Source organism: Hypanus sabinus, chromosome 7 (genome assembly GCF_030144855.1).
Source record: "Hypanus sabinus isolate sHypSab1 chromosome 7, sHypSab1.hap1, whole genome shotgun sequence".
NCBI classification, from domain to species: Eukaryota; Metazoa; Chordata; class Chondrichthyes; order Myliobatiformes; family Dasyatidae; genus Hypanus; species Hypanus sabinus.
In genome coordinates this window covers 90,838,117-90,909,844 of record NC_082712.1, presented here as the reverse complement: position 1 = coordinate 90,909,844, position 71,728 = coordinate 90,838,117, and the positions used below count along the sequence as shown (strand labels likewise).

Here is a 71,728-nt window from a genome sequence, read left to right as displayed (position 1 = left end):
GCACCCGGTCCCAGAGGGGGAGAGGACAGTGTGTCCAGCACCCGGTCCCAGAGGGGGAGAGGACACTGTGTCCAGCTCCCGGTCCCAGAGTGGGAGAGGGCAGTGTGTCCAGCACCCGGTCCCAGAGAAGGAGAGGACAGTGTATCCAGCACCCGGTCCCAGTGGGGGAGTGGACAGTGTGTCCAGCACCCGGTCCCAGTGGGGGAGAGGACAGTGTGTCCAGCACCCGGTCCCAGACGGGGAGAGGACAGTGTGTCCAGCACCCGGTCCCAGTGGGGGAGAGGATAGTGTGTCCAACACCCGGTCCCAGAGGGGGAGAGGACAGTGTGTCCAGCACCCGGTCCCAGAGGGGGAGAGGGCAGAGTGTCCAGCACCCGGTCCCAGTGGGGGAGAGGACAGTGTGTCCAACACCCGGTCCCAGAGGGGGAGAGGGCAGTGTGTCCAGCACCCGGTCCCAGTGGGGGAGAGGGTAGTGTGTCCAGCACCCGGTCCCAGTGGTGGAGAGGGCAGTGTGTCCAGCACCCGGTCCCAGAGGGGGAGAGGGCAGAGTGTCCAGCACCCAGTCCCAGAGGGGGAGAGGGCAGAGTGTCCAGCACCCAGTCCCAGAGGGGGAGAGGGCAGAGTGTCCAGCACCCAGTCCCAGAGGGGGAGAGGTCAGTGTGTCCAGCAGACGGTCCCAGAGCAGGAAAGGACAGTGTGTACAGCACCCGGTCCCAGAGCAGGAAAGGACAGTGTGTACAGCACCCGGTCCCAGTGGGGGTGAGGGCAGTGTGTCCAGCTCCTGGTCCCAGTGGGGGAGAGGGCAGTGTGTCCAGCACCCGGTCCCTGAGCAGGAGAGGACAGAGTGTCCAGCACCCTGTCCCAGTGGGGGAGAGGGCAGAGTGTCCAGCACCCGGTCCCAGAGGGGGAGAGGACAGTGTGTCCAGCACCCAGTCCCAGAGGGGGAGAGGACCGTGTGTCCAGCACCCGGTCCCAGAGGGGGAGAGGACAGTGTGTCCAGCACCCGGTCCCAGAGGTGGAGAGGACAGTGTGTCCAGCACCTGGTCCCAGAGGGGGAGAGGGCCGTGTGTCCAGCACCAGGTCCCAGAGGGGGAGAGGGCAGAGTGTCCAGCACCCGGTCCCAGAGGGGGAGGGGGCAGAGTGTTCAGCACCCGGTCCCAGTGGGGGAGAGGGCAGTGTGTCCAGCACCCGGTCCCAGAGGGGGAGAGGACAGCGTGTCCAGCACCCGGTCCCAGAGGGGGAGAGGGCCGAGTATCCAGCACCCGGTCCCAGAGGGGGAGAGGACAGAGTGTCCAGCACCCGGTCCCAGAGGGGGAGAGGGCAGTGTCCAGCACCCGGTCCCAGAGGGGGAGAGGACAGTGTGTCCAGCACCCGGACCAAGTCGGGGAGAGGACAGTGTGTCCAGCACACGGTCCCAGAGGGGGAGAGGGCCGAGTATCCAGCACCCGGTCCCAGAGGGGGAGAGGACAGAGTGTCCAGCACCCGGTCCCAGCGGGGGAGAGGACAGTGTGTCCAGCACCCGGTCCCAGTGGGGGAGAGGGCAGTGTGTCCAGCACCCGGTCCCAGAGGGGGAGAGGGCAGTGTGTCCAGCACCCGGTCCCAGAGGGGGAGAGGACAGTGTGTCCAGCACCCGGTCCCAGAGGGGGAGAGGACAGTGTGTCCAGCAGCCGGTCCCAAGGGGGAGAGGACAGTGTGTCCAGCACCCGGTCCCAGTGGGGGAGAGGGCAGTGTGTCCAGCACCCGGTCCCAGAGGGGGAGAGGACAGTGTGTCCAGCACCCGGTCCCAGAGAAGGAGAGGACAGTGTATCCAGCACCCGGTCCCAGTGGGGGAGTGGACAGTGTGTCCAGCACCCGGTCCCAGTGGGGGAGAGGACAGTGTGTCCAGCACCCGGTCCCAGAGGGGGAGAGGACAGTGTGTCCAGCACCCGGTCCCAGAGGGGGAGAGGACAGAGTGTCCAGCACCCGGTCCCAGAGGGGGAGAGGGCAGAGTGTCCAGCACCCGGTCCCAGAGGGGGAGAGGACAGTGTGTCCAGCACCCGGTCCAAGTCGGGGAGAGGACAGTGTGTCCAGCACACGGTCCCAGTGGGGGCGAGGGCAGTGTGTCCAGCACCCGGTCCCAGAGGGGGAGAGGACAGTGTGTCCAGCAGCCGGTCCCAAGGGGGAGAGGACAGTGTGTCCAGCACCCGGTCCCAGTGGGGGAGAGGGCAGTGTGTCCAGCACCCGGTCCCAGAGGGGGAGAGGACAGTGTGTCCAGCACCCGGTCCCAGAGGGGGAGAGGACACTGTGTCCAGCACCCGGTCCCAGAGTGGGAGAGGGCAGTGTGTCCAGCACCCGGTCCCAGAGAAGGAGAGGACAGTGTATCCAGCACCCGGTCCCAGTGGGGGAGTGGACAGTGTGTCCAGCACCCGGTCCCAGTGGGGGAGAGGACAGTGTGTCCAGCACCCGGTCCCAGAGGGGGAGAGGACAGTGTGTCCAGCACCCGGTCCCAGAGGGGGAGAGGACAGAGTGTCCAGCACCCGGTCCCAGAGGGGGAGAGGGCAGAGTGTCCAGCACCCGGTCCCAGAGGGGGAGAGGACAGTGTGTCCAGCACCCGGTCCAAGTCGGGGAGAGGACAGTGTGTCCAGCACACGGTCCCAGTGGGGGCGAGGGCAGTGTGTCCAGCACCCGGTCCCAGAGGGGGAGAGGACAGTGTGTCCAGCAGCCGGTCCCAAGGGGGAGAGGACAGTGTGTCCAGCACCCGGTCCCAGTGGGGGTGAGGACAGAGTGTCCAGCACCCGGTCCCAGAGAGGGAGAGGGCAGAGTGTCCAGCACCCGGTCCCAGTGGGGGAGAGGACAGTGTGTCCAGCACCCGGTCCCAGAGGGGGAGAGGACAGTGTCTCCAGCACCCGGTCCCAGAGCGGGAGAGGACAGTGTATCCAGCACCCGGTCCCTGAGCAGGAGAGGACAGAGTGTCCAGCACCCGGTCCCAGAGGGGGAGAGGGCAGAGTGTCCAGCACCCGGTCCCAGAGGGGGAGAGGTCAGTGTGTCCAGCAGACGGTCCCAGAGCAGGAAAGGACAGTGTGTACAGCACCCGGTCCCAGAGCAGGAAAGGACAGTGTGTACAGCACCCGGTCCCAGTGGGGGAGAGGGCAGTGTGTCCAGCTCCTGGTCCCAGTGGGGGAGAGGGCAGAGTGTCCAGCACCCGGTCCCAGTGGGGGAGAGGGCAGAGTCTCCAGCACCCGGTCCCAGAGGGGGAGAGGACAGTGTGTCCAGCACCCGGTCCCTGAGGGGGAGAGGACAGTGTGTCCAGGCACCCGGTCCCAGTGGGGGAGTGGACAGTGTGTCCAGCACCCGGTCCCAGAGAAGGAGAGGACAGTGTGTACAGCACCCGGTCCCAGTGGGGGAGAGGGCAGTGTGTCCAGCATCCGGTCCCAGAGGGGGAGAGGATAGTGTTTCCAGCATCCGGTCCCAGTGGGGGAGAGGACAGAGTGTCCAGCACCCGGTCCCAGTGGGGGAGAGGACAGTGTGTCCAGCACCCGTTCCCAGTGGGGGAGGGGCCAGTGTGTCCAGCACCCGGTCCCAGTGGGGGAGAGGGCAGTGTGTCCAGCACCCGGTCCCAGAGGGGGAGAGAACAGAGTGTCCAGCACCCGGTCCCAGTGGGGGAGAGGACAGTGTGCCCAGCACCCGTTCCCAGTGGGGGAGGGGCCAGTCTGTCCAGCACCCGGTCCCAGAGGGGGAGAGGACAGTGTGTCCAGCACCCGGTCCCAGACGGGGAGAGGGCAGAGTGTCCAGCACCCGGTCCCAGAGGTGGAGAGGACAGTGTGTCCAGCAGACGGTCCCAGAGCAGGAAAGGACAGTGTGTACAGCACCCGGTCCCAGTGGGGGAGAGGGCAGTGTGTCCAGCACCCGGTCCCAGTGGGGGGAGGGCAGTGTGTCCAGCACCCAGTCCCTGAGGGGGAGCGGACAGTGTGTCCAGGCACCCGGTCCCTGAGGGGGAGAGAGCAGAATGTCCAGCACCCGGCCCCAGAGGGGGAGGACAGTGTGTCCAGCACCCGGTCCCAGAGGGGGAGAGGACAGAGTGTCCAGCACCCGTTCCCAGTGGGGGAGGGGCCAGTGTGTCCAGCACCCGGTCCCAGTGGGGGAGAGGGCAGTGTGTCCAGCACCCGGTCCCAGAGGGGGAGAGGGCAGTGTGTCCAGCACCCGGTCCCAGTGGGGGAGAGAACAGAGTGTCCAGCACCCGGTCCCAGAGGGGGAGAGGACAGAGTGTCCAGCACCCGTTCCCAGTGGGGGAGGGGCCAGTGTGTCCAGCACCCGGTCCCAGTGGGGGAGAGGGAAGTGTGTCCAGCACCCGGTCCCAGAGGGGGAGAGGGCAGTGTGTCCAGCACCCGGTCCCAGTGGGGGAGAGAACAGAGTGTCCAGCACCCGGTCCCAGAGGGGGAGAGGACAGTGTGTCCAGCACCCGGTCACAGAGGGGGAGAGGGCAGTGTGTCCAGCACCCGGTCCCTGAGCAGGAGAGGACAGAGTGTCCAGCACCCGGTCCCAGAGGGGGAGAGGACAGTGTGTCCAGCAGACGGTCCCAGAGCAGGAAAGGACAGTGTGTCCAGCACCCGGTCCCTGAGCAGGAGAGGACAGAGTGTCCAGCACCCGGTCCCAGAGGGGGAGAGGACAGTGTGTCCAGCACGCGGTCCCAGTGGGGGAGTGGACAGTGTGTCCAGCACCCGGTCCCAGAGAAGGAGAGGACAGTGTGTACAGCACCCGGTCCCTGAGGGGGAGAGAGCAGAGTGTCCAGCACCCGGCCCCAGAGGGGGAGAGGACAGTGTGTCCAGCACCCGGTCCCAGAGGGGGAGAGGACCATGTGTCCAGCACCCGGTCCCAGAGGGGGAGAGGACCGTGTGTCCAGCACCTGGTCCCAGAGGGGGAGAGGGCAGTGTGTCCAGCACCCGGTCCCAGAGGGGGAGAGGGCAGAGTGTCCAGCACCCGGTCCCAGAGGGGGAGAGGGCAGAGTGTCCTGCCCCCAGGTCCCAGAGGGGGAGAGGGCAGTGTGTCCAGCACCCGGTCCCAGAGGGGGAGAGGGCAGTGTCCAGCACCCGGTCCCAGAGGGGGAGAGGACAGTGTGTCCAGCACCCGGACCAAGTCGGGGAGAGGACAGTGTGTCCAGCACACGGTCCCAGAGGGGGAGAGGGCCGAGTATCCAGCACCCGGTCCCAGAGGGGGAGAGGACAGAGTGTCCAGCACCCGGTCCCAGCGGGGGAGAGGACAGTGTGTCCAGCACCCGGTCCCAGTGGGGGAGAGGGCAGTGTGTCCAGCACCCGGTCCCAGAGGGGGAGAGGGCAGTGTGTCCAGCACCCGGTCCCAGAGGGGGAGAGGACAGTGTGTCCAGCAGCCGGTCCCAAGGGGGAGAGGACAGTGTGTCCAGCACCCGGTCCCAGTGGGGGAGAGGGCAGTGTGTCCAGCACCCGGTCCCAGAGGGGGAGAGGACAGTGTGTCCAGCACCCGGTCCCAGAGAAGGAGAGGACAGTGTATCCAGCACCCGGTCCCAGTGGGGGAGTGGACAGTGTGTCCAGCACCCGGTCCCAGTGGGGGAGAGGACAGTGTGTCCAGCACCCGGTCCCAGAGGGGGAGAGGACAGTGTGTCCAGCACCCGGTCCCAGAGGGGGAGAGGACAGAGTGTCCAGCACCCGGTCCCAGAGGGGGAGAGGGCAGAGTGTCCAGCACCCGGTCCCAGAGGGGGAGAGGACAGTGTGTCCAGCACCCGGTCCAAGTCGGGGAGAGGACAGTGTGTCCAGCACACGGTCCCAGTGGGGGCGAGGGCAGTGTGTCCAGCACCCGGTCCCAGAGGGGGAGAGGACAGTGTGTCCAGCAGCCGGTCCCAAGGGGGAGAGGACAGTGTGTCCAGCACCCGGTCCCAGTGGGGGAGAGGGCAGTGTGTCCAGCACCCGGTCCCAGAGGGGGAGAGGACAGTGTGTCCAGCACCCGGTCCCAGAGGGGGAGAGGACACTGTGTCCAGCACCCGGTCCCAGAGTGGGAGAGGGCAGTGTGTCCAGCACCCGGTCCCAGAGAAGGAGAGGACAGTGTATCCAGCACCCGGTCCCAGTGGGGGAGTGGACAGTGTGTCCAGCACCCGGTCCCAGTGGGGGAGAGGACAGTGTGTCCAGCACCCGGTCCCAGAGGGGGAGAGGACAGTGTGTCCAGCACCCGGTCCCAGAGGGGGAGAGGACAGAGTGTCCAGCACCCGGTCCCAGAGGGGGAGAGGGCAGAGTGTCCAGCACCCGGTCCCAGAGGGGGAGAGGACAGTGTGTCCAGCACCCGGTCCAAGTCGGGGAGAGGACAGTGTGTCCAGCACACGGTCCCAGTGGGGGCGAGGGCAGTGTGTCCAGCACCCGGTCCCAGAGGGGGAGAGGACAGTGTGTCCAGCAGCCGGTCCCAAGGGGGAGAGGACAGTGTGTCCAGCACCCGGTCCCAGTGGGGGTGAGGACAGAGTGTCCAGCACCCGGTCCCAGAGAGGGAGAGGGCAGAGTGTCCAGCACCCGGTCCCAGTGGGGGAGAGGACAGTGTGTCCAGCACCCGGTCCCAGAGGGGGAGAGGACAGTGTCTCCAGCACCCGGTCCCAGAGCGGGAGAGGACAGTGTATCCAGCACCCGGTCCCTGAGCAGGAGAGGACAGAGTGTCCAGCACCCGGTCCCAGAGGGGGAGAGGGCAGAGTGTCCAGCACCCGGTCCCAGAGGGGGAGAGGTCAGTGTGTCCAGCAGACGGTCCCAGAGCAGGAAAGGACAGTGTGTACAGCACCCGGTCCCAGTGGGGGAGAGGGCAGTGTGTCCAGCTCCTGGTCCCAGTGGGGGAGAGGGCAGAATGTCCAGCACCCGGTCCCAGTGGGGGAGAGGGCAGAGTGTCCAGCACCCGGTCCCAGAGGGGGAGAGGACAGTGTGTCCAGCACCCGGTCCCTGAGGGGGAGAGGACAGTGTGTCCAGGCACCCGGTCCCAGTGGGGGAGTGGACAGTGTGTCCAGCACCCGGTCCCAGAAAAGGAGAGGACAGTGTGTACAGCACCCGGTCCCAGTGGGGGAGAGGGCAGTGTGTCCAGCATCCGGTCCCAGAGGGGGAGAGGATAGTGTTTCCAGCATCCGGTCCCAGTGGGGGAGAGGACAGAGTGTCCAGCACCCGGTCCCAGTGGGGGAGAGGACAGTGTGTCCAGCACCCGTTCCCAGTGGGGGAGGGGCCAGTGTGTCCAGCACCCGGTCCCAGTGGGGGAGAGGGCAGTGTGTCCAGCACCCGGTCCCAGAGGGGGAGAGAACAGAGTGTCCAGCACCCGGTCCCAGTGGGGGAGAGGACAGTGTGCCCAGCACCCGTTCCCAGTGGGGGAGGGGCCAGTCTGTCCAGCACCCGGTCCCAGAGGGGGAGAGGACAGTGTGTCCAGCACCCGGTCCCAGACGGGGAGAGGGCAGAGTGTCCAGCACCCGGTCCCAGAGGTGGAGAGGACAGTGTGTCCAGCAGACGGTCCCAGAGCAGGAAAGGACAGTGTGTACAGCACCCGGTCCCAGTGGGGGAGAGGGCAGTGTGTCCAGCACCCGGTCCCAGTGGGGGGAGGGCAGTGTGTCCAGCACCCGGTCCCTGAGGGGGAGCGGACAGTGTGTCCAGGCACCCGGTCCCTGAGGGGGAGAGAGCAGAATGTCCAGCACCCGGCCCCAGAGGGGGAGGACAGTGTGTCCAGCACCCGTTCCCAGTGGGGGAGGGGCCAGTGTGTCCAGCACCCGGTCCCAGTGGGGGAGAGGGCAGTGTGTCCAGCACCCGGTCCCAGAGGGGGAGAGGGCAGTGTGTCCAGCACCCGGTCCCAGTGGGGGAGAGAACAGAGTGTCCAGCACCCGGTCCCAGAGGGGGAGAGGACAGAGTGTCCAGCACCCGTTCCCAGTGGGGGAGGGGCCAGTGTGTCCAGCACCCGGTCCCAGTGGGGGAGAGGGCAGTGTGTCCAGCACCCGGTCCCAGAGGGGGAGAGGGCAGTGTGTCCAGCACCCGGTCCCAGTGGGGGAGAGAACAGAGTGTCCAGCACCCGGTCCCAGAGGGGGAGAGGACAGTGTGTCCAGCACCCGGTCACAGAGGGGGAGAGGGCAGTGTGTCCAGCACCCGGTCCCTGAGCAGGAGAGGACAGAGTGTCCAGCACCCGGTCCCAGAGGGGGAGAGGACAGTGTGTCCAGCAGACGGTCCCAGAGCAGGAAAGGACAGTGTGTCCAGCACCCGGTCCCTGAGCAGGAGAGGACAGAGTGTCCAGCACCCGGTCCCAGAGGGGGAGAGGACAGTGTGTCCAGCACGCGGTCCCAGTGGGGGAGTGGACAGTGTGTCCAGCACCCGGTCCCAGAGAAGGAGAGGACAGTGTGTACAGCACCCGGTCCCTGAGGGGGAGAGAGCAGAGTGTCCAGCAGCCGGCCCCAGAGGGGGAGAGGACAGTGTGTCCAGCACCCGGTCCCAGAGGGGGAGAGGACCATGTGTCCAGCACCCGGTCCCAGAGGGGGAGAGGACCGTGTGTCCAGCACCTGGTCCCAGAGGGGGAGAGGGCAGTGTGTCCAGCACCCGGTCCCAGAGGGGGAGAGGGCAGAGTGTCCCGCACCCGGTCCCAGAGGGGGAGAGGGCAGAGTGTCCTGCCCCCAGGTCCCAGAGGGGGAGAGGGCAGTGTGTCCAGCACCCGGTCCCAGAGGGGGAGAGGGCAGTGTGTCCAGCACCTGGTCCCAGAGGGGGAGAGGGCAGAGTGTCCAGCACCCGGTCCCAGAGGTGGAGAGGACAGTGTGTCCAGCACCTGGTCCCAGAGGGGGAGAGGGCAGTGTGTCCAGCACCCGGTCCCAGAGGGGGAGAGGGCAGAGTGTCCAGCACCCGGTCCCAGAGGGGGAGGGGGCAGAGTGTTCAGCACCCGGTCCCAGTGGGGGAGAGGGCAGTGTGTCCAGCACCCGGTCCCAGAGGGGGAGAGGACAGCGTGTCCAGCACCCGGTCCCAGAGGGGGAGAGGGCCGAGTATCCAGCACCCGGTCCCAGAGGGGGAGAGGACAGAGTGTCCAGCACCCGGTCCCAGAGGGGGAGAGGGCAGTGTCCAGCACCCGGTCCCAGAGGGGGAGAGGACAGTGTGTCCAGCACCCGGTCCAAGTCGGGGAGAGGACAGTGTGTCCAGCACACGGTCCCAGAGGGGGAGAGGGCCGAGTATCCAGCACCCGGTCCCAGAGGGGGAGAGGACAGAGTGTCCAGCACCCGGTCCCAGAGGGGGAGAGGGCAGTGTCCAGCACCCGGTCCCAGTAGTGGTGAGGACAGAGTGTCCAGCACCCAGTCCCAGTGAGGGAGAGGGCAGAGTGTCCAGCACCCGGTCCCAGTGGGGGAGAGGACAGTGTGTCCAGCACCCGGTCCCAGTAGGGGTGAGGACAGAGTGTCCAGCACCCAGTCCCAGTGAGGGAGAGGGCAGAGTGTCCAGCACCCGGTCCCAGAGGGGGAGAGGATAGTGTGTCCAGCATCCGGTCCCAGTGGGGGAGAGGACAGAGTGTCCAGCACCCGGTCCCAATTGGGGAGAGAACAGAGTGTCCAGCACCCGGTCCCAGAGGGGGAGAGGACAGTGTGTCCAGCACCCGGTCCCAGAGGGGGAGAGGACAGTGTGTCCAGCACCCGGTCCCAGAGGGGGAGAGGACAGTGTCTCCAGCACCCGGTCCCAGAGCGGGAGAGGACAGTGTATCCAGCACCCGGTCCCGGAGGTGGAGAGGGCCGTGTGTCCAGCACCCGGTCCCAGCGGGGGAGAGGACAGTGTGTCCAGCACCCGGTCCCAGTGGGGGAGAGGGCAGTGTGTCCAGCACCCGGTCCCAGTGGGGGAGAGGGCAATGTGTCCAGCACCCGGTCCCAGAGGGGGAGAGGACAGTGTGTCCAGCACCCGGTCCCAGAGAAGGAGAGGACAGTGTATCCAGCACCCGGTCCCAGTGGGGGAGTGGACAGTGTGTCCAGCACCCGGTCCCAGTGGGGGAGAGGACAGTGTGTCCAGCACCCGGTCCCAGAGTGGGAGAGGACAGTGTGTCCAGCACCCGGTCCCAGTGGGGGTGAGGACAGAGTGTCCAGCACCCGGTCCCAGAGAGGGAGAGGGCAGAGTGTCCAGCACCCGGTCCCAGTGGGGGAGAGGACAGTGTGTCCAGCACCCGGTCCCAGAGGGGGAGAGGACAGTGTCTCCAGCACCCGGTCCCAGAGCGGGAGAGGACAGTGTATCCAGCACCCGGTCCCTGAGCAGGAGAGGACAGAGTGTCCAGCACCCGGTCCCAGAGGGTGAGAGGACAGTGTGTCCAGTACCCGGTCCCAGTGGGGGAGAGGGCAGTGTGTCCAGCAGACGGTCCCAGAGCAGGAAAGGACAGTGTGTACAGCACCCGGTCCCAGAGCAGGAAAGGACAGTGTGTACAGCACCCGGTCCCAGTGGGGGAGAGGGCAGTGTGTCCAGCTCCTGGTCCCAGTGGGGGAGAGGGCAGAGTGTCCAGCAGACGGTCACAGAGCAGGAAAGGACAGTGTGTACAGCACCCGGTCCCAGTGGGGGAGAGGGCAGTGTGTCCAGCTCCTGGTCCCAGTGGGGGAGAGGGCAGAGTGTCCAGCACCCGGTCCCAGTGGGGGAGAGGGCAGAGTGTCCAGCACCCGGTCCCAGAGGGGGAGAGGACAGTGTGTACAGCATCCGGTCCAGGAGGGGGAGAGGACAGTGTGTCCAGCACCCGGTCCCAGAGGGGGAGAGGACGGTGTGTCCAGCACCCGGTCCCATTGGTGGAGAGGATAGTGTGTCCACCACCCGGTCCCAGAGGGGGAGAGAGCAGAGTGTCCAGCACCCGGTCCCAGAGGGTGAGAGGACAGTGTGTCCAGCACCCGGTCCCAGTGGGGGAGAGGGCAGTGTGTCCAGCACCCAGTCCCAGTGTGGGAGAGGGCAGAGTGTCCAGCACCCAGTCCCAGTGTGGGAGAGGGCAGTGTGTCCAGCACCCGGTCCCAGTGTGGGAGAGGGCAGTGTGTCCAGCACCCGGTCCCAGTGTGGGAGAGGGCAGTGTGTCCAGCACCCGGTCCCAGTGGGGGAGAGGGCAGTGTGTCCAGCACCCTGTCCCAGACGGGGAGAGGGCAGTGTGTCCAGCACCCGGTCCCAGACGGGGAGAGGGCAGTGTGTCCAGCACCCGGTCCCAGAGGGGGAGAGGACGGTGTGTCCAGCACCCGGTCCCATTGGTGGAGAGGATAGTGTGTCCACCACCCGGTCCCAGAGGGGGAGAGAGCAGAGTGTCCAGCACCCGGTCCCAGAGGGTGAGAGGACAGTGTGTCCAGCACCCGGTCCCAGTGGGGGAGAGGGCAGAGTGTCCAGCACCCGGTCCCAGTGGGGGAGAGGGCAGAGTGTCCAGCACCCGGTCCCAGAGGGGGAGAGGACAGTGTGTACAGCATCCGGTCCAGGAGGGGGAGAGGACAGTGTGTCCAGCACCCGGTCCCAGAGGGGGAGAGGACGGTGTGTCCAGCACCCGGTCCCATTGGTGGAGAGGATAGTGTGTCCACCACCCGGTCCCAGAGGGGGAGAGAGCAGAGTGTCCAGCACCCGGTCCCAGAGGGTGAGAGGACAGTGTGTCCAGCACCCGGTCCCAGTGGGGGAGAGGGCAGTGTGTCCAGCACCCAGTCCAAGTGTGGGAGAGGGCAGAGTGTCCAGCACCCAGTCCCAGTGTGGGAGAGGGCAGTGTGTCCAGCACCCGGTCCCAGTGTGGGAGAGGGCAGTGTGTCCAGCACCCGGTCCCAGTGTGGGAGAGGGCAGTGTGTCCAGCACCCGGTCCCAGTGGGGGAGTGGGTAGTGTGTCCAGCACCCGGTCCCAGTGGGGGAGAGGGCAGTGTGTCCAGCACCCTGTCCCAGACGGGGAGAGGGCAGTGTGTCCAGCACCCGGTCCCAGACGGGGAGAGGGCAGTGTGTCACAGAGAGGAAGAGAGAATAGCATGTCTATTGGCAGGAGCCGGAAGAGGTGAAATCATCGTGACACCTGACCCTAGTGAGGAAAGCAGACGAGCTATGCTGTGAAATAATACTTCCTGATCAGATTACAATCCGGTCATGTTATACAATGAGATCTCTCGCTACCTCTTACCACAATAATAATACTCCCATGTTTACATATGTTTTGGTTATCAGCATGCTGCTTCCGGCAGGTTTTAACGATTCCGTGACTGAATCGGTTGAGTGCCTCGACCCCTCCGTGTGTCTCCAGTCCTGACGGAGCCCGGTCCGATCTCGATTTGAACCGAGATCAGGGAGCGCTGCACTAAGGGGGTTGATGAAGTTGCAGCAACGCGCTGGGAGTGTCAGAGTCGTAACAAGGTTTCCGTAGGTGAACCCGCGGAATGATCATTATCGGCCGTGGTCCCAGTTGTTGCCCCCGCCACCTCGGGGCGGGCGAGTGGCCCGAACAGGCGGAAAGCCCCGGGGCCAGGCGGAGCGCTTCCCGACCGGCCCGGAGCCCAGGCCCTGCGGGCGCCGGGAACACAACCTCCGAAACACATACAGACCCACACTCTCCCTCCCCGTGCACACACAGTCACATACACACACTCATTCACACTTATAAAGGCACTGACAGACACAACCATGCACGCTCACACACACATACACTTAAAATACACACACAAAAATATTCAAAACATTCAAAAATGTTCACATACATACACACACCCTCACAAACACACTCATGCACACACATACACACTGCTTTCTCTGATACACAATCCTTCCCCACCCACACTTACACACAAACATGTACAGCACGCTGAAGGGCGGTCAAAAACACAGCCTCTCTCTCACACACAGACATGCACGTACACACTCACAAGCAGACACACTCTTGCACACACCTCCTCAGAAACCCTTGCACACACACACACCCTGTGGTCAGCAGAGCTGGACAAGAAGGGGTCAACGTTCTAGCAGGCCTGGGTTCACCCACACCAGCCCCGTCCTAGGGCGAGGGCTGCAAAAGCTTCAGCTGTGTCACCAGGAGTGAAGGGATTAACCCAAGACCGATGGATCCATCATTGTCCAGAATCCTTGGAAGTCTATGGGCAGTGTCAGCATTTAGTCCCGAATAACCGCAGGACTGTTAAGAGACCTGGAGTAACTGGGTGTGGATGGAACATTTGCCCTTTCTGCTCCGACTACATAAAACACTCCCAGTATGTTACCCTTAACTCGACAAAACCCGTTCATCCATTCTCTTAGTTACTACCTGGGCTGCAATTTGAACTCACTTCTCCAGGTCATATCCCCCACCCCGACACCGATGCGTGGGTGAGGGGAGAGGAGGCAGGGAGGGGAAAGGGGGAAAAGTCAGCTGAGATTTAGTGGGGTTAACCTGTATGGGGTAGCTGGGTTCCGAATTAGGCAATGGGAGGGCAGAGAGGGATAGAATGCTGAACTACCATCCCTGGCAATATCCAGGCATTGTAGCCTTGATTAGCAACAGGAGAGATTGTCAGGGTCAAGGGACGTTGGCTGAGGCTGGAATTGGGTGGGTGGAGCAGGTGTTAAAACTCACTTACCTTGTACATTGGGAAGGCCAGGCTTCTGCCTCAGAGACTTTTGCTGGTCCATCTCTCTTCTGGGGCTGCTCACCCTCGGCTCCAAATGTGTGTTCTGGCAATCACACACATTTACATGTTGAGTGACCTCACTTCCTGTGTCGGCAGGTAGAGAGACAGGGAGAAAAGGAGAGGAAGATGTTAGGGGTGATAAGGGAAAGAGAGAACGAGAGGGAGAGAGAAGGGCACAGGCTGTCGGTGAAAGGGTGTGGAGAGCGAAGGAGCAGAAAGGGAGGCAGGAAGAAATGGAGGGGTGGAGGTGTTTGAGGAGACGGTTAAGTGTGTGTCAGTGATGTAGTGTGTCAGAGAGAGGGTGTAAGGGAGTGAGATGGAGGGGGGATCATACCAGTGAGGGTTGAGGAAGAGAGACTGTGTCAGTATGGTGGAAAGAGGGAGTCAGAGGGAGATACAGAGGGACGTGCTAGTGAGAGGGATGGTGTACCAGTGAGAGAGTGCTGCGGACAGAGTCAGAGAGGAATTGTGTCAGTGGGATGGAGAGGTGGAAGCACTCCAGTGAGGAGGAGAGTTTCTGTCCAAGAGAGAGAGGGGGGAGAGAGAGACAGAGATGAGAGAGAGAGGGAAGGAGAGAGAGATGAAAGAGAGAGAGAGAGAGAGAGCATCAAACAAAGGTTGAGGGAGGAATGACACACAAAAGGAGCAGCTTATAGCTGAACCCAAAGGGGACTAATATCCTTGTGGGCAGGTTTGCTAGAGCTGTCAGGAACGGTGGTGGGAGCTGGAGTCATTGGTTTGCAAACAGATGCAGAGCGTAGTGAGACTCCTAGCAAGGAGAGGCTGATGATCGGGCAAAACCGCAGTCAACAGGATGAACTGCAATGTAAAATGCAGACAAAACTGCAAAGGGTGTTCTATTTGAATGTGTGCAGTATATGGAATAAGTTAGATGAACATGTAGCACAGTTACGGATTGTCATGTGTGATGTTGTCAGCATCATTGAGTCATGGCTGAATGAAGATTATATCTGGGAGCTTACTGTCCAAGGATACACATTGTATCGAAAGGACAGGCAGAGAGAGCAGAGAAAGTGGCATGGCTCTGCTGGTAAAAAATGAAATCAAATCACTAGAAAGAGGAGTCATAGGGACAGAAGGTGTTGAATCACAGAGGAACTGCAAGGGTAAAGAGACCCTGATGGGAGTTATATACAGACCCCCAAACAGTAGTAAGGATGTGGCCTACAAATTACAGAAGATAGAAAATGCATGTCAACAGGGCAATATCAGAATCAGGTTTATTATCACCGGCATGTGTCATGAAATTTGTTAACTTAGCAGCAGCAGTTCAATGCAATGCATAATATAGAACCATAGAACATTACAGCACAGAAACAGGCCTTTTGGCCCTTCTTGGCTGTGCCGAACCATTTTTCTGCCTAATCCCACTGACCTGCACCTGGGCCATATCCCTCCAAACCCCTCTCAACCATGTACCTGTCCACTATAGAAAAAATAAGTAAATGAGCAAATCAATTACAGTAACATGTATATTGAATAGATTAAAATCGTGCAAAATCCAGAAATGATAAAAAAAAAATTTAAAACTGAGGTACTGTTCAAGGGTTCAATGTCCATTTAGGAATCAGATGGCAGAGGGGAAGAAACTGTTCCTGAATCGCTGAGTGTGTGCCTTCAGGTTTCTGTATCTCCTACCTGATGGTAACAGTGAGAAAAGGGCATGTCCTGGGTGCTGGAGGTCCTTAATAATGGACACTGGCTTTCTGAGATACCGTTCCTTCAAATCAGAACATAGAAACAAAGAAAACCTACAGCACAATATGGGCCCTTCGGCCCAAAATACTGAGCCAAACAATTACCTAGAGCTACCCATAGCCCTTCATTTTTCTAAGCTCCATCTACCTATCCAGGAGTCTCTTAAAAGACCCTATCGTATCCGCCTCCACCTCCATTGCCAGCAGCCCATTCCATGCACTCACCATTCTGAGTAAAAAACTTCCCCCTGACATCTCCTCTGTACCTTCTCCCCAGCACCTTAAACCTGTGCCCTCTCGTGGCAATGATTTCATCCCTCTGACTATCCACACGATCAACGCCTCTCATCATCTTATACACCTCTATCAGGTCACCTCTCATCCTCCTTCACTCCGAGGCCACATTCACTCAACCTATTCTCATAAGGCATGCTCCCCAATCCAGGCAACATCCTTGTAAATCTTCTCTGCACCCTTTCTGTGGTTTCCACATCCTTCCTGTAGTGAGGCGACCAGAACTGAGCACAGTACTCCAAGTGGTGTCTGACCAGGTTCCTATATAGCTACAACATTTCCTCTCGGCTCCTAAATTCAATTCCACGATTGATGAAGGCCAATACACCATATGCTTTCTTAACCACAAAGTCAACCTGCACAGCTGCTTTGAGTGTCCTATGGACTCGGACCCCAAGATCCCTCTGATCCTCCACACTGCCAAGAGTCTTACCATTAATAGTATATTCTGCCATCATATTTGACCTACCAAAATGAACCACTTCACACTTAGCAGGGTTGAACTCCATCTGCCACTCCTCAGCCCAGTTTTGCATCCTATCAATGTCCCGTTGTAACCTCTGACAGCCCTCCACACTATCCACAACACCCCCAACCTTTGTGTCATTAGCAAACTTGCTCATCCAGGTCATTTATAAAAATCACAAAGAGTAGGGGTCCCAGAACAGATCCCTGAGGCACTCCACTGGTGACTGACCTCCATGCAGATTATGACCCGTCTACAACCACTCTTTGCTTTCTGTGGGCAAGCCAGTTCTGGATCCACAAAGCAATGTCCCTTTGGATCCCATGCCTCCTTACTTTCTCAATAAATCTTGCTTGGGGTACCCTTTCAAATGCCTTGCTGAAATCTATATGCACTACATCTCCTGCTCTTCCTTCATCAATGTGTAAGTCGTTATTGTTGAGTTCTATCTTAGGGGAATTTGGCTGAGCTGGGAATTTCCAATGAAGAGATAATGTAATATATAAAAGAGCAGGCAGAACCTTCACAATCAGTGAGTACTGCTGCAGCATGGAGATCTTGCGGCTGGTGACAGCTCTCCTGCTTGTCGTGGGGACCACCGGATCAGGTCAGTGCATCGTTAGATTGGGGGAGGGGTGAAGTGGTGGCTAGATTCTTGTGCTTGGGTCGTCTGCGCTGATTCATTAATCTATTGTGGGTTTCTACATGCTTCCTGTATTGAGTTGTCCAGAACTGAGCACAGTACTTCAAGATGTCTTGGGTACTTTGTAGACTAGTACCCAAGATAGAGCTGACTCAATTTACAACCCTCTAGACTATCTTTCCGTCCTATACAGTAGCCACTGTAGCACCCCCCCCCCCCCCACCAAGCCAGACAGTGATGCAGCCTGTCAGAATGCTCTCCACGGTACATCTATGGAAGTTTTTGAGTGTATTTGTTGATATACCAAATCTCTTCAAACTCCCAATGAAATATAGCCACTATCTTGCCTTCTTTATAACTGCTTCGATATGTTGGGACCAGGTTAGGTCCTCAGAGATCTTGATACCCAGGAACTTGAAGCTGCTCAGTTTCTCCACTTCTGATCCCTCTGTGAGGATTGGTATGTGTTCCTTCGTCTTACCCTTCCTGATGTCCACAAGGAATAAAATGGACAATCTTGAAATTCAGTACGGATTGTCAAATATGACGTTGTGGCCATCTCTGAAACTTGGCTTGGCTAAAGGATGGCTGCCATTGGGAGCTGAATGTACAAGGATATACAGCATAGGTGTCAAACTCAAGGCCCGTGGGCCATATCCGACCCGGTGTACAATTATATCCGGCCCGCGAGATCATTTTAGATAGATCTATTATTTTAATTATTAATGGCCCAGCGATATGAAGCCTATGATTGTAAGTTAATACCAATCATAAAAATAATGGTTGCTCAGCAGTCTTCTTCATAAGAAACGGAACTTGTGAAGTGAAACACTTTGTAGTTATAGCAGAGACTGAGACACATGAGAACAGGCTGAAAAAACGGAGGCAAAGAAAGCTGCGTTCGCACGCGTCCGACCGATCCGGCCCGCATGAAGCTGCATTTTGCCCAATCCGGCCCGTGACCTAAAATGAGTTTGACACCCCCGATATACGGTGTATTGGAAAGATAGGTTAGCAGGCAGAGGGGGTGGTATGGCTCTGTGTATAAGAAATAATATTAAATCATTGGAAAGAGATGACATAGGATTGGAAGGTGTAGAGTCTCCTTGATTTGAGTTAAGAAATGGCAAGAGTAAAAGGACCCTAATGGCAGTTGTGTACAGGCCTCCAAACAGCAGCTGGGATGTGGATTACAAATTACAGCAGGAGATAGAAAAGGCGTGTCGGAAATGCAATGCCATGATAGTCGTTCAGGATTTTAGCATGAAAGTGGATTGGGAAAACCAGGTCAGTAGTGGACTTCAAGACAGAGAAGTTGTAGAATGTCTAAGGGATGGCTTTTTAGAACAGCTCGTTGTTAAGCCCACTAGGGGATCGGCTGTGCTGGACTGGGTATTGTGTAATGATCCAGAGGTGATAACAGAGCCTAAAGTAAAGGAATATGAGCAAGTTCACACTGAAATTTGAGAGGGAAAAAATAAAATCCAGTGTGCTGCTATTTCAGTGGAATAAAGAAATTACAATGGTATGGGAGGGGAACTGGCCGAAGTTAACTGGAAAGGGTCATTTGCAGGAAGGACAGCAGAGCAGCAATGGCTGGAGTTTCTGTGAAAAATGAGGGAAGTGCAAGCAGATATATTCCAAATAAGAGAAAAGTTTCAAAGGGAAGAAGGACACTATCGTGGCTGGCAAGTGAAGACAGAGCCAAAGGAAAAGCAAAAGAGAGGGCAGACAGGTCTACAGTTTCCTTTCTGCTGCCTCCCACCCATCTTAATTAGCAGAGTAACATTTGCAATTTTCCAGTCATCTGGCACAATGCCAGAATCTAGGAAGGCAGAGCTAGTGGGAAGATAGAAGATTGAGAAGCTTTTAAAGATTTGCAGAAGGAAACTAAGAAGGTCATTATGAAAGAAAAGATGAATTATGAAAGGAAGCTGGTGACTAATATCAAAGAAAATACTATTTTTTTAAGTATATAAAGGGTAAAAGAGAGTCAAGTGTAGATATAGGACCAATACAAAATGACACTGGAGATACTGTAATGGGAGATGCAGAGATGGCAGAGGAACTGAATGTATATTTTGCATCAGTCTTCACAGTGGAAGACATCTGCAGTATACCGGACATTCAAGAGTGTCAGGGAAGTGAAGTTTGTGCAGTGAAAATTACGACTGAGAAGGTGCTCAGGAAGCTAAATGGTCTGAGGGTGGATAAATCTCCTGGACCTGATGGAATGCACCCTCGGGTTCTAAAGGAAGTTGCTGGAAAGATTGTGGAGGGATTAATTATGATCTTTCAAGTATCAATAGATTCTGGCATTGTACCGGATGACTGGAAAATTGTAAATGTTACTCCACTTTTTAAGAAGGGTGGGAGGCAGCAGAAAGGAAACTAGACCTGTTCGCCTGATATCAGTGGTTGGGAAGTTGTTGGAATTAATTGTTAGGGTTGAGATTACAGAGAACCTGGAAGCACATGACACGATAGGCCAAAGCCAGCATGGTTTCCTGAAAGGAAGATCCTGCCTGACAAACCTACTGCAATTCTTTGAGGAAATTACAAGCAGGGTAGACAAAGGAGATACAGTAGATGTGGTGTACTTGGATTTTCAGAAGGCCTTTGACAAGGTACCGCACAGGAGGCTGCTTAGCAAGATAAGATCCCATGGAATTACAGGGAAGTTACTAACATGGGCGGAGCATTGGCTGGTCAGCAGAAAACAGAGAGTAGGAATAAAGGGATCCTATTCTGGCTGGCTGCCAGTTACCAATGGAGTTCCACAGGGGTCGGTGTTGACCACTGCTTTTTATGATGTATGTCAATGATTGTATAAATGGATTTGTGGCTAAATTTGATGATACAAAGGTAGATGGAGCAGCGGATAGTGTTGAGGAAACAGAGAGGCTGCAGAGAGACTTAGATAGTTTAGGGGAATGTGCAAAGAAGTAGCAAATTAAATACAATGTTGGAAAGTGTATGGTCATGCACTTTGGTGGAAGAAATAGCTGGGCAGACTATTATTTAGATGGGGAGAGAATTCCAAGTGCAGAGATGCAAAGAGACTTGGGAGTCCTTGTGCAGGATACTCTAAAGGTTAACCTCCAGGTTGAGTTGGTGGTGAAGAAGGTGAATGAAATGTTGGCATTCATTTCTAGAGGTATAGAATATAAGAGCCGGGACATGATGTTGAGGCTCTATAAGGCACTCGTTGAGACAAAACTTGGAATATTGGATGCAGTTTTGGGCTCCTTATTTTAGAAAGGATATACTGACATTGGAGATGGTTCAGAGAAGATTCACAAGAATGATTCTGGGAATGAAAGGGTTACTGTATGAGGAATGTCTGGCAGCTCTTGGGCTGTATTCCCTGGAGTTCAGGAGAATGAGGGGGAGATCTCATAGAAACATTCGAACATTAAAAGGCCTGAACAGATTAGATGTGGCAACACGAGTGAATCTGCAGATGCTGGAAATAAATAAAAAACTCAAAATGCTGGCAGAACTCAGCAGGCCAGACAGCATCTATGGGAAGAGGTAGTGACGACGTTTCGGGCCGAAACCCTTCATCCGGATCCTGTATTTAAAGCAGAGATAGACAGGTTCTTGATTAGCCAGGGCATCAAACGTTATGGGGTGAAGGCAAGGGAGTGGGGTTGAGTGGAATAATGATTGAATGGTGGAGCAGACTCAATGGGCTGAATGGCCAATTTCTATTCCTATATCTTATGGTCTTATGGTCTACTCAGCTCTTTCGTCTTACTGACATTGAGTGCCAGGTTGTTGCTGTGACACAACTCCACTAGTTGGCATATCTCACTCCTATACACTCTCTCATCACCACCTGAGATTCTACCAACAATGGTTGTATCATCAGTGAATTTATAGATGGTAATTGAGCTATGATCAGTAAAACAGTCATGGGTGTAGAGAGAGTAGAACAGTGGGCTAAGCACACACCTCTGAGGTGTTCCAGTGTTGATTGTCAGCAAGGAGGAGATGTTATCACCAATCTACACAAATGGTGGTCTTCCGGTTAGGAAGTCGAGGATCCAATTGCAGAGGGAGGTACAGAGGTCCAGGTTCTGTAACTTCTCAATCAAGATTGTGGGAACGATGGTATTAATGCTGAACTATTGTCGATGAACAGCATCCTGACATAGCTGTTTGTGTTGGCCATGTGGATTAAAGGTGGCCAATGTAGCAATGTTTATGGGAGATTTCGATGTAGGGAAATCAGATTGGTGCTGGATCCCAAGAGCACAGATTTCTCAAATGCCTACAGGATGGCTTTTTACAGCAGCTCGAGGATCAGACCACTATTCTGCCAAGGTGCTGCACAGTTCTTTACAGAACTTAAGGTAAAGGAACCCTTAGGACCAGTGATCATTATATTAGAGAGTTCATCCTGCAGTTTTAGAAAAAGAAGCTAAAGTCAGATGTATCAATATTACAGTGGAGTAAAGGGAATTACAGAGGCATGAGAGAGGAGTTGGCCAAAATTGATTGGTAAAGAACACTGGCAGGGATGACGGCAGAGCAGCAATGGCTGGAATTTCTGGAAGCAATTCGGAAGCACAGATTATATGCATCCCAGAAAGGAAGCAGTATTCTAAAGGCAAGATGACACAACTATGTCTAACAAGAGAAGCCAAAGCTAACACAAAAGCTAAAGAAGGGGAATACAATAGAGCAAAGAATAATGGGAAATTAGATGGTACCACACATGAGGCTGCTTAGCCAGTTAAGAGCCCATGGTATTACAGGGAAGATACTAGCATGGTAGAGCAAATCAAAAACAAGGGAAAATCTGTAGATGCTGGAAATCCAAGGCAACACACACACACAAAATACCGGGGGAGCTCAGCAGGCCAGGCAGCATCTATGGAGATAAATTAACAGTCAATTTTGGGCTGAGAGTAAAAAAAGAAGTGAGAGTAAGAAGATGGGGGAGGGAGGACGAAGTACAAGGTGGCAGGTGATTGGTGATACTGCGGAAGGGGGAGGGCTGAAGTAAGGAGCTGGGAAGCTGATTGGTGAAAGAGATAAAGGGCTGGAGAAGGGGGAATCCGATGAAGAGAAGGAGGACGGATGGCCGTGGAAGAAAGGGAAGGGGGAGGAGATGTGCAGGTAAGGAGATAAGGTGAGAGAGGGAAATGGGAATGGGGAATGGGGAAGAGGTGGTGGTGGGCGCATTTACCAGAAATTCGAGAAAGGGCTGGAGAGGAAAGAATCTCATAGGAGAGGAGAGTGGGGGTAAGGGGGGAAAAGTGGGGAATAAAAGCATAGGGGGGGGGGGATCGATATTCCCACCATCAGTTTGGAGGCTACCCGGACCGAATATGTGGTGTTGCTCCTCCACCCCGAGAGAGGCCTCATCTTGGAAAAAGACGAGATCGGGGGCTGACAAATCAGAAGGGGAATGAGGATAGTTATTAAAATGGTTGGCCACGGGGAAAATCCGCTTTTGAGGATTTCTTATCACAAAATACCGCATTTTCAAAGCGCTGCCACCGAGGTAGTCATACCCTTGCTATTGCATCGACCATCCTCCGAGGGGCGCTGCCATCAGTACAGCCATGGTTAGACTACTCCGCCATCTAGTGGACACACAGGAGGCCGTCATCCTCGTTTACAGCGTGTAGTTAGCACAATTTCAGCTCAAACGCAGTCTGTGAAAAAGCACTCTGATCCCCGCAGCCATCCCGGTTGCCAGAAGGCACCATCAGAGCAAGTGGACCAGGAGCGCTTAATGTGTGATCCCGTAGGCAACGGAATCCGAAAAGGTGCGGAGGAGTATCACATTGAAACCTCGCTAAGTCTCACTAATTTGCTCTCTTTTTGCATTAATTATTTACCTATATGTATTATTTTTCTAACCTGCGGTAATATACAAAACAAGAAATTACATGCCATATGACAGTGAATCCTCCAGAACCTCGTTCGGGGGCGGGGGTTTCAGCTCGGGGCTAACAACCCTGACAGGTAAAGCAAAATTGTTACGGAAACAGAAAATGAAGAATCCTTTTACTTCTGAGGGCATCTGTATTCCTGAGTCTCCACCCGGGACTAGCATGACCGACAGGAGTGAAAACCGAGGGGAAGCCACTAACACGATGAAGCCCCGAACACCGCCAGAGATGGAGGACCTTCGCTGCTGCCCCAAACGCCAGCGGCTTAACGGGCAGTAAGTATGTCAGTGAAAATATATTTGATTCCGAACCCACGGGATTTTGAAAGGCCTGGATAGAGTGGACAGGGAGAGAATGTTTCCATCTGCGGTGTCCGAGGGTACATCCTCGGAATCAAGGCACAGCTTTTAGGGGTGAGATTAAGAGGAATTTCTTCAGCTGGAGGTTGGTGAATCTGTGGAATTCATTGCCACCGGCAGCTGTGGATGGCGCCATAGGGTATATTTGAAACGGACGTTGAACGGTTCTTTATTGGTAAAGGGGTTAAGGGTTACAGAGAGATGGGAGAATGGGGTTGGGAAAAAATTCAGCCATGACTTAATGGGCTGAATGGCCTAATTCTGCTTATCCACCTTATTACTGTATCGATGTCATGTACTCTCTCCTGAAGGATCTCTGTGTTTCAAAACACCTTCGAAAATTGATGAAGGAAGAGCAGTAGATGTAGTGTATATGGATTTCAGCAAGGATTTGATAAGGTACCCCATGCCAGGCTTATTGAGAAAGTAAGGAGGCATGGGATCCAAGGGGACATTGCTTTGTGGATCCAGAACTGGCTTGCCCACAGAAGGCAAAGAGTGGTTGTAGATGGGTCATATTCTACATGGAGGCCGGTGACCAGTGGAGTGCCTCAGGGACCTGTTCTGGGACCCCTACTCTTCGTGATTGTTATAAATGACCTGGATGAGGAAGTGGAGGGATGGGTTAGTAAGTTTGCTAATGACACAAAGGTTGGAGGTGTTGTGGATAGTGTGGAGGGCTGTCAGAGGTTACAGCGGGACATTGACAGGATGCAAAACTGGGCTGAGAAGTAGTAGGTGGAGTTCAACCCAGATAAGTGTGAAGTGGTTCATTTTGGTAGGACAAATATGATGGCAGAATATAGTATTAATGTTAAGACTGTTGGCAGCGTAGAGAATCAGAGGGGTCTTGGGGTCTGAGTCCATAGGATGCTCAAAGCAGCTGCGCAGGTTGACTCTGTGGTTAAGAAGGCATATGGTGTATTGGCCTTGATCAATCGTGGACTGTGCTCAGTTCTGGTTGCCTCACTACAGGAAGGATGTGGAAGCCATAGAAAAGGAGCAGAGGAGATTTACAAGGATGTTGCCTGGATTGGGGAGCATGCCTTATGAGAATAGATTGAATGAACTCGGCCTTTTCTCCTTGGAGTGACGGAGGATGAGAGGTGACCTGATAGAGGTGTATAAGATGATGAGAGGCATTGATCGTGTGGATAGTCAGAGGCTTTTTCCCAGGGCTGAAATCATTGCCACGAGAGGACACAGGTTTAAGGTGCTGGGGAGTAGGTACAGAGGAGATGTCAGGGGTAAGTTTTTTACTCAGAGAGTGGTGAGTGTTGTGGAATGGGCTGCTGGCAATGGTGGTGGAGGCGGATACGATAGGGTCTTTTAAGAGGCCTTTAGATAGGTACATGGAGCTTAGAAAAGTAGAGGGCTATGGGTAAGCCTAGTAATTTCTAAGGTAGGGACATGTTCAGCACAGCTTTGTGGGCCGAAGGGCCTGTATTGTGCTGTGGGTTTTTTATGTTTTTAAAAGCTCGCTTCCCAGACCTGTGAGTGCCCATCTTGGCCAGACTCGGGAGCAGACCAGTGAGGAGGCCCCCCCACCACCGACTGACCGGCCCACCCAACACCCACAATTCATCGAGGGTAACCCTCCCCGACTTCCAGAGGTGGCAGCCCCTCCCAGTGTGAACCTCTGCTCGCACAGACTGGGCGGGAGGATTTTAAAACCGGCTGCCACCCTGAGCCGAAAATAGTTCTGTTCACCCCAGCTTGCCCTCTGAACCCTGTCGCCAGCAAGGTTCTGGTCAATGGGTGCCAGTTCTTGGCACCAGTTGTGACATAAAATCACTGCAAGTTATAAAAAAAATAGTTTTATTCCTCGCTTGCTTCGAAAATTGAAGCATTTGCTGAAATGGGTCAACAACCAACATAATCTGAGGAAAATCCTACAAAAAGTAGTGAACACGGCCCAGTCCTTCCCCACCACTGAGCAGATCGGTATGAGTCATTATAACAGGAAAGTAGCATCCATTAAGAGGATTTATTTATTGATCTATCAATTTACTTATTGATTGATGTGCAGCGTGGAATTGACCCAGCAATCCCCTGATTTAACCCTAGCCTAATCATGGGACAATTTATAATGACCAATTAACCTACCCGATGGTACGTCTTTGGACTGTGGGAGGAAACCGGAGCACCCGGAGGAAACCCACACGGTCCCAAGCGGAACATACAAACTCCTCACAGGCAGCGTCAGGAATTGAATCTGGGTTGCCTGTATTGTAAAGTGTTTTGCTGATCACTAAGCTACCGTGCCCCCCCACATTATTATTCTATTATGGAGTCATTGAGTATGCTGTCCAGAAAATGAATCTCAGTATTGTGTATGGTAACGTATCTGTATTTTGATAATAAATTGCATTGTACTGGGTCATTAGCCTCAACAACTAATGTAATCCAGAGATGCGCTGGGGCCATCCAGAGAGCTTTTCCACATTTCTGGCACCGACACGGCATGGCCACAGCTAACAAATTCTAACCCATACATCTTTGGAAAGCAAAGGAAGCTCACACAGTCACAGGGAGAGCTTACCAACACCTTACAGCCAGTGGCGGGAGTTGGACCCAGGTTTTCTCGTACTATAAAGCATTGTGCTAACCGCCACGCTCCCGAACTACCCTCCACTTAAGATACTGAATAGAGCAAAGCATAAAACAAAAATCTCTCCTTGGGGCAAAGTGCAAAAGGTGAGAGTTGTCTAGTTGATGTGGAGATGGAATCCTGGAGCGCCTCTTGCATCTGATTGGCTGCTTCTTGTCCACCTTTCCCATTGGATGCAAGCCATAGACCATCCCACTCTCCTTCAGCCAATGGAGATGGAGATGCTCTCCAGGTAAGCTGATTGGGACCAGCGTCAGCTAAAGAGTTTGAGGAAATCATAGGCAAACCAGCTGACTTGCTGCCCATCCATCTCCTTGCCCTGCTATACACTCCCTCCCTCCAACACAATGGCCAATGTGCACCATCTACATATTGCACCGCAATTACTCGCCCAGGCTAACTCTGACCAACCCTCTCAAACCCCCACTTCTCCCATCAGGAACGACAAGGGTACTGGGTGAACATCAAGACACTCCCCATTTCTGTTTGCCCTTCTCAAAGACAAAGTGTGCATTTATGATATACAGTACTGTGCAAATCTCTCAGGCACACACATGTACAACGAGTATGCCAGAGCTCACGTCCGTCCCAGGATACTGACGGACTTTTACCGCTGTACCATTGACAGCATACTCACCAAGTGCATCTCAGTGTGGTATGGGAATTGTCCTGTATCGGACCGCAAAGCACTCCAGCGTGTGGTGAAAACTGCCCAGCGGATTATTGGCACCCAATTGCCCACCATTGAGAACATCTATCATAAACACTGCCTGGGCAGGGCGAAGGCATTATCAAGGATACAGCTCACCCTAACCATGGACTTTTCACTCTCCTCCCATCCGGTAGGCGCTACAGGAGCCTCCGCTCCCACACCACCAGGCTCAGGAAGAGCTTCTTCCCTGAGGCTGTGACCCTGCTGAACCTCACATCACAGCGTCAAGCAGTATTGCACCCATATTGTACTGTCTCAGTATGTTTATATTTGTGTGCTGTAGCACTTCCTTTTTATTCAAGTCGTCACTTTTATTGTCATTTCGACCATAACTGCTGGGTCAGCACATAGTAAAAACGAGACAACTTTTTTCAGGACCATGGCGTTACATGACACAGTATGAAAACTAGAGTGAACTACATAAAAAAACAACACAGAGAAAGTTACACTAGACTACAGACCTACACTGGACTGCATAAAGTGCACAAAATCAGTGCAGGCATTACAATAAATAATAAACAGGACAATAGGACAAGGTGTCAGTCCAGGCTTCGGGTATTGAGGAGTCTGATAGCTTGGGGGAAGAAACTGTTACATAGTCTGGCCGTGAGAGCCCGAATGCTTCGGAGCCTTTTCCGAGACGGCAGGAGGGAGAAGAGATTGTATGAGGGGTACGTGGGGTCCTTCATAATGCTGTTACCTTTGCGGATATTCGTAGTTATTTTGTAAATAACACTATTCTTTGCATTTCTGATTAGATGTATTTCATTGGCTTTGTATCTGTACTCGGTACAATGACAATAAAGTTGAATCTAATCTAATCTAATTTGTCAATGTGGAGCGGAGAACGAGTTTGCGGGAGCAGAGGATGTTGGGAATGGTGATGGTGGAGTGCCGTTGGAGGGACTGGGAGACAGCTGGCAGAGTAGGAGTGCCAGGGCCGGTGTGGGGGGGGGGGGGTGCAGACACACCCAGCCCTGAGACACCGGGCATTTGAATTTAAATTTTGGTTTATTGATCGTTACTGAATATCTCTCTGGTGCTTCCCATTCCCCCCCCTTCCCCCTTTCCCAACCATGATTCCTCTCTCCCTGCCCCCTTCCCACTCCCAGTCCACAACAGAGGCCCAGATCAGAATCCGGGTTTATCATCACTCACATATTTTTTGAAATTTGTCTTTTTTTCCCAGTAGAGGTACAGTGCAATACATTACTACAGTATCATGCAAAATGCTTAGGCTCTCCGGCTTTATAGAAATGTGTCAAGATTTTTGCAGAATAATCGACTACTTTGAGATTCATTTTCTTGTAGGTATTTACACAAATAAATAAATACTGTACAAATTTATACAAAGTATATAGACTAACAACCAACAATCAATAGACAAACTGCAAATGAAAATACAGAAAACTCGAGCTGTGAAGAGTCCTTGATAGTGTTGTAGAATCAGTCGTGTGTAGTGTTGAGTGAAGTTATCCTCACTGATTCCGGGAGCCTGATGGCTGAAGGGTAATAACTGAGCCTGAATCTGGCTGTACCGCCTCCTCTCATTGTCCCTGGGTCTAAATCCTGGAAGCCAACCCCTCCCCTCGGCAGCGACCCCACTGAAAGATCTGCACAGGGTCAAGAAGGTGCTTCAGCCTGATCTCATCCAGGTCTCGTTCGGCATGAACAGCAAATGGGTTGCTGATTACCTTAGCTCAGAGGCTGGCAACCTGCGGCTCCGGAGCCGCATGCGACTCTTTCATCTCTGTGATGCGGCTCCCCGTGGTTTGTTAGCTTTTGAAATGTAATTCGAAATTTGAAGATTATGGTGATCTTGTACAATCTAAAAACTTTGTGGAGACTCCATTTCCTGGCACATCCGAACCGGCTCACAATTAGCCACCGTTCCGGCTAAGGGAGATAGCCTACGGGGGTTTGTGAGTACGTGTCCTTTGGAGCATCCGCGCCCACGGGGACGGGTTGAGGGAGGCTTTAAAGCAAGGCTGTTTAGTTCGAATAAAGTTACCTTTGACTGCAGTGTCTTTATTTTAGCGCTGCGTGTAGCGCTACACCGCTACAACGTGTTTTTTTATCGCTATTAATATACATCACCACTGCCAATGCCTGACACCCGCCAGTGTGCACTTTCTTTCAATTCTTCGATCCAAGGTAGGCTACCTATGGAGTAACCTTCAACCCAACGTCTTTTTTTCAGAGTTCAAAATGTTTTTGTTGCATGCAGAAATGTAATTTCGTTTTCTCTGCAGGAGTTCATCAATTCCATAAATGCAACACATTATAGTTTGTTTATACATAGCATAAAGGCAAAAACTGTTGTATGCAGTGTTATTTCATTTTAAATGTCAAACGGGTTTTGTGGCTCCCAGTGTTTTCTTTTCTGTGGGAAATGGGTCCATATTGGCTCTTTCAGTGGTAAACGTTGCCGACCCCTGCCTTAGCCCTTCCAAGGGACCTGTCCTGACATCCTGAAGGTCACTGATCTCATTCTGGCTTCTGCCCCCCTGTGCCCCGGTTGACGCTCTAGGTTCACGTCCCACCACCGTCCCCCAGCCTGGGGTTAACTTGGGGAGGGAGGAAGAGCGAGTCCTCGAGCCAGTAACTTCCCAAATGGGAAGTTAGAGTTCGGGTCCACGATTCACCGACCCCGATGCTCAGGAACACCTCGGACTCGGTACACGCCGCCGGTGAGGCACATGGCAATCTGGGACGCCTTCGTGTGGCATGTTTCCGAGGGCTTCCCTGTGGGCACACTGCCCTCTCAGTCGCCCACTGACCTCAGCGCCGGGTCTTGTAGTCCAGTCGACTTCCCTCAGCTAAACCTGGGAAAAAAATAGAATAGTTGTATAAGAGCTTGAAAGAAATTGAAATTGGTATTTGTTTATTATGGTCGAATGTACCGAGATTCAGTGAAAAGCTTGTTTCACATACCGTTCATGCAGATCACAATGCATTGAGTTAGAACAATGGGAACAGAGAAAGTGCGGAGCAGGTGAACAATCACATGCAAAATCAGAACTTGTGTGTTTAATATTTCAGTAATTTGAGTAACCTTGTAAATATGTTGTCGATTAAGCATTCTTGTTTGTTTAAATAATTAGTTACTGGTTATAAGTAAAAATATATTAATTGCATACGTCATCACACTACCACGTGATATGTGCATGCCTCGGTTAGAGAAAACCCGTAGTTAGACTCGCAGTTTGGACTCCCTTGTCTTCCTTACTCTTTATGAACCCATTAATTCTGTCTTATTTTTAAACTCAACCGTTCCTGGCTGCGCTGTTTTTTTTTAAACTTGAAGACTTTGCTTGAACTATGGTACATTCATTTTAAACACCCTCGTCGTTAATATTATGCTTTGTAACTCCAGACCATTAAAGTAGTTCAGAGGGAGGCATGGGAGTCCGAAATGTGAGTCTCACTCCGGGGTTGCTTCTAGTGCATGTATTACATGGAAGTGTCATAATGTATGCGATTGACATGTTTTCACGTTCGTTGTTCCGCTCCACTCCTCGGGCGGCAATCTTGCCGTTTCTTTAGCATTTTTTCGTCTATTTCTTTTGTGTGTGAGGCCAGGTTGCTGGCTCAACACCCGATCCAGCACAGATGGAAGGTGTGTGAGGAACAGGCCGGATTCGAACCCAGGACCACTCACCTCGGAGTCCCGTGCGGACCCCACACACCACGAGCCTGTGCATTTTTTATTACCTGTAACCTGTAATTAATTATTTAAACGAACAAGAATGCTTCAACACCACCATACACACAAATATTTTGCACAATAACAAGGCAGGTTGTAAAGTCAGGAGTCAAAGTTATGGTACTAGGGAACTATTTAACAGTTTATAAAAGTGAGATGCCCTTGAGCCCGGTGGTACGTGCTTTCAGGTTTTCGTACCTTCTGCCTGATGGAAGAGGGGGAAACGGGAATATCCAGGTATTCCAAAATATCTTTGATTGTGCTGGCTGCTTTTCTGAGGCGGTGGGAAATGTAGACAGAGTCCATGGAGAGGGAGCTGGTTTACGTGATGTGCCGAGCTGTGGCCACAACTCTCTGCAGTTTCTTTCGGCCACGGGCAGAGCATGATGCATCTGAATAAGATGCTTTGTGTGAGGCATCGATAGAAATCGGTGGGGGTCAACAGGGACAGAGCGAGCTTCTTTAGCGTGAAGAGCATTGTGTGGGACGAAGATTCAGTCGCTTGGCATCGAAGTGCCTCAGGGCTCGATGCTGGGTCTGTTGTCAACAATCTGGATGAACAGAGGGAGCTGGGAATACAGGTCCGTAATCCCTTGAAAGTGATGTCACAATTAGAGAGGGTCATAAAGAGAGCTTTCGGCACATTGGCCTTCATAAATCAAAGCATTGAGTACAGGAGATGGGATATAATTTTGGAATTGTACGAGATATTGGTGAGACCTAACTCGGAGTATTGTGTGTAGTTCTGGTCACCTTCCGACAGGGAAAGTGTCAATAAGATTAAAGATACAGAGAAAATTTACAAGCATGTTGCCAGGACTTCAGGACCTGAGTTATAGAGAGACGTTAGGACTTCATTCCTGAGTGCATGAGAGAAGATTTAATAGAGGCATACAAAATTACGAAGGGTAAAGGTAGGGTAAATGCGAACAAGCTTTTTTCACCGAGGTTGAGTGAAACTGGAACTAGAGGTCGTGGGTTTAAGGGTGAAAGGTGTAATGGTTAAGGGGAACTTCACTCAAGAGGGTGGTGTGAGTGTGGAATGAGCTGCAAGCGGGAAAGATGGATGCGGGTTCGATCTGGATCGGTACATGGATGGGAGAGTTACAGAGGGACATGGTCGATGGGCCTAGGCAGGAAAATGGTCCAGCATGGACCAGATGGGCTGAAGGTCCTGTTTCTGTGTGACGCTCATTTCAGTGGGTGAGCCTGCCTCTCACACTCTCCTATCTCTCAGAGGCAGGGGTATGAAAATTGGTGCTATGGGAGGGGTGGAGGGAAGGGATTGCCACGTTGAGCAAGGAGCACTGTATTGTGAGGAGGGAACACAGTTCTGCCAGGGCGGTAGAGAGGCTTGCTATACACAGGAGGGGTGACAACGAGGGAGTGCTGCACTGGGGGAGGGTCGGTGAGGGATTGGCGGAGAGTCGGAATATATTACCGTCTGCTCACAGGACCAGTCGGAGAAGGTTCAGAGGCTGTGGACAAATCGGAGCAGGGAGGCTGGTATGCAAACGATGAGGAGGAGATGGGGTCCGTTCCTGATTCCGCTGCTGTGTCTGGGCCGCAACATTAGTTCCTCCTCCCAGTTTTCCGTTCGATTTGAATTCCCGACTGTCAGACTGGAGCCGTCCTCATTCTCATCACTCCTGCTGTCTGGTTCTGGTCCTGCCATTGTGGAGAATTCCCATCAACTTCGTACAAAGGCTGAGGGAGGTGTTCGGACTGCGAGGGCTGTGTCGCTTGTTGAGGCAACGCAGATATCAAATAATTGCATCATTTTAAGATGATTGGAGGGAAGTATAGAGAGGGCATCAGAGAAAGCTTTATTGTTACCCAGAGAGCGGTGGGTGGGGAGACTCACTGTAAGGGTGGTGGTAGAGGCAGCTACATTAGGAACATTTAAGAGAGTCCTAGATAGGCTCACGGATGATAGGAGAAGGGAGGGATATGTAGGAGGGAGGGTTAGATTGATCAACGCACACAAAACGCTGGAGGATCTCAGCAGGTCAGGCTGCATCCATGGAAGGGATTGGTGAGGCCGAAGGTGGGTGGATGGGGGAAGAAGGATGAAATGGGAAGCTGAGAGAGGATAGGTGGACACGGTAAAGGACTAAGAACAACGAGTCAGACAGGAGAGGAGGCTGGAGCACGGGGGAGCGGGAAGAGGAAGGTGACAGGCAGGAGAGTAGGAGATGGGAGCCAAAACGGGGAATGGAAAAGAAGAGAATGCAGAGGGGCAGAGAAGTTGGAGAAGATGATGGTCATGCCATCAGGTTGGGGGGGGGGAAGGGGGAGAGACAGAGGCAAGAAGATGATGTTCATGCCATCAGGTTGGGGGGGGGGAAGGGGGAGAGACAGAGGCAAGATGATGTGGAGGATGGAGCTAGCAGGGGCTCGAGAGACAAATGGCCATGGACTGGCCTCGAACATGGAAGGCAGAATGAGGAGAAGCAGATTTGACTCCTCCTCTACCCTCATCTTCTCATTCTGCTTTCTGCTGCCCCCTTCCTTTCTGGTCCTGAATAAGGGACTCAGCTCAAAATGTTGACTATCATACCCCTCCATAAATGCTGCGTGATGATGAGCGGCTGAGATTCTCCAACATTTGTCTGTGTGTGTGTGTGTGTGTGAGTGTGTGTGTGTGTGTGTGTGTGTGTGTGTGTGTGAGTGTGTGTGTGTGTGTGTGTGTGTGCGCGCGCACGCGCGCGTGTGCGGTGCTCTGGATTTCCAGCACCTGCTGAATTTCCTGGATCTCCACTGGGGATCAGCCCTGCTCACCTGGCTGTACAGTCAAGGCCACCTCCGCGCATATCTCCATGTTGAAAGGATTCATCGTGGTGATGTGACAAGTGTATGTTCCCTCCTCCTCCGGGCTCAGTCCATGGAGTCTTAAGGTGGCGTTTCTTTTGGAGAACCAAGCTGCCTGCAGTTCAGTCCTGCCCCTGAACGTAGTGTCCTGCTCCACCGCTCGGTTCTCCTGACCGTGTACCAAGAGGATATTCTTCGAGTGGTTCAGCGCCACCTTCCAAACCACCATGTGCTCCAGAGGCTCGTGGCCCTTCCAGGAGAAGAGGCAAAGGAGCTCCACACCCTGGTGTGAGAAGCCCTCGAGCTCGATTCTGTTGTGCTGACAGCTGAGATGTTCTGCGGGAAGGAGACGGACCTGGTGTGAGAGACGCTTTTGCGAGAAGGGACATAGAACGTTACAGCACAGCACAGGCCCTTTGGCCAATGACATCATGCCGACCTTTGAACCTCCCCCAAGGTCAATCTGACCTTTCCCTCCCTCCATTTCTCTTCCGCTCATGTTCAAGGCCAGTGCCTGGCTCTTTGGCCCATCGAATCCCTTTTTGCTCCATCCTCCACATCACCCTTTTGTCTCTGTCTCTCATTCACCCTTCCCCTCCAATCTGACGGCATGAACATCGACTTCTTCAATTACTGGTAATTTCTCGACTCCTCTCCCTTCTCTCCTTTTCCGTTCCCCATTCTGCACTCCTCTCTTCTCGCCTGCCTACCTCCTTCCTTTCCTTCCCACTTCCCCCCTCCACTCTCCTCTCCTATCAGATTTCTTCTTCTTCAGACCTCTCCCTTTCCACCTATCTTACTTCTTTCTTCAGCCACCCCTCCCCCTCACCTGGTCTCACCTATCACCTGCCAGTTCCTCCACCTTTTATTCCAGTTTCTGCCCCCTTCCTTTCCAGTTTTGATGAAGAGACCCAACCCAAAACATCGACTGTTTATTCCCCTCCATAGCTGCTGCCTGACCTGCTGAGTTCTTCCAACATTTTTGTGCGTTACTCTGGATTTCCAGCGTCTGCATTCTCTCGTGTTTATCATCTCCTGCCTTACTACTTCCTCTCAGCTCCTTCTGCCGGCCACACACACTACCCCACTGCTTCTCTCAGCCTACTCCAGAACAGCGGTCTGACACAAAATGTTGACCATCCCTTCGCTCCTCCGCGGCTGGAGCTCCCCCTCGGTCCACTTGCGAGCCAGGTCAGCCAATGGGCCCTTGGGAAGGTGCAGAGGTTGTGGGGTGCCCCCTCAGTCACAGGCATGTGGTGTCTACTGTATTAGTGGGCTAACACAAGGCGGAGCTGCAAGCTCCACATTAACAGAGGAGGGGCAGTAGAGTGACCGACTTACAGCTACAGAGAGCTGAATTCCATCCCCACCTCAGACACGGGGGGAGAGGAGGGGGTAGGGGAAGGGAGGGGCAGTAGAGTGACCGACTTACAGCTACAGAGAGCTGAATTCCATCCCCACCTCAGACACGGGGGGAGAGGAGGGGGTAGGGGAAGGGAGGGGCAGTAGAGTGACCGACTTACAGCTACAGAGAGCTGAATTCCATCCCCACCTCAGACATGGGGGGAGAGGAGGGGGTAGGGGAAGGGAGGGGCAGTAGAGTGACCGACTTACAGCTACAGAGAGCTGAATTCCATCCCCACCTCCGGGGGGAGAGTGGATGGGGGGAGAGGAGGGGGTAGGGGAAGGGAGGGGCAGTAGAGTGACCGACTTACAGCTACAGAGAGCTGAATTCCATCCCCACCTCAGACATGGGGGGAGAGGAGGGGGTAGGGGAAGGGAGGGGCAGTAGAATGACCGACTTACAGCTACAGAGAGCTGAATTCCATCCCCACCTCCGGGGGGGAGAGTGGATGGGGGGGAGAGGAGGGGGTAGGGGAAGGGAGGGGCAGTAGAGTGACCGACTTACAGCTACAGAGAGCTGAATTCCATCCCCACCTCAGACATGGGGGGGAGAGGGAAAGCAGCTATGGAGAGTGGATGGGTACAGAGAGGGATAGGGAGAGGAGGGGGTAGGGGAAGGGAGGGGCAGAAAAGGGTAGTGAGTGTGGGGTACGGGGGGGGGAGATGGATAGATTGTTAGATTAGTTCATTTTTCCTGGTAATCCAGTTCCCTCACCACAACTGTGTGGATGATCGGAAGGGGTTAATCAGCTGCTGCAAATCACCCTCCCCTCGTTATGTGTGGGTAAAGGGTAGAATCTGGAGGTGGGGGGTTAATGGGGATATGGAGAAAATAACATGAGATGGGTGTTTACCACGGATTTGACGGTTTCTGTTTTATTTATCTCTCAATGACTTTTTTTGCTTCTCAGTAAATGTGTTTTAAACACCAAAAAAAGAAAGTCGCGATAAATCCAGGTAATATATCCAGGTGGTGAGAATTTCCCAAAATTGAGTCAGTTTTCAATTAATCATAGGAACAAAACCCTAATTTCCTCGGGGATTTCCATTTGGCTCAGGTGCTGTCAGATTATTGAACCTGGGCCTTCGAGGGGGACGCAGTTGTTAAACATGATTTAAAATAGAAACAAAGTCTGCGAGATTTCCTTCTCTTTCGGAAAGCCCCAGTCATTTTGTTTCCCTGCAAATGAAATCTCTTTCGGTTCCCCTTCTATCTTATCCGCCTGCCGTTTTGATTAGAGTCCGCCCCCCCCCCCTCTCTGCCCTGCAACCCAACGCCCTCAGGAAGTGATGACCACAAACCCAAGCCGACACGGGGTGGGGGGAGTTATCAGACCAGAATGTGGGCAGAGCGTATGATATCACGGACGCTTGCTAGCTCTGCGGTGAGGCCTTGCAGATCCGAGCTCTGACATGCAGGATCCTTTGACATACACACACACAGCCTAGGGGTCACCTCCTGTGACAAAGTGGGGCAGAGATCTGCAGGACTTGAATTCACGCTGTGTTTAAACATGGTAACCCGTGAATTTCCACTTGATAAACTGATCCCAATCCGTGAAAGAAATCTTCTGTCTGTAATGAGTTCTGCCATTGCTTGGAGGTAAATCTGCGCCTCTACTTCCTCAGAAGGCTCAGAAACTCCCCCTTCCTTTTCAGTGCTGAAGGAGCGTCTTGGACCGAAGCTGTTTATTCATTTCCACAAATGCTGCCTGACCTGTTGTAAATCCTCCCGCATTTTGCTCTGGATTTCCAGCATCTGCGGGCTTTCTCGATGCTAAAAGAAATTCAGCTAGTCCCTGTTGACCTTTGCCGATTTTTAGGGATGCATTGTGGCATAGAGTCACAAGATAGCATAGAAATCTGCCCATCAGCCCATCTATCCTTGCAGAACTATTAATCTGTCTAGTCCCATCATTCTACACCCTTAGAGTAAAGATAAATACTTTTACTTGTCACATGCACATATATGTAGCTAGGGTGCCTAGGTTTTTTCCACAGTACTGTATTTGTCAACATGGAACAGACACTTGAATAGACCTCTTGTAAAACGTAGAACAGTACAGCACAGGAACAGGCCATTCAGCCCACAATGTTTTTAGCTGACCCAGCTAAAAAGCACATTAGAAACACCCAAACACTAATCCCTCCTACCTACACAATCCCTCCATCTTCCATCTGCTTATCCAAACCTCTCTTAAAAGCCTCTAATGTATTTGCCTCTACCACCCTACCAGGCATTCGCCACTCTCTAAGTGAAAAAACTTACCCCTCACATACCCCTTGAACTACCCCCTCTCACCTTCAATGCATGCCCTCTGGTAATAGACATTTCATCCCTGGAAAACAGACATGAGCAAGTCTGCAGATGCTGGAAATCCAGAGCAACACACACAAAATGCTGGAGGAACTCAGCAGGTCAGGCAGCATCGATGGGTACTCTCATCAATCACCATTATACGCTGTGATGTGGGTGATCATAGTCTTTCCAAGACCAAGATTGTTCTTGGGAAATTGTTCTACAGGAGTGGTTTGCCTTTGCCTTACATCATAAGACCAGAATTAGACCATTCAGCCCATCGAGTCTGCTTCACCATTCCATTATGACTGATCCCTGATCCCACTCAACCCCATACAGCTGTCTTCTCACCGTATCCTTTGATGCCCTGATCAATCAGGAAACGAACAACTTCCGCTTTAAATATACCCACGGACTTAGCCTCCGCCGCAGTCTGTGGCAGAGCATTCCACAGATTCACTACTCTCTGGCTAAAAAAATCCTCCTTACTTCTGTTCTAAAAGATCACCCCTCAGTTCTGAGACTGTGCCCTCTAGTTCTGGATACCCCCATCATAGGAAACATCCTCTCCACATCTGCACTATTTAGTCCTTTCAACAGTCGGTAGGTTTCATTGAGATGGCCCTGTATTCTTCTAAATTCCAGTGAGTACAGGCCCAAAGCTGCCAAATGCTCCTCATATGTTAACCCCTTCATTCCCAGAATCATCCTCGTGAACCTCCTCTGGACTCTCTCCAATGACAACACATCCTTTCTGAGATAGGAGGCCCAAAACTGTTGACAATACTCCAAGTGTGGCCTGACTATAAAGCCTCAGCATTATTTCCTTGTTTTTATATTCTATTCCCCTTGAAATAAATGCCAACATTGCATTTGCCTTCTTTACCACAGACTCAAATCTTTTTATTATTATTATTATTATCCAAAATAAGAAGAGTACATCGAAGTAGGTAACACTTACAATGTCTCCAAGGAAAAAAACAACAATACTAAGGATTGAAAAACATGGTGATACAAAAAAAGAGAAGAAAAGAAAAAAACCCCTTCTAAAGCAAGAAAAAGGTGAGGGAAAAAAAGAACCCATTAGGTGTTCAACCCCAGAGCCGTGCGTCAGACAAAAAGCTTCTAAAGATAAACATCAAACCGCCAGCAAGAAAAAATTATATCAAAATTTACAATTAGATCGTGGAGGAAACCAATTAACTCAAATGATAGTAACGAGCAAATGAACCCCACCTTTTCTCAAAATCAAACATAGCTTCAAAGGTTCAACTTCTAATTTTCCCCAAACTAAGACACAGCATCACTTGAGAGAGCCATTGTGACAGAGTGGGAGCCGATGTATCCTTCCACTTCAACAGAATGGCCCTCCCAGCTATCAATGTAACAAATGCAATAACATGTTGGTCAGACAAAGAAATACCGCGGATATTTTGAAGTATTATTCCAAAGAGCACAGTTAATTTGTTAGGTTGTAAATTAATTTTAAGTGCTTTAGAAATTGTAGAAAAAACTGACTTCTGAAACTCTTCCACTATAGAACAAGACCAAAACATGTGTGTCAGTGTAGCTGTCTCAGGTTTACATCTATCACAATAACTATCAACATTAGGAAAGATTTTAGACAATCTCTCCTTCGTCAAATAGTAATGATGTACAATTTTAAATTGAATCAATGAATGGCTAGCACAAATCGAGGAAGAGTTAACCAACTTCAAGATCCACATCCAGTCCTCCGTTATAAAAGTCAACTCAACTTGTAAATTAACCTTCTGGGAGTCTTGCATGAGGACTCCCAAGTCCCTCTGTACCTCTGATGATTGAACCTTCTTTCCATTTACATAATAATTCGCACTATTGTTCCTTTTACAAAAGTGCATTAACATATATTTCCCCACACTGTATTCCATCTGCCTCTTTTTTGCCCATTCTTCCAATTTGTCTAAGTCCTGCTGCAATCGCATTGCTTCCTCAGCAAACCCTACCCTCCACCTGTATTCATATCATCTACAAACTTTGCCTAAAGCTATCAATTCCATTATCCAAATCATTGACAAACAATGTGAAAAGTAGTAGTCCCGATACTGACCCCTGAGGAACACCACGAGTCACTGGCAGCCAACCAGAAAAGGCCCCCTTTATTCCCACTTTCTGCCTCCTGCCTGTCAGCCAATCCTCTATCCATGCCAGTATCTATCATGTATCTAGGATGTTATCTTGTTAAACAGCCTCATGTGAGGCACCTTATCAAATGCCTTCTGAATATACAAGTAAATGACATCTTCTGCCTCTCCTTTGTCCACCCTGCTTGTTACTTCCTTGAAGAACTCTAACAGATTTGTCAGGCAAGATTTCCCCTTACAGAAACCATGCTAACTTTGACTTGCTATCTCATTAGTCTCCAAGTACCTTGAAATCTCATCCTTAACAATGGATTCCAAAACTTTCCTAACCACTGAGGTGAGGCCAACTGGCCTATAATTTCCTTTCTTTTACCTTCCTCCCTTCTTAAAGAAGTGACACTTGCAATCTACCAGCGCTTGGGGACCATGCCAGTATCAAGTGATTCTTGAAATATCATGACCATTGCATCTGTTATCTCTTCAGCAACCTCTCTCAGGACTCTGGGATGTAGTCCATCTGGTTCAGGTGACTTTTCCACCTTAAGACCTTTGAGTTTGCCAAGCAAACATGAGGAAATCTGCAGATGCTGGAAATTCAAACAACGTACACAAAATGCTGGTGGAACACAGCAGGCCAGGCAGCATCTAAAAGGAGAAGCACTGTCAATGTTTTGGGCCGAGGCCCTTTATCCTGACAGTGCTTCTCCTTACAGTTTGCCTAGCACTTTTTTTCCTTTGTAATAGCAATGGCGCTCACTCCTGCTCCCGGACACTTATGGACCTCTGGCACGCTGCTAGTGTCTTCTACAGTGAAGACTGATGCAAAATACCCATTAAATTCATCTGCCATTTCTTTGTCCCCCATTACTACCTCACCAACATCATTTTCCGGTGGTCCAAAATCAACTTTCACCTCCCTTTTACACTTTATATAACTGAAAAAACTCTTAGTGTCCTGCTTTATATTATTGGCTAGTTTGCCCTTGTATTTCATCGTCTCCCTTCTTGTAGCTCTTTTAGTTGCCTTTTGTTGGATTTTAAAAGCTTCCTAGTCATCCAAATTCTCACTCACTTTTACTACCTTATATGCCCTTGGCACTTATGGAGTCCTTAACTTCTCTTGTCAGCCATGATTGCCTACCCTGACATTTGAGACCTACTTCTCCTGCAAGACATATCTATACTAAGCCTTGTGAACCAGTCCCAGAGACCCTAGGCACCTCTGTTCTACCGTCATCCCCACCAGTATCCTCCTGCAGGCTCGCGGAGGGAATGAACACCTTACACCTCCTTTGGTAGAGTCTTATCTCCACCCTGCCACCCAATCCAATCGCTGGAGGAATTAACTAGATGCCACCTGATCTACTGAGTTCCTCCAGAATTGTGTATGTATCACTCTCTTTTTTTGGGTGCTCTGGTTTCCTCCCATATCCCAACGATGGTTCGGAGGGTTAATTGCCTTCCCTAGTGTGTGGATGGGGGGGGGGGTAAGATCTGGGGGGAGTGCATGGGAATAAGGGAAAAATAGAAGTAAGATTATTGTTTGATGGTCGGCAGATTTGATGCCATGGGCCTGGATGACCATTGGAATTTTGGAGGGTTCCCCATGGCCAGAAGCACAACAGAATGAGTGGGACTGCAGGTCAGGGGAGTTAGGGAAAGGTAGGGGACGGCTGGTGGCAGGTATCCCCCACTGATATTCCAATGATCTCCCTCTGGACTTTTCTGCAAGGACAATCCCTGTCTGCCCAGATGTCGAGCTTGTTGCCTCAATTTCCACAGGGAAAACAAGCTTTTCTTTCACAATAGTAAATAAATATTTATTTATTTAATTCTGGGGATACAGCACAGAACTGGTCCTGCCGGGGTGCCCAGCAACCCCCTGACTGAACCCCGGCCTAATCACAGGACAATTTACAATGATCAGTCAACCTGCCAAGCAGTACGTCCTTGGATTGTGGGAGGAAACCAGAGCACCCGGAGGAAACCCATGTGATCATGGGGAGAAGGTGCAAACCACACACACGCACGCACTCTGTCCCAAAGCTTTCTCATGATTTCTTTCCCATGATGCCCTCCATCCCAATAGATTGGTCAACACAATCCACCAATCAGGCAAGAGCTTTCAGCACACAGAACTTTGAAGAGTTTAATCCAACTGCTCCCAAAGGTTTGTTCACCTTTGAGACGGGGAGGGGCTGAGTGTAAGAAAAAGTCAAACCCCTGGCATGCATGGACATGCTCACTGGAGGAAACATGGCAGCCTGCTTGGGCACAGTAAGATGCCACAACTGTAGGCCAGGTTTATTGCCGGTGTTGCTGAATACTTGAATAAATTCTTAGATCCAGTTTCCAGACCCAAGCACCAACCACAAATTGCATATATTGGTTCTTGTTGGACCATTGGGAGGGAGTTGGGGGGGGAGATGTGAAAGTCAGCTTCTCTTACAGCATTGTGCCTCAGATATCAGCCAACCATGTCAGATCAACGAATTGGCGCAGACTACCCAAGCGCAAGAGTCTAGCCAACTTTCCCCACCACTTCACCCCTCCCCCAATCTAATGATACACTGACCTGATCCGGTGGTCCCCACGACAAGCAGGAGAGCTGTCACCAGCCGCAAGATCTCCATGCTGGAGTAGTACTCACTGATTGTGAAGGTTCTGCCTCCTCTATTTATATTATCATTCATTGGAAATTCCCAGCTCAGCCAAATTCCCCTAAGATAGAAATCAACAATAATGACTTGCACATTGATGAAGCAAGAGCAAGAGATGTTGTGTATATGGATTTCAGCAAGGCATTTGATAAGGTACCCCATGTAAGGCTTATTGAGAAAGTAAGGAGGCATGGGATCCAAGGGGACATTGCTTTGTGGATCCAGAACTGGCTTGCCCATAGAAGGCAAAGAGTGGTTGTAGACGGGTCATATTCTACATGGAGGCCGGTGACCAGTGGAGTGCCTCAAGGATCTGTTCTGGGACCCTTACTCTTCGTGATTTTTATAAATGACCTGGATGAGGAAGTGGGGGGTTGGGTTAGGAAGTTTGCTGATGACACAAAGGTTGGGTGTGTTGTGGGTAGTGTGGAGAGGCTGTCAGAGGTTACAGTGGGACATTGATAGGATGCAAAATTGGGCTGAGAAGTGGCAGATGGAGTTCAACCCAGATAAGTGTGAAGTGGTTCATTTTGGTAGGTCAAATATGATGGCAGAATATAGTATTTTTTAAAATTTATTACATTTTAAAGAATTACATAGAAAATGAAATATTAGAATAATGAAAAAAATTAATATTGACCCTCCCCCCTCCCCTTAACCCTCCCCCCTTAAACCCTTATCTAAAGAGAGAGAAAAAAGAAAGAAAAGAGAGAAAGATTGCCTGGATATCGAAGGATCTCCACATGCTTCATGGAGTTCAAAATAATTTTAATTTTAATTTTTCCCAATTACTTTGTAATTTTATCTTCAAAGGATCTATATATTTAGTCCTATCTTTTGTAGATATGGGTGCCAAATTTTCAAAAATATATCATATTCATTTCTTAGATTATAAGTAATTCTTTCAAGTGGAATACAGCTATATATTTCATTATTCCAATGATCCATAGTTAAATATAAATCAGATTTCCAAGTAACTGTGATAACTTTTTTGGCTACTGCCAATGCAATTTTTATAATTTTTTTCTGATACTTGTTCAATTTAAGTTTTGGTATTGTCCCTTCAATGTCTCCTAATAAAAATAATATTGGACTATGTGGGAGTTGTACTCCAGTAATTTGTTCCAATAAAAGTCTTAGATTTATCCAAAATGGTTGAATTTTAAAACAAGACCAAGTAGAATGTAAAAAAGTATCAATTTCTTGATTACATCGAAAACATTGGTCAGACATATTTGAATTTAATTTATTTATTTTCTGTGGTGTTATATATAATTGATGTAAAAAATTATATTGTACTAATCTAAGTTGGACATTTATTGTATTTATCATACTATCGGAACATAATCTTGACCAGTTTGTTCCATCAATTTTAATATTCAAATCAGATTCCCATTTTTGTCTTGATTTATGAATTCCTGATTTAATTGTCTGTTTTTGAATCAAATTGTACATACAAGATGTAAATTTTTAAATTTTTCCTTTTTGAATTAATATTTCTATTTCATTAGGTTTTGGCATTAACATTGTTTGACCCAGCTTATCTCGTAAATAGGCCTTTAATTGAAAATAACAGAAAAGGGTGTTATTTGATATTATTTTGTTTTTTAATTGATCAAATGACATCAATATACCTCCTTCAAAACAATCACCTATGTATTTAATCCCCTTTTGAAACCAATTATGTATAAGTTTATTATCCATTGTAAAAGGAATGAGCCTATTTTGAATTAAAGTTCTTCTTGCTAATAAAGATTTCTTTATCTCATCATCCATATTTACCTTATTCCATAAATCAATCAAATGTCTTAATATAAGAGATTCTTTTTTTTCCCGTATCCATTTGGTTTCCCAGAATATAGTATTAATGGTAACACTCTTGTCAGTGTGGAGGATCAGAGGAACCTTGGGGCCAGAGGAGTCCATAGGACACTCAAAGCAGCTGCACAGGTTGGCTGTGTGGTTAAGAAGGTGTATGGTGTATTCATCAATCACGGAATTGAATTTAAGAGCTGAGAGGTAATGTTGCAGCTATATAAGAACCTGGTCAGACCCCACTTGGAGCCTGTGCTCAGTTCTGGTTGCCTCACTACAGGAAGGTTGTGGAATCCATAGAAAGGGTGCAGAGGAGACTTAACCATATAACAATTACAGCACGGAAACAGGCCATCTCGGCCCTTCTAGCCCGTGCCAAACGCTTACTCTCACTTAGTCCCACCGACCTACACTCAGTCCATAACCCTTCATTCCTTTCCCGTCTATATACCTGTCCAATTTTACTTTAAATTACAATATTGAACCTGCCTCTACCACTTCTACTGGAAGCTCATTCCACACAGCTACCAATCTCTGAGTAAAGAAGTTCACCCTCGTGTTACCCCTAAACATTTGCCCCTTAACTCTCAACTCATGTCCTCTTGTTTGAATCTCCCCTACTCTCAATGGAAAAAGCCTATCCATGTCAACTCTATCTATCCCTCTCATAATTTTAAATACCTCTATCAATTCCTCCCTCAATCTTCTACACTCCAAAGAATAAAGACCTAACTTGTTCAACCTTTCCCTGTAACTTAGGTGCTGAAACCCAGGTAAAATTTTAGTAAATCTCTTCTGTGCTCTCTCTATTTTGTTGACATCTTGTAGCGGTGTGCTACAAGCAGCGCTAAAATTACGACACGGAGTCGGTAACTGCAGTCGAAGGAAAAACTTTATTCGAAAACTTCAGCCTCACTTTTAAGCCTCTGTCAACCGGCCCCCCATGGCGAAGAGGCTCCAAAGCTCTGTGCTCGCAAACCCCCGTAGGCTATCTAATTGTGAGTCGGTTCGCATACGCTAGGAAATGAGCCGCCACATAACCCCCCCCCAGAACCGGCGATACACCCCCCAATGTCCACAGCCTGGGCCAGAACCTGCTTGGGAGGTCGGCCTCTGCGCCGAGGCGCGGGAAACTCGGCCGGTTGCGCCAGGTCCACATGGGCCGGCTTGAGGCGGTCCACCGTGAAAACCTCCTCCTTCCCCCCAACGTCCAGCACGAACGTGGACCCGTTGTTCCGGAGCACCGTAAACGGCCCCTCGTATGGCCGCTGCAGCGGCGGCCGACGCCCGCCCCTTCGTACAAACACAAACTTACAGTTCCGTAGGTCTTTGGGTACGCAGGTCGGGTGCCGCCCATGCTGTGAAGTGGGTATGGGGGCCAGGTTACCGAGCTTCTCGCGAAGTCTGCCCAGGACTGCTGCGGGAGCTTCCTCTTGCCCCCTTGGGGCTGGTAGGAACTCCCCGGGGACGGCCAGGGGCGCGCCGTATACCAACTCGGCCGACGAGGCGTGCAGGTCGTCCTTGGGCGCTGTGCGAATGCCGAGTAGGACCCAGGGAAGCTCGTCCGCCCAGTTGGCTCCTCGCAGGCGGGCCATGAGGGCCGACTTCAGGTGACGGTGGAAACGCTCCACTAGCCCGTTCGACTGTGGGTGGTAGGCAGTGGTGTGGTGCAGCTGAGTCCCGAAAAGGCTGGCCATAGCTGACCACAGGCTGGAGGTGAACTGGGCGCCTCTGTCGGAGGTAATGTGGGCTGGTACACCAAAGCGGGATATCCAGGTGGCGAGCAGGGCTCGGGCGCAAGATTCGGAGGTGGTGTCGGTGAGCGGGACCGCCTCTGGCCATCTTGTGAACCGGTCCACGATAGTCAGGAGGTAACGCGCTCCGCGCGACACTGGCAGGGGGCCCACGATATCCACATGAATGTGGTCGAAACGCCGGTGGGCGGGATGGAACTGCTGCGGTGGGGCTTTGGTGTGCCGCTGCACCTTGGCCGTCTGGCAGTGCATGCACGTTCTGGCCCATTCACTGACCTGTTTGCGGAGTCCGTGCCAAACGAACCTGCTGGAAACCATCCGGACAGTTGTCCGGATGGAGGGATGCGCCAAGTTATGAATGGAGTCGAAAACACGTCGCCGCCAGGCTGCGGGGACGACCGGACGGGGCCGGCCGGTGGCGACGTCACAGAGTAGGGTCCTCTCACCTGGGCCCACGGGGAAGTCCTGGAGCTGCAAACCAGAGACTGCAGTCCTGTAACTCGGAATCTCCTCATCTACCTGCTGTGCCTCTGCCAGTGCCTCAAAGTCTACCCCTTGGGAAAGGGCATGAACGGTAGGGCGAGAGAGCGCATCCGCCACGACATTGTCCTTACCCGAGACGTGCCGGACATCCGTTGTGTATTCAGAGATGTAGGACAGGTGGCGTTGCTGGCGGGATGACCAGGGGTCGGATGCTTTCGTAAACGCAAAGGTAAGCGGTTTGTGGTCCGTGAACGCGGTGAAGGGCCGGCCTTCTAGGAAGTACCTGAAATGCCGGATTGCCAGGTAGAGCGCCAACAGTTCCCGGTCAAAAGCACTGTACTTGAGCTCGGGTGGCCGCAGGTGTTTGCTGAAAAACGCCAGGGGTTGCCAGCGACCTGCGATGAGCTGCTCCAGCACCCCACCGACTGCCGTGTTTGATGCGTCCACTGTGAGGGCGGTAGGGGTGTCCATTCTGGGATGTACTAGCATTGCGGCGTCAGCCAAAGCTTCCTTCGTTTGAACGAAAGCGGCGGCGGACTCCTCGTCCCAGGTAATGTCCTTGCTCGGACCCGACATCAGGGCGAACAGGGGGCGCATGATCCGGGCAGCTGAAGGGAGGAAGCGGCGGTAGAAATTGACCATACCTACGAACTCCTGAAGGCCTTTGATCGTGGTGGGTCGGGGGAAGTGGCGGACCGCATCTACCTTAGCGGGCAGAGGGGTTGCCCCGTCTTTAGTAATCCTGTGGCCCAGGAAGTCAATGGTATCAAGTCCGAACTGGCATTTGGCAGGGTTGATTGTAAGACCGTACTCACTCAGTCGGGCGCAGAGTTGACGGAGGTGGGACAGATGCTCCTGACGACTGCCGCTGGCTATGAGGATGTCATCCAAATAGATGAACGCGAAGTCCAGGTCCCGTCCCACCGCGTCCATTAACCGCTGGAACGTCTGTGCGGCATTCTTCAGGCCGAACGGCATGCGGAGGAACTCGAAGAGGCCAAACGGGGTGATGAGAGCCGTTTTGGGGACGTCGTCAGGATGCATCGGGATTTGATGGTACCCTCGGACAAGGTCGACTTTGGAGAAGATCCGGGCGCCGTGCAGGTTTGCCGCAAAGTCCTGAATGTGCGGCACAGGGTAGCGGTCCGGTGTGGTAGCCTCGTTCAGCCTGCGGTAGTCGCCGCACGGTCTCCAGCCCCCCGTCGCTTTGGGCACCATGTGCAGGGGGGAAGCCCAGGGGCTGTCGGACCGCCGGATGATCCCCAATTCCTCCATTCTCTGGAACTCCTCCTTCGCCAGTCGGAGCTTGTCCGGGGGAAGCCGCCGAGCACGGGCATGGAGGGGTGGTCCCTGTGTCGGGATGTGGTGCTGTACGCCGTGCCTGGGCATGGCTGCTGTGAACTGCGGTGCCAGAACCGATGGGAACTCCGCCAGGACCCTGGTGAAGTTGTTGTCGGACAGCGTGATGGAGCCGAGGTGAGGGGCTGGCAACTGGGCCGCGCCCAGGGAGAACGTCTGAAAGGTCTCGGCGTGTACCAGTCTCTTCCTGGGCAGGTCAACCAGCAGGCTGTGAGCTCGCAAAAAATCCGCACCCAGAAGCGGTTGGGCTACGGCGGCCAGTGTGAAGTCCCACGTGAACTGGCTGGGGCCGAACTGTAGCTGCACCTGACGGGTGCCATAGGTCCTTACTGTGCTGCCATTCACGGCCCTCAGGGGGGGACCCGGTGCCCTGCTGCGGGTGTCGTAACCCGTCGGAGGTAAAACGCTGACCTCAGCCCCAGTATCGACCAAAAAGCGGCGTCCCGACCTGCTATCCCACACATACAGGAGGCTATCCCGATGGCCAGCCGCCGTAGCCATCAGCGGCGGCTGGCCCTGGCGTTTCCCGGGAACTTGCAGGGCGGGCGGCAACGGCGGGCTTCTGCGCCCCACCGCTGGTGGTAGAAGCACCAGTGGTCATTGGGCCGGGGGTTAGTGGGCTCTGCGGCCGGGCCTGGACTGGTTTGCTGCCGGGAGCGTGGCTGGGAGATCTGTGCCATGGACGCCCCGCTCACCTTTTTGGCGTTCCACAGCAAGTCCGCCCGGGCTGCCACCTTCCGGGGGTCACTGAAATCCGCGTCGGACAGCAGCAGGCGTATGTCCTCGGGCAGCTGCTCCAGGAATGCCTGCTCAAACATGAGGCCTGTGTGTCCCTCGGCCAGAGACAACATCTCATTCATTAAAGCCGATGGAGGTCTGTCGCCCAAGCCATCCAGGTGCAGTAAACGGGCAGCCCGCTCGCGCCGTGAGAGTCCGAAAGTCCTGAGGAGCAGAGCTTTGAATTCCGTGTACTTGCCGTCTGCCGGGGGCGACTGTACGAACTCCGCGACCTGGGCAGCTGTGTCCTGGTCGAGGGAGCCCACCACGTAGTAGTAGCGGGTGTCTTCTGAGGTGATCCGGCGAACGTGGAATTGGGCTTCGGCTTGCTGGAACCATAGGTCCGGGCGCTGTGTCCAGAAACCCGGCAGTTTCAACGAAACCGCATGAACAGAGGCGGCGTCGGTCATTTCTGGTCCAAAAATCGTTTGGACCGTCGGGGTCACCAATTGTAGCGGTGTGCTGCAAGCAGCGCTAAAATTACGACACGGAGTCGGTAACTGCAGTCGAAGGAAAAACTTTATTCGAAAACTTCAGCCTCACTTTTAAGCCTCTGTCAACCGGCCCCCCATGGCGAAGAGGCTCCAAAGCTCTGTGCTCGCAAACCCCCGTAGGCTATCTAATTGTGAGTCGGTTCGCATACGCTAGGAAATGAGCCGCCACAATCTTTCCTATAATTCGGTGACCAGAACTGTACACAATACTCCAATGCCTTGTACAATTTTAACATTACATCCCAACTCTTATACTCAATACTCTGATTTATAAAGGCCAGCATACCAAAAGCTTTCTTCACCACCCTATCCACATGAGGGATAATTCCACCTTCAGAGAATTATGCACCATTATTCCTAGATCACTCTGTTCTACTGCATTCTTCAAAGCCCTACCATTTACCATGTATGTCCTATTTTGATTAGTCCTACCAAAATGTAGCACCTCACACTTATCAGCATTAAACTCCATCTGCCATCTTTCAGCCCACTCTTCTAACTGGCCTAAATCTCTCTACAAGCTTTGAAAACCTACTTCATTATCCACAACGTCCCCTACCTTAGTATCATCCGCATAGTTACTAATCCAATTTACCACCCCATCATCCAGATCATTAATGTATATGACAAACAACACTGGACCCAGTCCAGACCCCTGAGGCACACCACTAGTCACTGGCCTCCAACCTGACAAACGGTTATCCACCACTACTCTTTGGCATCTCCCATCCAGCCACTGTTGAATCCATTTTACTACTTCAATATTAATACCTAATGATTGAACCTTCCCAACTAACCTTCTGTGCGGAACCTTGTCAAAGGCCTTACTGAAGTTCATATAGACAACATCCGCTACTTTACCCTTGGCAACTTTCCTAGTAACCTCATCAAAAAAATCAATAAGATTTGTCAAATATGACCTTCCACCCACAAAACCATGTTGACTGTTCCTAATCAGACCCTGTCTATCCAGATAATTATATATACCATCTCTAAGAATACTTTCCATTAATTTACCCTCCACTGACATCAAACTTACAGGCCTAGAATTGCTGGGTTTACTCTTAGAACCCTCTTTAAACAATGGAACAACATGAGCAATACGCCAATCCTCTGGCACCATCCCAGTTTCTAATGACGTTTGAAATATTTCTGTCAGAGTCCCTCCTATTTCTACACTAACCTCCCTCAAGGTCCTAGGGAATATCCTGTCAGGACCCGGAGATTTACCCAATTTTATATCCCTTAAAAGTGCCAGTACTTCCTCCCCTTTAATCGTTATAGTTTCCATAACTTCCCTACTTGTTTCCCTTACCTTACTCAATTCAATATCCTTCTCCTTAGTGAATACCGAAGAAAAGAAATTGTTCAAAATCTCCCCCATCTCTTATGGCTCCACACATAGCTGTCCACTCTGATTCTCTAAGGGACCAATTTTATCCGTCACTATCCTTTTGCTATTAATATAACTGTAGAAACCCTTTGGATTTATTTTCACCTTACTTGCCAAAGCAACCTCGTATCTTTTTTTAGCTTTTCAAAATTTCTTTCTTAAGATTCTTTTTACTTTCTTTATATTCCTCGAGCACCTCATTTACTCCATGCTGCCTATATTTATTGTAGATCTCTCTCTTTTTCCGAACTAAGTTTCCAATATCCCTTGAAAACCATGGCTCTCTCAAACTTTTAACCTTTCCTTTCAACCTAACAGGAACATAAAGATTCTGTACCCTCAAAATCTCACCTTTGAATGATTTCCATTTCTCTATTACATCCTTCCCATAAAACAAATTGTCCCAATCCACTCATTCTAAATCCTTTCGCATCTCCTCAAAGTTAGCCTCTCTTCAATCAGAAATCTCAACCCTAAGTCCTATTCTCCATAATTATATTGAAACTAATGGTGTTGTGATCACTGGACCTGAAGTGCTCCCCAACACGTACCTCTGTCACCTGATCTAACTCATTTCCTAACAGGAGATCCAACATTGCCCCTTCTCTAGTTGGTACCTCTATGTATTGCTGCAAAAAAACTATCCTGCACACATTTTATAAACTCCAAACCATCCAGCCCTTTTACAGAATGGGCTTCCCAGTCTATGTGTGGAAAATTAAAATCTCCCACAACCACAACCCTGTGCTTACTGCAAATATCTGCTATCTCCTTACAAATTTGCTCCTCCAATTCTTGCTCCCCATTAGGTGGTCTATAATACACCCCTATAAGTATTACTACATCTTTCCCATTCCTCAATTCCACCCAAATAGTCTCCCTAGACGAGCCCTCTAATCTATCCTGCCAAAGCACCGCTGTAATATTTTCTCTGATATGCAACACCTCCCTCTCTTGTCCCTCCAGAAATCCAGGAATATTTAGTGCCGATCACACCCCTCCTGCAACCATGTTTTACTAATAGCTACAACATCATATTTCCTGGTATCAATCCATGCTCTAAGCTCATTCACCTTTCTTACAATGCTCCTAGCATTAAAATAAATGCATTTAAGAAATTCTCCACCTCTTCCTCTCTGTTTATCTCTAACAGTGCAAACAACTGACAAGGATGTTGCCTGGATTGGGGAGCATGCCTTATGAGAATAGGTAGAGTGAACTCAACCTTTTCTCCTTGGAGCAACAGAGGATGAGAGGTGACCTGATAGAGGTGTATAAGATGATGAGAAGCATTAATTGTGTGGATAGTCAGAGGCTTTTTCCCAGGGCTGAAATAGTTGCCAAGAGAGGACACAGGTTTAAGGTGCTGGGGAGTAGGTACAGAGGAGATGTCAGGGGTAAGTTTTTTACTCAGAGAGTGGTGAGTGCATGGAATGGGCTGCTGGCAATGGTGGTGGAGGTAGATACAATAGGGTCTTTTAAGAGACTCCTGGATAGGTACTTGGAGCTTAGAAAAGTAGTGAGCTATGGGTAAGCCTAGTAATTTCTAAGGTAGAGACATGTTCAGCACAACTTTGTGGGCCGAAGGGCCTGTATTGTGCTGTAGATTTTCTATGTTTCTAATCAGAACCAGGATATTTAGATTAAAGTAGCAGTTTCGTAGCCAGTTTTAATTCATTCATGGAATTAATTTTAAAAAGTAGTTAAAAAAGACAAGCTGCTGTTTAATTAACGATTTTTGTATCCTTTAGGCCCTTGAACCAAAGGGGATAGCCACTCAGTTTCATTTGCCCCATCATTGAAATGTTCGCACAACTCATTTCCAATTCATAATTCAAGTCAATTAAAATATTCCCAACAACTTAAGCTGAAATGTTTTCTATCCTGTCCAGACGTACTGGGCAAGCAGAGGCAGGGTAGGACATGTTGTGGAAAGGGCTGTACGTTTCCATGAAGGATTTTGATATTTGAGACAGATGTTTCCCAGAATAACTGATGCCAAGATTAAGGAAGGCATTTTTGTTGGCTCACAACTCAAACAGGTCATCACAGGCAATTCAAAGAACTTCCAGTGGGACTGGAAGGCATTCAAGGATGTTGTTGAAAATTTTCTTGGCAACGACAGAGCAACAAGTTACATGCAGCTAGTTAACAACCTGCTTCAAGCATAGAAAACCATGAAGTGCAACATGTCACTAAAGATTCATTTTCTGCATTCCCATTTAGACTTCTTCCCTGCAAATCCTGGTGAAGTCTGTGACGAGCATGGTGAAAGGTTTCACTAGGACATTGCAGTCATGGAGAAATGGTGTCAGGACAACTGGAATCCATCAATGTCGGCTGATTGCTGTTGGACTCTTCAGTGAGAAGCCTCAGACACTGAGTACAAATGAAAATCATCAACAAAACTTCTTCAGCTTAATTGAACTCTTGCAAAGTGTCAGCACCATAATGTAATTAAACAATTATATGCAATAAAAGTTAATTTCTAGTTTGTCAAAATTCCTACGTGATACAAATAGCCTGAAATTATATCTGTGTTTAGCTTCAATGGTCGATCTTAAACAAAGACAATCGAAGGGCTGAATAGCCTAGTCCTGCACCTATTGTCTATTGTCTAATAGTTGTTAACAGCAGAATTTATGTTCTTTTGATTGACTGTAAATGAACAAGACCAGCTGACGCCTGGTACAGATAATGGACTGCGTTATACAGTGCAGTCCCCTAATCGAAACCCTAACCTAATCTTTCATCGAGCGTCTCAGCATTTCCAGGAAACATCTCCAACTACACGATGAGGGAAGTGGATTGCTATTCAGACGGGGATTTTATATCTCCTGTGAGTCACTTCTATTATGATATTGTTTTATAGGCAAAGCTGGTATTTGTAGTCTATTTGGATGAATTCAGCGAGTCAGGCAGAGTCTATTCATTACATCAAGGGGCAAATCACGGTGCAGATTCTAGGAAACTGAAACAGAGAATGGAATCCCCCACCTGCACAATGAAATTCCATAAATTACATCAATAAACCGGCTGCGGGTTCACCCGCTGGACAGTCTGTTTATAGCCCGGTTGGTGGAGTACCGTCAAGACATGAGCTGTTACATTTAATTTTGAATTCAGATTCTGCAGCAGGGTACTCACATCTCCCGAAGCATTGAAGCGTCCACCCAGGGGGACCCTTGCGGTAGCCCGGCTCGGCAACAATGGGTACACAGAGGAAGCAGCAAGGACGCTCTTTTCTCGGAACGGATTCCTGTCGGTGTACGGGCAAATCCCAGACTGAGGAAGCGGTGACTGCGCAGTGGGGTTCAATAATCCGCTGGAGCCGACAACCTGTTCCACGGTCGTGCACTGCCTCTGCAGACCCTCTGGGACTGGGGTTGCGAGGGCGCGCAGTCGTTAGACCGATTCTATTCAACTCCACCCCACTCACACTTCCGTCGCTGATCCATCACTGCACCAGGCCCGTAGTGTCAGGGTCAGGTTTCATATCACCATTTTAATACCACTGCTTTTTATTTCTAATTTTGCACTAATTTAATTTAACTATTTAATATATACACTTCATGTAATTCATAGTTTGTTTTCTCTTTCTATTAACATGTACTGCATTGTACTTTTGCCACAAAGTTAGAAACATAGAAAACCTACAGCACAATAAAGGCCCTTCGGCCCACAAAGCTGTGCCTACCTTAGAAATTACTAGGCTTACCTATAGCCCTCTATTTCACTACGCTCCATGTATATATCGAAAAGCCTCTTAAAAGACCCTATCGTGTCCACCTCCACCACCGTTGCCAACAGCATGTTCCACACACTCACCACTCTCTGAGTAAAAAACTTCCCACTGACATCTCCTCTGCCCAGCACCTTAAAACTGTGTCCTCTTGCGGCAACCATGACAGCCCTGGGAAAAGGCCTCTGACTATCCACAGGATCAACGCCTTTCATTGTCTTAACCACCTCTATCAGGTCACCTCTCGTCGCTCCAAGGAGGAAAGGCTGAGTTCACTCAACCTATTCTCATAAGGCATGCTCCCCAATCCAGGCATCATTCCTATAAATCTCCTCTGCACCCTTTCTATAGTTTCCACATCCTTCCTGTAGTGAGGCGACCAGAAATGAGCACAGTACTCCAAGTGGGGTCTGACCAGGGTCCTATATAGCTGCAACATTAGCTCTCGGCTCCTAAACTCAATCCCACAATTGATGAAGGCCAATGTACTGTATGCTTTCTTAACCACAGAGTCAACCTGCACAGCTGCTTTGAGTGTCCTATGAACTTGGACCCCAGGATCCCTCTGATCCTCCACACTGCTAAGAGTCTTACCATTAATACTATATTCTGCCATCACATTTGACCTACCAAAATGAACCACCTCACACGTATCTGGGTTGAACTCCATCTGTCACTTCTCAGCCCAGTTTTGCATCCTATCAATGTCCTGCTGTAACCTCTGACAGCCCTCCACACTATCCACAACACCTCCATCCTATGTGTCATCAGTAACTTTACTAACCCATCCATCCACTTCCTCATCCAGGTCATTTATAAAAATCACAAAGAGTAAGGGTCCCAGAACAGATCCCTGAGGCACACCACTGGTCACCGACCTCCATGCAGAATATGACCTGTCTACAACCACTCTTTGCCTTCTGTGGGCAAGCCAGTTCTGGATCCAAAAAGCAATGTCCCCTTGGATCCCATGCCTCCTTACTTTCTCAATAAGCCTTGCATGGGGTACTTTATCAAATGCCTTGTTGAAATCAATATACACTACATCTACTGCTCTACCTTCATCAATATGTTTAGTCACATCCTCAAAAGATTCAATCAGGCTCGTATGGCATGACCTGCCTTTGACAAAGCAATGCCAACTATTCCTAGTCATATTATGCCTCTCCAAACGTTCATAAATCCTGCCTCTCAGGATCTTCTCCATCAGCTTACCAACCACTGAAGTGAAACTCGCTGGTCTATAATTTTCTGGTCTATCTACTCCCTTTCTTGAACAAGGGAACAACATCTGCAACCCTCCAATCCTCTGGAACCTCTCCCATCCCCATTGATGATGCAAAGATCATCACCAGAGGCTCAGCAATCTCCTCCTTCACTTCCCAGAGTAGCCTGGGGTACATCCCATCAGGTCCCAGTATCCAACTTGATGCTTTCCAAAAGCTCCAGTACATCCTCTTCCTTAATATCTATATGCTCAAGCTTTTCAGTCCACTGTAAGTCATCCCTATAATCACCAAGATCCTTTTCCATAGTGAATACTGAAGCAAAGTACTCATTAAGTATCTCTGCTATCTCTTTTAGTTCCATACACACTTTTCCACTGTCACACTTGATTGGTCCTATTCTCTCATGTCTTATCCTCTTGCTCTTCACATACTTGTAGAATGCCTTGGTGTTTTCCTTAATCCTGTTCAAGGCCTCCTCATGGCCCCTTCTGCCTCTCTTGATTTCATTCTTAAGCTCCTTCCTGCTGGCCTTATAATCTTCTGGATTTCAATCATTACCTAGTTTTTTGAACCTTTCATAAGCTTTTCTTTTCTTCTCGACTAGATTTACACCAGCCTTTGTACACCACGGTTCCTGTACCCTACCATTCTTTCCCTGTCTCATTGGAACATACCTATGCAGAACTCCACACAAATACCTCTTGAATATTTGCCACATTTCTTCTGTACATTTCCCTGAGAACATCTGTTCCCAATTTATGCTTCCATGTTCCTGCCTGATAGCCTCATATTTCCCCTTACTCAAATTAAACATTTCCCTAACTTATCTGTTCATATCCCTCTCCAATGCTATGGTAAAGGAGATAGAATTGTGATCACTATCTCAAAATGCTCTCCCACTGAGAGACCTGACACCTGACCAGGTTCATTTCCCAATACCAGATCAAGTACAGCCTCTCCTCTTGTAGGCTTATCTACATATTGTGTCAAGAAACCTTCCTGAACATACCTAACAAACTCCACCCCATCTGAACCCCTCACTCTAAGGAGATACCAATCAACATTTGGGAAATTAAAATCTCCCACTATGACAACCCTGTTATTATTACACCTTTCCAAGATCTGTTTCCCTATCTGCTCCTCGATATCCCTGTTACTCTTAGGGATCTATAAAAAACACCCAGTAGAGTTATTGACCCCGACCTGTTCCTATCTTGCTCCTTTTCTGCAGCCTTGACACTATCTCTGAAGAACAGTACCACGCCCCCACCTCTTTTGCCTCCCACCCTGTCCTTTCTGAAACATCTAAAGCCTGGCACTTGAAGTGACCATTCCTGCCCCTGTACCATCCAAGTCTCCATCATGGCCATAACATCATAGCTCCAAGTACTGATCCATGCTCTAAGCTCAACCGCTTTGTTCATAATACTCCTTGCATTAAAATAGACACATCTCAAACCATCAGTCTTAGCGCAAACTTTCTCTATCACCTGTTTATCCTCCCTCTCTCACTGTTTCCAAGCTTTCTCTATTTGTGAGCAAACAGCCTCTTCCTTCGTCTCTTCAGTTTGGTTTCCAACCCCTCCCTAACTCTCCCCAGTAGCCTTAGCAAACCTCCTCACCAGGATATTGGTCTCCCTCGGATTCAAGAGCAAACTGTCCTTTCTGTACAGGCCATGTCTGCCCCAAAAGAGGTCCCGATGATCAAGAAATCTGAGTCCCTGCTCCCTCCTCCAATCCATGAGCCATGCATTTATCCTCCATCTCATTCAACTTAACAAATTTCACGACATATGCCAGTGATATAGTCCCACATAGGAGATTAGTGGGCAAAATTAGGGCACATGGTATTGGGGGCAGAGTACTGACATGGACTGAAAATTGGCTGGCTGACAGGAAACAAAGATTAGTGATTAACGGGTCCCTTTCGGAATGGCAGGCTGTGACCAGTGGGGTACCGCAAGGTTCGGTGCTGGGACAGCAGCTGTTTACAATATACATTAATGATTTAGATGAAGGGATTAAAAGTAACATTAGCAAATTTGCTGATGACACAAAGTTGGGTGGCAGTGTGAAATGTCAGGAGGATGTTATGAGAATGCAGGGTGACTTGGACAGGTTGGGTGAGTGGGCAAATGTATGGCAGATGCAGTTTAATGTGGATAAATGTGAGGTTATCCACTTTGGTGGCAAGAACAGGAAGGCAGATTACTATCTAAATGGAGTCAAGTTAGGAAAAGGAGAAGTACAACGAGATCTAGGTGTTCTTATACATCAGTCAATGAAAGCAAGCATGCAGGTACAGCAGGCTGTGAAGAAAGCTAATGGCATGCTGGCCTTTATAACGAGGAATTGAGTATAAGAGTAAAGAGGTCCTTCTGCAGCTGTACAGGGCCCTGGTGAGATCCCACTTGGAGTATTGTGTGCAGTTTTGGTCTCCAAATTTGAGGAAGGACATTCTTGCTATTGAGGGAGTGCAGTGTAGGTTCACAAGGTTAATTCCCGGAATGGCGGGACTGTCATATGTTGAAAGATTGGAGTGACTGGGCTTGTATACACTGGAATTTAGAAGGATGAGAGGGGATCTGATTGAGACATATAAGATTATTAAGGGATTGGACACGCTGGAGGCAGGAAGCATGTTCCCGCTGATGCGTGAGTCCAGAACTAGAGGCCACAGTTTAAGAATAAGGGGTAGGCCATTTAGAACAGAGATGCGGAAAAACTTTTTCACCCAGAGAGTGGTGGATATGTGGAATGCTCTGCCCCAGATGGCAGTGGAGGCCAAGTCTCTGGATGCATTCAAGAGAGAGTTAGATAGAACTCTTACAGTTAGTGGGGTCAAGGGATATGGGGAGAGGGCAGGAACTGGGTACTGATTGTGTATGATCAGCCATGATCACAGTGAATGGTGGTGCTGGCTAGAAGGGCCGAATGGCCTACTCCTGCACCTACTGTCTATTGTCATTAAACCGGACTCTAATTCTGAACATGGATTCTGTCCCTTCATCCCAACCAATCCATGCTGACCACAGTGCCAATCTCTCCCCAGAACCTTTGACACCCTGACTAATCAAGAACCTGTCAACCTTCATTTCATATAGACCCATTGGCTTGGCCTTCACAGATTCCTAGAACAGTACATAGAACAAACGGCCCTCCTGGCTAGTGTCAATGTCCTGCATTGGTCTATATTCCTCCATGCCCCACCCCTCCATGTTATTCAAGTGCCTCTTAAAAATGACACTATTTCAGAATCAGGTTTAATATCACTGGTATAGAAGGTTCCAGTGATGTCATCGTCCAGAATGGCAGCTTAAGTCAATAGCTCCTCTGGAAATATCCATCAAAAATAAGATCTTTTGAAAATATCTGAATTGATAAGGGGGGCAAAAATGTGAAAAAAGAATGGAGATTTATAACAAGCGTCACTGCAGTGCCCGTGGACGAGAGGGTGCAGTGAATGGCTTTCCTACCCGAACGCGTGGTAGTGAGGCTGACGATGGGCCTCGTTCAGGCGAAGCGGCAAATATGATCGAAATTCTGGAAGAGGCAGGGGAGTTCTAAAATGATATAAACAACAACTAAATAATATCGTCAGAGCTCACCAACATCAATCAAAAAATAGCGGTTGCAGAGACATGAATTGAGAAAGTGGATGGAACTAAGACAATAAGAATATTAAATCAACAAGAAAGTAAACTGATTGACCTGGAGGGAAGATCACGATGGAAAAACATCAGGATATACAATGTTCCTGAAGGAGCGGAGGGTTTGTCTATGACAGAGTTTGTACAAAAGTTGCTGTAGGACGTGCTGGAGCTTCCCTCGACTATGAAGCTTGAAATTGAGAGGGCACATCGTGCGCTCGCCCCACGACCTACTGGAGACAGAGAAGATAAGCCACGCTCAATAGTAATTAGATTCCTTCGATACAATACCAAGTCAGAGATTCTACGAAGGGCCTGGGATAAGAAGAGGGTTTTTTTGGATGGTAAATTAATATATTTCAATCAAGATTATCTCCCAGCGGACCTGCAGGAAGTAAAGCGAATATAAAAAGCAAGAAGAGATTAGATTCCAGACTCCGTACCCTGCTAAACTTAGAGTGTTTTATGAAGATGGGATACAACCGCATCAGATAGTGGAAGAGGCGACTACAGACATGAAAGTCAGAGGGTTGCCCATCAGTATGATCAAACCGAGGGAAAGCCTGGCTGAGGAATTATCCCGCTTTGCTTGGGAAATAGTGTGAGAATCGAGAAAGCAGGGGATGGGAGGAGGGTGAGAGAGGTATATCAGGAAGAGACTGTGAGTTTTCCGAAGACAGCCCTCACCCCCTCCAGAAGAGCCATATGGTTTGGCTGACTTTAGAAGTGTTGAGAAGCTAAACGGAAGCAAAAATAGACGATGCTATACCTATCTCAAAAAATACATTATAATGTGGATTTTATATTACTCAATTATTCTTTTTTATTCATTTATTCCCTCCTTTTTCCCCACCTAAATGAGAATATATAAATATATATATATATATAGGAGAAATACACAGGGAAATCTTTTCTGTGTAATGGATACAGATTTGTTCACTTACTTTTTTGGGCACTGCAGTGGGGGCCCTCAACTCACAGGTAGGAGGGGCTATTCCCCCATAGCTAGATGTTTCCTCTAGCTCAACCCAGGGTTATCTACTAGAGACCTCAATCTTGGAATCACACCTTCGTTGCCTTTTTTCAAATTATTTGCATTTTTTGGTTCTTAATTGTTCAGGGAGTATATCAATTAAGCTTTATTTTGCTAATTTCAGTGATATATTGACAGATAAATACACACGGCTAAGGACAAAGTAGAATTCATTTCTTTTAATATCAATGGGCTGTTAAATCCAATCGTAGTAGAATTCTATCCAAAATGAAAAAAAGAACAAGCCCAAGTAGTATAGTTACAGGAAATTCCCTTAAGTGATAATGAGCATGGAAAACTAAAGAGAATGAGCTTCACTAATATGTTTTTCTCCTCATATAAATCAGGACATAGGAGAGGAGTTGCTATTCTTATCTCGTAAGCAAAATTTTGAAAAGTATTTGAAATGGGAGATAAGGAGGGCAGATATATTCTGCTAAGGAGGAATATAGACAGAAATTCAGTTACTCTATTGAATATATATGCACCCCTAGGAAGTGATATTGGTTTCTTTCAGAAAATTACTAATATTATGGTAATGAAAACAAAAGGTCTCCTGATATGTGGGGGAGACTTAAACTTACAATTACAAGCAAAGTTAGACTCTTCCAATAGAAAAACCTATGAAACAAAATATATTTATATAACTTTATATTTAACTTCACATAAGAAAGTTAATACACTTTTTGAGGATGTTGATTTAACTGATATATGGAGGGACCTTTTCCCCGACAGAAGAGATTACACTCATTATTCTGCTCCACATTCTGTATATACAAGAATAGACTATTTCATAACATTTGGAAAAGACAAAGACAAAATAAACACCTGTGGAACTGGAACAATAGATGTAAGTGACCATGCACCTATATATTTATCTGTTGATTTTGACAGCCAAAGAATACAATTTGGAAATTAAATTCAAGTCGACTCAATGATCCGTACTTTAAGGAACAAGTTAAAAAAGAAATTGGTCTTTACTTAGAATTTAATGATAACAGAGAGGTTTCACCTCCCATTTTATGGGATACTCTGAAGACTGTTTTAAGAGGGAAAATTATAGCGATATCTTCATATAAGAAAAAAAATAAGGAATAATACATTAGATGAATTACAAAATAGGCTGAAGGAACTACAAACTGTAGAAAAGACACAAATTGAATGTGGCACAGGATACATTAGAGAAAATTTTAAAAATTAGAAATGAAATTAATAGTTTGGCTATGCAAGACATCAGGAAAAATTTAATATTCCTGAAACAGAGACATTGTGAAAGTGGATCTAAGTCTATGAAAATACTGGCACGGAAATTGAAAAAAAAAGATAGCAGAAAATACAATTCATAGAATTAGGAATCCAAGAACAAAAATGTTAAGAAAATAAGCTAAGTGAAATTCAAGAAGCTTTTGAAGCGTTTTACAAAATGCTATATTCCAGAGTTCCAGGGGAAAGCATAACCCAAATTGACACCTTCTTGAATTCTCTAGAGTTACCCACTTTAAGTGAGGAACAATATAGAACAATGACTGCTGACATAACTGAAGTTGAATTAAAAGCTGCAATTAGTAGGCTTAAATTAAGCAAATCACCAGGATCAGATGGGTATACGGCAGAGTGGTACAAAGGATTTAAAAATGAGTTAATTCCTGTTTTACTCCCCACACTGAACTGGGCTCTAAAAAAGACACAAATGCCACCCAGTTGGAAGGAAGCAATAATCTCAGCTATACCGAAAGAAGGCAAGTATAAAATGGAATGTGGGTCATTTAGACCAATATCCATTCTTAATGTAGATTATAGATTATTTACCTCCATCATGGCCAAACGATTAGAGGAGCTTCTACCCATACTGATACGTAACGATCAGACAGGTTTTATACGACAATGCCAGACTCAAGACAATATATGAAGGACACTTCACATTATGGATCATATACAAAAAAATAAAATTGAAGCAATAGTGATAAGCGTGGATGCTGAAAAGGCATTTGATTTGGTTAATTGGAATTTTCTTTACAGTTTTACATAGATTTGGTTTCCAAGACACAATTATTAAAACTATACAGGCACTATATGACAACCCTACTGCTAGGATTAAAATAAATGGATATTTATCAAATAGTCTTACCCTAGAAAGTGGCACGAGACAGGGTTGTGCATGGTCACCACTACTCTTCGCATTATATCTGGAACCATTAGCTCAATTCATCAGACAAAATGAAGATATCAGGGGAATTACTATTAAAGGGACAGAGCATAAATTGGCTTGTTATGCAGATGACATTTTGATCTATCTAGGGCAACCTTTACCTAAATTGATGCAATCCTTTGAACAATATGGTCAATTATCAGGATACAAGATCAACATAGATAAAACCCAATTACTTTCATATTACTGTAGCCCACCAAGAGAAATTGAAAGTCAATACCCCTGGGCATGGCACACAGAGTCTTTCAAATACTTGGGCATCATTATGCCAAAAGATTTGACAAAATTATCAGAATGCAATTATCAGCCTATCTATAAAAAAATTAAGTAAGATATAACAAGATGGAACCTAATTCCTTTTTTCAGTCTCAGTTCAAGGACTGAATCTATTAAAATGAATATACTGCCCAGACTATTATATCTCTTTCAGACCCTACCAATAGAGATTAATCAAAATCAATTCAATGAATGGAACAAGATGTTATCAAGATATATTTGGCAAGGTGAAAGGCCTAGAGTTTGTCTCAAAACTTTGCAATTAGCCAAGGAAAAGGGGGGATGGGGCCTACCTTCTCTTAGAGATTATTAGTTTGCAGCACAGTTGAGAGCTGTGATATGTTGGTGCAACCCTTCATATGACGCTCAATGGAAAAACATTGAGGAGCGGGTACTTCCCATCCCCATACAAGCAATTTTGGCTGATAACAACCTGCAAAGTTACATAAATACTATTGATAACCCATGGGTGATATTGACTCTTAAAATATGGAAAACTATTATAAAAGAATATAAACTAGAGAGAGATACTGCAATTTTTGAATAGTGTGCATATGACTTGGGTTTTACACCGAATAAACTGGATACTAGTTTTAAAGACTGGACAGCTAAAGGAATAACAGTTCTTTGCAATATAATGAAAGAAGGAACACTGTTCAGTTTTGAAACACTTAAAGATAAATACTTAATAGAAAAACAAGACATCTAAATTAAATTAGTATTTACAGATGCGACAATATGTTAATAGGACAGTTAAAAATGTAACCAAAACAAGTACATGTTTGATAGATCTATTTGGAAAAGCATATAATTCAGATAACAGTAGTAGAATCATTTCAAGTGTGTATAAGGGTTTTTTCAAATTTTAAAACACATTCAACTTCATGCATTAAAACAAAATGGGAGAAGGAAGGAGGGATAATTATATCTGAGGAAGAGTGGACAATAATATGGAGATATCAATCGAAGTGTACCAATTCACAGAAATGGAGGGAGTTCAGATGGAAAAACTTGATAAGATGTTTTATTACACCCTCTCAGAAATCCCATTGTGATAGTAACGTCCCTGTTTGCTGGAGAAATTGTGGAAATCAAAATGCAAACTGTTATCATATTTTCTGGGAATGTCCGGTTATCAAAGATTTTTGGAATGGGACACACAGTGCCCGACAAGACAGCTTTAAATGTGAAATACCCTTAGAAAGTAAGACCATATATTTTGGATATATACCTCAAGAATGGTTGAAACAAGATAAATATTTAATGAATATACTGTTGGTGACTGGTAAAAAAACTCTTACTAGGAAATGGTTATCACAAGAGAGCCCAATCTTAAGTGCATGGATGGAAATTACAAAGGGGATCTACAAAATGGAGAAGATAACAGCTTCTGTTAATCATAAGTTGGAACAATTTGATTTATTCTGGGAAAAATGGTTTAACTACATACTATCTTGTAGGCCTGAGTTTATCCTCACAAATCAATGAATATGTTGTAAAAAAAAGATCACTCCCTACTTGTACACAGTTTTCTCCTTTTGCTTGTTCTTTCTTTCCTCTTTTCTGTAAGCGTATACCTCAGATAAATATTATGTGGAGACCTGTGGCAAATATGACTATATGATATATATATACAATATCTGAATTATGTCTTATGGAAATCTTTGTTTAATGATGAACTTCAGTAAAAAATAAATTACAAAAATATATCACTGGCATATGTCATGAAATTTGTTAACTTTACAGCAGCAGAACTATGAAATACATGATGAATAAATATAGAGAAAAAAACTAAATTACAGTAAATGTGTGTGTGTCTATTAAATAGTTAAGATAAATAGTGCAAAAAAAAAGTAGTGAGGTTGTGTTCGCAGGTTCAATGCCCATTCAGAAATCAGATGGCAGAGGGGTAGAAGCTGTTCCTGAATCACCGAGTGTGTGCCTTCAGGCTTCTGTACCTTCTTCGTGATGGCAACAATGAGAAGAGGGCACATCCTGGGTGTCTTGTGTTTTAGTTGCCTCAACCATTTCCTGATTGCCTCTCAAGTCCCTTTTAAATCTTTCCCCCTCACCCAGAACCAATGTCACCTCCCCCCCCCCCGGGAAAAAGACTGCTATAATCAGCTTTATCTCTACAGTGGCATGCAAAAGTTTGGGCACCCCTGGTCAAAATTTCTGTTACTGTGAATAGCTAAGCGAGTAAAAGATGACCTCCTGATTTCCAAAAGGCATAAAGTTAAATACGACACATTTCTTTAATATTTTAAGCAAGATTACTTTTTTATTTCCATCTTTTACAGTTTCAAAATAATGAAAAAGGAAAAGGGCCCAAAACAAAAGTTTGGGCACCCTGCATGGTCAGTACTCAGTAACATCCCTTTTGGCAAATATCGCAGGACTTGCTTCCAAAATGCATCAGGCTTGTTTAGATGTTCCTTTGCCAAACTTCTGACGCTGAATTTTGTGGTGAGGACACAGGAAAGGATTTCTTCTGATGACTCTTCCATGAAGGTCATATTTGTGCAGGTGTCGCTGCACAGTAGAACAGTGCACCACCACTCCAGAGTCTGCTAAATCTTCCTGAAGATCTTTTGCAGTCAAACAGGGGTTTTGATTTGCCTTTCTAGCAACCCTACAAGCAGTTCTCTCAGAAAGTCTTCTTGGTCTTCCAGACCTCAACTTGACCTCCACCGTTCCTGTTAACTGTCATTTCTTAATTACATTACAAACTGAGGAAACGGCTACCTGAAAACGCTTTGCTATCTTCTTATAGCCTTCTCCTGCTTTGTGGACATCATTTATTTTAACTTTCAGAGTGCTAGGCAACTGCTGATTGTTGGGACAAGGTTTGAGGAGTCAGGGTGTTCATAAAGCTTTGAAATTTGCATCTCCTGGCCTTTCCTAATGATGATTGTGAACAATTAAGGTCTGAGACCTTGGTAAAAGTTATCCAAGAGCTCAAATCTCTTGGGGTGCCCAAACTTTTGCATGGTGCTCCTTTCCTTTTTTCCCACTCTAAAATTGTACAAAACAAAAATAATACACTAATCTTGCTTAAAATGGTGAAAAGAATGTTTCATCTTTAACTTTATGACTTTTGGAGATCAGTTCATCTTCTACTCACTTAACTATTCACGGTAACAGAAATTTTGACCAGGAGTGCCCAAACTTTTGCATGCCTCTGTATCTATAATTTTAAATATTTTTACAACATTGGCCCATTTCCCCATGTTTGAAGCAACGTTCCATGCAGCCTTTCCAATATCTCCCTCTGACTCAAAGTAAAGTTCAAAGTAAACTTTATTATCAAAATACATGCTGCATATATAACCCCAAGATAATTTTCCTGTGTGCATCCTCAGCAAATCCATAGAATAACTATAACAGGATCAATGAAAGATCAACCAGAGTGCAGAAGACAACAAACTGTGCAAATGCAAATATAAATAAATAACAATATATAAGTAGAACATGAAATAACAAGATAAAGAGTCCGTAAAATGAGATAATTTGTTGTGGGGACATCTCAATAGATGGGCAAATGAGTGTAGTTAACCCATCTGTTTGAGAGCCTGATGTTTGAGGGGTAGTAACTGTTCCTGAACCTGGTGGTGCGAGCCCAGAGGCTCTTGTACCTTCTACGTGATGGCAGTAAGTGAGAAGAGAGAATGGCCTGGGTGGTGAGGATCTTTGATAATGATTGCTGCCTTCCTACAACAGTGTTTCATGTAGACATGCTCCTAGTCCACCTCCCCTAGTCCAGGCAACTTTCTTGTAAGTAATCTCTGCACTCTTTCCAGTTAAATCACATCTTCTCCATAACAGTTTGACTAAAACTGTACACACTTCCCCAAGTGTGGCCTCACTGATGGATACAGAACTGCAGGCTAATGTCCTCCAAGTTGTTAGTAATCACATTTGATTCATATAACTCAAGGATGCATCTTGTAGCTTCAAACTATATGTGGTGAAGAACAAATTTTACCTGATTCTAGTCCTGACTACTTCATTAGCTACCTACTGTACCCAATAAAGTGGCCAGTGGGTGCATGTCTGTGGTCCTCTGTTGCTGTCGACCATCCACTTCAAGGTTTGGCGTATTGTGCATTCAAAGTTTTTCTGCACACAACTGCTGTAGCATGTGGTTATCTGAGTTACTGTCAGCTTGAACCAGTCTCACCATTCTCCTCTGACACTTTCATTAACAAGGTGATTTCACCCACAGAACTGACAGAACTGCTTTTGCACCATTCTATGTAAACTCATAGGGGTTCCCAAGCAGAGGTCCATGGACACATTGTTCTATAGTATTGGTCCATGGACCCTTTGGTCTGTAGTATTGGTCCATGGCAGAGAAAAGGTCTGGAACACCTGAGACTGTTGTGTGTGAAACTCCCAGGAGATCAGCAACTTCTGAGATACTCAAACCTCCCTGTCTGGCACCAACACTCATTCAACTTTCTAAGTCACTTATATCACATTTCTTCCCCATTTCTTCCCCATTCTGATGTTTGGTCTGAACATCAGCTGAACCTCTTGACCGCGTCCGCATGCTTTTATGCACTGAGTTGCTGCTGCATGATTGGCTGAATAGATATTTGCATAAACAAGCAGGTGTGCAGGTGTACCTAGTAAAGTGGCCACCGAGTGTATGTCTCCTTGAGATTCATCTTCTTGCAGGCATTCACAGTAGAACAAAGAAATACATTAGAAACAATGAAAAACTACACACAGAGACTGGCAAACAACCAACGTGCTAAAGAAGATGAAGTGTGCAAATAATCAGTCAGTAAATACATAACACTGAGAACACGAGTTGTTGAGTCCTTGAAAGTGAGTCCATTGGTTGTGGAGTTGAGTTGAGTGAAGTTATCCACACTGGTTCAGGAGCCAGATGGTCAAAGGGTAATAACTGCTGATGTTTGGTCGACAGGCATCTAAACCTCTCCTATCTTTGTACTTACTTGGATATACTTTTAAATGTTGCTAATGTGCCCACTTCAATGACTATTTCTGGCAGCTCATTGCAAATACACACCACCCTTTGAGTGGCTGGTTTCTAGGATCACAGCAATAGGTCATCTGGTATGGCAACTTTTAATACATCCCTTAATGTAACTTCCAATGCATCTTTGCATAAGACGTTGTGAGTATTGAGTGCAGCAACACCACTCCTTAGAAGTTTGCACAGATTCAGCGTGTCATGAAATCCCTGGCCAACTTCTATAGATGCCCAGGGGAGAGACTGATATAAAAACAAGCCCAAAAAAAATAGTCTACAAAAAGTAGTGGAGACAGCCTAGGCCATCATTAAAAGTCCTCTCCACCACTGAGTGTTGCCACTAGAAAGCAGCGTCCAGGCCAAGCTCTCTTTTCACTGCTGCCATCAGGAGCCTGAGATCCCACACCACCAGGCTCAGGAGGAGTTGTTGCCCTTCAACCATCCAGTTCATGAACCAGTGTGGATGATTTCACTTCACTCAACACAGAACTGATTCCACAACCTATGGACTCATTTGCAAGGACTCTTCAATTCATGCCCTCGGTATTATCTATTTATTGTATTTGCAAAGTTTGTCTTCTTTTGCACAGCCGTTGTCTCTCAGTCTTTATGTGTAGTTTTCCATTGCCCATCGTATTTCTATCTTCTACTGTGAATGCCTGCAGCAAGATGAATCGGAGGGTTGTATAGGGTGATGTATACACTGTATTACTGCTGCAAAATAACAATTTACACGTCATTTGGGTCAGTGACAATAAATCTGATGTGGACTCTGATTCAAATTCTGGCCCTTCAAAGTTCAAAGTAAATTTATTATCAAAGTACATACACAGTATGTCACCATAAAACAACCCTGATATTCATTTTCTTGTGGGCATTCATAAAAAACAAACAAAATAAAAATATTAAATAAGCAATTGAGAACATGAGATGAAGAGTCCTTGAAAATTAGTCCATATAGGTCGTGGGATCAGTTCAGTGACGGGGTGAGTAAAGTTATCCCCTTTGGATCAAGAGCCTCATGGTTGAGGGGTAATAACTGTTCATGAACCTGGGGCTGTGAGTCCTGCGACTCCCGTATCTTCTTCCTGATGGCAGTGGGAAGAGAGCATGTCCGGGGTGGAGGGGTCCCTGATGATGGATGTTGCTTTCCTGCGACAGCTCATCATATAGATGTGCTCAGTGGTGGGGAAGGCTTTACCGGAGATGGACTGAGCCATATCCATTGCTTTTTGTAGGATTTTTCCATTTAAGGGCATTAGTTTTTCCATCCCAGGCCATGATGCAACTGGTCAATATTCTCCCCTCTGCACATCTGTAAAAGTTTGCCAAACCCATCTCACATGCAAGATTCCAGTTGAATGACTGAAGGGTACTTGACAACTGTGGCAGGGCTTGAATAAGATCACCTCCTACAAAGTGACCCAAGGTGACAATGGGCTTTGCTGCCAGATGAGCTCAACGCCTTTTATGCTCATTTTGACTGTCAAAACACAGAGGCATCTTCACGGGTTCCCACAGCCGCAATGACCCTGTGATTTCAGTCTCAGAGGCTGACATGAGAAGATCCTTCGGGAGGATGAGTCCACGAAAAGCATCCTGCCCAAACGGGATACCAGTCGAGTACGAAAGACCTGTGCTGATCAACTGCTGGAGAGTTTACTGATCTCCTCAACCTCTTGCTTCAGCAGTCTGAGATATCCACCTGCCTCAAGCAGGCTCCAATTTTCTCGGTGCCTAAGAAGAACGAGGTAACCTGCCTCAGTAACTACCCACAGCGATGAAGTGTTTTCAGAGGCTGGTGATGAAACCTATCAACTATTGCCTGAGAAGCAACTTGGATCTGCTCCAATTTGCCTACTGTCAAAAGCAGATCCCACTTCATTGACTCTTCACTCAACCCTGAACACCTAGACAACAAAAGTGCATAGATCAGGATGTTCTTTATCGACGACAGATTGGTATTCAATACTAGCAACCCCTCATACTAATCATTAAGCTCCAAGACCTCAGCCTCAACAACTTCTTGAGCAACTGGATCCTGGGGTTCCACACTTGCAGACCCCAGTCAGTTTGAATTGGCAACAGCATCTCCTCCACAATCTCCATCAGCACAGGGGCAATACAAGTCTGTGTGCTTAGACCCTGCTCTATTTACTTTACACTTACGACTGTGTAAATAAGCACAGCTCCAATGCCATATTGAAGTTTGTTAACAACACCAGCAAAATGGTGATGAATCAGCATATAGGAGGGAGACTAAAAATCTGGCAGAGTGGTGCCACAACAAGAACAACCTCTCACTCAACGGCAGAATCACCAAGGAAACGATTATTCACTTCAGGAGGAGCAAACCAGAGATCTATGAGGCAGTCCTCATTGGAGGATCAGAGGTGGAGAGGGTCAGAAACTTTAAGTTCCTCAGTGTTATCACTTCGGAGAGTCTGTCCTGGGTCCAATACAAAGAGAGCACACCAGTACCTCTACTTTCTTTGATGGTTGCAAACATTTGGCATGTCATCTGAAACTCTGACCAGCTACTATCTTTGTGGAGAGTATATTGACTGGTTGCATCATGACCTGATATGGAAACACCAATGCCTTTGTATGGAAAAGCCTACAAAAGTACTGGATACGGCCTAGTCTGCTGGGAAAAGCCCTCCCCACCTCTGAGTAAATCTACATGGAGGAGAGCACCACCCATCATCAGGGCCCCCACCACCCAGGACATGCTCTCTTCCCACTGCTGCCATCAGGAAGGAGGTACAGGCACCTCTGGACTCTCACCACCAGGTTCAGGAACAGTTACTACTCCTCAACCATCAGGCTCTTGAACGAGAGGGGCTAAATTCACTCAAGTTCAGTTGTCCCATTATCGAAATGTTCCCACAACTTATGGACTTACTTTCAAGGACTCTTCTTCTCATGTTCTTGATATTTATAGATTAAATATTTATTTATTATTATTTCTTTTTTTTTTTCTCACCTTAAGCGAGTAATGCCAGAGGTACGGGCCTAGTCAAGCACACTCATTTCTCAGCTGCTAGGCACTGCATTGCCCCATTTTGGACTACAGCGGACTTTGTGATTTTAATTCTGATAACTCTTGTATAAATTGGGGTTTATTTTTAGCCTGTGGTTTTCCTGTCAATATGTTGAATCTGATTCGGATGCAGGTTAGCTTTTCATTGCACCCCTGCAGATGACTGAAAACTTGACTATGACTTTCAATAGAGATTGACAGCTGTGGATTCCTTGAACTTCATGCATTCTGTCCTCTTGTTCTCTGCTTTATTCCAAAGCACCTTTGTATCCTCCTAAATCATAGTGTGATATTTTGCATCATTCTAGCTCCTACACTTCCCTTAACCCAGCTCTCTACACCAACTCCTTGAAACACAGGGACCTCCTGTTCCATATAATCTAGCTGTTGACCATAATCTAACTCAGCCAACACATCAGTATTGACCTAACCTAGGCTTTCCATGTCCTGGGTGTGTGTCGGAGCTTCACACTGTGTCTGACCCCGGGAGTGTGTGATGGGACAATGCAGAGGAAGTTTCACTCTGTGTCTAACCTTGGGTGTGTGTCCTGGGACAATGCAGAGGAAGTTTCACTCTGTGCCTGACCCTGGGTGTGTGTCCTGGGACAATGTAGAGAAAGTTTCACTCTGTGCCTGACCCTGGGTGTGTGTCCTGGGACAGTGAAAGGAAGTTTCACTCTGTGTCTGAACTTGAGCATTTGTGGTGGGATGGTGCAGAGGGAGTTTCCCTCTGTATTTTATTCATTTTTTAAAGAAGAGATTTATTTATTCATTTACAATATCAATCTTAATTGATTACTTGCAAAAATAATTAAATGCAAATATCAGATTGACACACTACCATCCAGGATACACCATCCCACTGATTGTGGATGTTCTTCAGAGAGCTAGCAGACACCCTTCACTCGTCTGCCTGCTTCCTCTTCCAAGACACCCAGACTCATCTGCTTGGGAGGATGCTTCCATAGCCCACTTCCTGGACCCATAAACATCTCTTAAATCAGGGCCAGAAACAAATCCACAAGGATGTTGTCCCACTCTCCCAGGTCTGGGTCTATGCGGTGGGACACTGTCGATGGATCTTTACCCCGTGAAGCGCTCATGCTGTTCGCTACCTTTAACCAGGTTCCAACACTTCGTTCATTCTGTCCTGTTCTTGATCCCCAAACTAAACCATAAATGATAATATCCTGCTTAACCCCTTCTCTTCTCACGGGCCCATCACCTCCCTCTGGTGCCCCTCATCCATCTCCTTCCCCCATGGTCCACTCTCCTTTCCTATCAGATTCCTCTTTCTGCAGCCCTTTATCTCTTCCACCTATCTTCTCAGCTTCTCACTTCACATGGTCTCACCTATCAACTCCCCCCTCCCTCCACCATCTTCTCCCCACTATTCAGTCCGGATGAAGGCTCTTGGACCAAAACATCGATTGTTTACTCCCGTTCATAGATGCTGCCTGAACTGCTGAGTTCCTCCAGAGTTTTGATGCCTTACATAAGAAGTGGAGCTTTTGTTATATAATGGCAGATGTTGAAGCCATATTCTTGTTGTACTTCGAAACGAACAGTGTGATCACTGTTCAGGGTCACTGTTCTTCCATCTCTAATCAAAAGGGTGTATGTTTCCCACTGAATTGTGCCTCAGCTGCCCCCAATCAACGATGTGACTGACAGTTGCAGAACAAACACTGTTGCTGTTGTGTGTCCATCCCTGATCTGGTGCCCTCATCTTCGACATCCGGAGCAAGGAGTAAATTGTCTCCATGCCCTTTTCCTGGCAAGAAGAGAACACAGACTGAACAAGAAGGGGAAAGAGCACAAGGCCGAAGAACCCTGTTTGAAATGTGTCAATCCCATGTACATTTCCCCAATCCTACTTAATGCAAACATCTCCCAACCCCACATAATCCAACTATCTCTTCAATCCTACATAATCCAAACATCTCCCCAATCCTACACAACCCAAACATCTCCCAATCCTACAAAATCCAAACATCTCCCAATCCTACATAATCCAAACATCTCCCAATCCTATAAAATCCGAACATCTCCCAAACCCACATAATCCAATCTTCTGTCAAATACTTACAATCTAAGCATCTCCACAATGCCACATATTCCAAGCAGTTCCTAATTCCAATAACCCAAGCCTTGTCCCATCCCACATAATAGACCATATCAATCTTGCTG

The 71,728-nt window shown here is 48.9% G+C and overlaps 1 protein-coding gene across 5 annotated transcripts; it reads right to left on the bottom strand.

Annotated features, from left to right (window-relative positions):
• Positions 1-26,099: 26,099 nt before the first annotated feature.
• On the bottom strand, positions 26,100-58,371 carry LOC132396367 (uncharacterized). 5 transcript variants are annotated; one of them, XM_059973885.1, is made up of 5 exons: positions 58,037-58,371; positions 41,195-41,340; positions 32,764-33,129; positions 31,424-31,650; positions 26,100-29,101 (listed from the first exon to the last, which is right to left on the bottom strand). In XM_059973885.1, the coding sequence occupies exons 1-4, from the start codon at positions 58,063-58,065 to the stop codon at positions 31,454-31,456; spliced, it is 738 nt and encodes a 245-aa protein (XP_059829868.1). In that variant the 5' UTR covers positions 58,066-58,371; the 3' UTR covers positions 26,100-29,101; positions 31,424-31,453. The 5 variants fall into 5 exon arrangements, 4 of the variants coding, with proteins under 4 accessions (XP_059829868.1, XP_059829870.1, XP_059829867.1 ...); XM_059973887.1 differs by lacking the exon at positions 58,037-58,371 and adding an exon at positions 52,502-52,869; XR_009512964.1 differs by lacking the exon at positions 58,037-58,371 and having other exon boundaries at positions 31,424-31,724; positions 41,195-41,875.
• Positions 58,372-71,728: the final 13,357 nt, after the last annotated feature.

Coding starts and splice junctions, on each gene's coding strand:
- LOC132396367 (XM_059973884.1), bottom strand. CDS start 41,519: ATGGGCAAGCCAGTTCTGGATCCACAAAGCAATGTCCCCTTGGATCCC. Junction 33,130..41,194: donor CGTGGGGACCACCGGATCAG/GTCAGTGTATCA, acceptor TCCTTCCCGCAG/AACATCTCAGCTGTCAGCAC. Junction 31,651..32,763: donor GGCCTTGACTGTACAGCCAG/GTGAGCAGGGCT, acceptor CCACAATGGCAG/GACCAGAACCAGACAGCAGG.